This window comes from Oncorhynchus keta, chromosome 36 (genome assembly GCF_023373465.1).
Source record: "Oncorhynchus keta strain PuntledgeMale-10-30-2019 chromosome 36, Oket_V2, whole genome shotgun sequence".
Lineage (NCBI taxonomy): Eukaryota > Metazoa > Chordata > Actinopteri > Salmoniformes > Salmonidae > Oncorhynchus > Oncorhynchus keta.
The window spans coordinates 7667481-7739569 of NC_068456.1; the positions used below are offsets into that span (position 1 = coordinate 7667481).

At 42.2% G+C, this 72089-nt stretch overlaps 1 protein-coding gene across 1 annotated transcript; it reads right to left on the reverse strand.

Annotated features, from left to right (window-relative positions):
- Positions 1 to 14871: 14871 nt before the first annotated feature.
- Positions 14872 to 33139, reverse strand: LOC118369549 (vertebrate ancient opsin). Its single transcript, XM_035754027.2, has 5 exons — positions 32294 to 33139; positions 30256 to 30466; positions 29842 to 29959; positions 29412 to 29645; positions 14872 to 17270 (listed from the first exon to the last, which is right to left on the reverse strand). Exons 1-5 carry the CDS (start codon positions 32658 to 32660, stop codon positions 17034 to 17036), a joined length of 1167 nt encoding a protein of 388 aa, XP_035609920.1. The 5' UTR covers positions 32661 to 33139; the 3' UTR covers positions 14872 to 17033.
- Positions 33140 to 72089: the final 38950 nt, after the last annotated feature.

Here is a 72089-nt window from a genome sequence, read left to right on the forward strand (position 1 = left end):
GTGGGCAGCTGGGAGGAGGTGCTCTTGTTCTGCATGGACTTTACAGTGTCCCAGAACTTTTTGGAGTTAGAGCTACAGGATACAAATTTCTACATTTAAAAAGCTGGCCTTTGCTTTCCTGACTGACTGCGTGTATTAGTTCCTGACTTCCCTGAACAGTTGTATATCCCGGGGACTTTTCGAAACCATTGCAGTCCGCCACAGAATGTTTTTTGGGCTGGTCGAGGGCAGTCAGGTCTGGAGTGAACCAAGAGCTATATCTGTTCTTAGTTCTGCATTTTTTTAACGGAGCATGCTTATCTAAGATGGTGAGGAAGTTACTTTTAAAGAATGACCAGGCATCCTCAACTGACGGGATGAGGTCAATATGGGGCGGCAGCGTAGCCTAGTGGTTAGAGCGTCGGACTAGTAACCAGAAGGTTGCGAGTTCAAACCCCTGAGCTGACAAGGTACAAATCTGTCGTTCTGCCCCTGAACAGGCAGTTCCCAGGCCGTCATTGAAAATAAGAATATGTTCTTAACTGACTTGCCTGGTTAAATAAAGGTTAAAAAATATATATATATATATATATCCTTCCAGGATATGTGGGCCAGGTCGATTAGAAAGGCCTGCTCGCAGGAATGTTTTAAGGAGCGTTTGACAGTGATTAGGGGTGGTTGTTTGACTGAGGATACAGGCAGTGATCGCTGAGATCCTGATTGAAGACAGTGGAGGTTTATTTGAAGGGCCAGTCGGTCAGTATAACGTCTATGAGGGTGCCTTTGTTTACAGATTTAAGGTTGTACCTGGTGGGTTCCTTGATGATTTGTGTGAGATTGAGGATATCTAGCTTAGATTGTAGGATGGCCAGGGTGTTAAGCATATCCCAGTTTAGGTCACCTAACAGAACAAATTCTGAAGCTAGATGGGGGGCGATCAATTCACAAATGGTGACCAGGGCACGGCTGGGAGTAATGATCCTGATGTTTAATCAGTTTCTTCATATGCCACACTTGTCAGGTGGATGGATTGCCTTGGCAAAGGAGAAATGCTCACTAACAGGCATGTAAACAAATGTGTGCACAAAATTAGAGAAATTAGCTTTTTGTGGGTATAAAACATTTCTGGTATATTTTATATCTCCTCATGAAACATAGGACCAACACTTTATATGTTGCGTTTAGATTTTTGGTCAGTAAATCCTAACATTTCTTCATGAAAATAATTGACGATATACAACGTGTAAAGTTCTATTCGTATTTGGGATTAATTTACCTTTACCCAATGCCTTTTATGAAGGTTTTCAAGTACAAAACAAATGCAATTGAAAACCTTCTTGAAAAGGCATCAGGTAGAAGGAAATGGATCCACAAATATGACTAGAATTTTACATATATCTGAAATGAACATGTTTTCCTGAATTTGATTATACTGTATAAACTTGAAGCCCATTCAAAAACAGTAACCAGGAAGTAGGCAGGACATTCATTGTATATTAGTAATTTCCGGTGTGTGACTTTGGGAACAACAGGTAAAATAAGGGATATGGGAGAGTGCTTGACGACGAAATGTCCAACCTTAATCCTGCAGTGCAATAGATTACTGTTCTTTCTCTGGCTTAGAAGTGCAGCATTCAGTTGTTCGATCAATGAACAATGGATTGATAGATTGACGATTGCAGCTATAAGTAAGAGATCCATTTCTACTTTACAGGATGTGTCACATTTTTCATTTTATATTATTGAATGGAAAGATAGCATATAATACTTTCACCTTTTCAAGAAATTAAAATAAGCTTGTTTTACAGTGTCATTGATTATACTACTGGCCCTCATTTCCACTGCTTAAGTGCGGCAGATCAGCTGCAATTCAACTCTAGACTTGTCTTGAATATGTGCTCTTTTGTTCACTTTTAGTTCCAAGTGTCCTAAGTCTGAAGTTTGCTACTTTCAGTTTTATTTTCAACTTTTGTCATTTTAAGGTTCTCCTGCAGTCATGGACCAGATGCTCGAACAGATGTCTCTCATTTGCGCATGTCCCTCTTGAGTCGGTGGCTTGAACCACTCTGTTGCTTGCTGTGACTATTACACAGAAAGGAATGTCGGGCCCCTATGATGGAGCCTAATTGCAGGAGCTAGTGAGATGGGCAAGGCCAGGGCTAGGGTCTAGGGCAGGGGACAGCAATGTGTGGCTCTGGAGAAGCATGTAGCTCTTTAACTGATTGTTTGGGTTCTAACCCCTAGGCTAGTGGCTAGGAAACTGCAGCTAACAATGCACACCATACTTCACCGTCACGCACTTTCTTTTCAGGAACTCTGCAGCGAAAGCTGCATTTTACCTTTCCAGCACTTTGTTAAGTGTTTTAGTGGCCTGATAATGGATTGATTACATTGACAAATGAAGTCTAAATAGTACAGATGATTGAACATGAAATAGATGAATCCATTCTAGGCCCAGCAATGTGGAGAGAGCCATGTCTGGTCTGGTCTGATCTGCTAGTGGCTGGTCTGCTAGTGGCTGCCCATTTCACCTCCTCTGTGCCCATTTCACAGTTCCCAAAACCAGTGGAGCCATCACCACCACAGACGTCAGCCATCTGTTTTGGATCTTCTCTGTGCCATACAAAATGGCAGCCTGCTATCAGCAGAAAAGGTTCAATCTGGTACTTTCCCCCCAAAAGATAGCAATGAAAGAACATGAAGCTTACATTACATTCAGTGGGGGGAAGATTAGTGTCACAATATTGACGCCTAGAGACAAGCCTCAGAGACATGATGACCAGGTGAATACATTGCATTCAATGAGATTGACGCATAGATACTGTATAGGTCAAGTTGTTGACACAAATCAATTGCCTTCATGATGTCAAATCTCTCTCTCTATTCTCTAATCCAGGAATCAACCATTTCATTCAGTCACGGGCCAATTTTTTCTAGTAGCTATTGACCACAAAAAGCCCAAAGAGATATAATATTTGACTAAAACATAATAATATCAAACCTTGCTTACATTTGTATACGATCAGATGTCTCCCTGTTTTGCATGGGAATATCTGGGAACAGATTTCCAACATTTGAATCATTTAGAGCTGATAATGTTGCTACCTGTATACTAGTAGCATTACAAGCCTACACTGCCTGCAAAAAAATGTACCAGATAGTTTAGCCAAAGCATCATAACCTCTCTTTTCTAGCTAGCAACCATATTCAGCTTGTCAACATGTGACTGTGACCTGCTCCAAAATCATGTCTACACATTGATGGGATTGAGACATGGGAGCCAGCCAGCCACATCTCTAACTTGCCAAGTTAGCTAACATTAGCTTTAAAAAAATATGCTGATGGTCCTGTTGGTCAATGTCATGGCATTTCATACCAAAAGTTGTCTGCCAAAGTTTAAGCGCCAAAAATTATCCGCCCAATTTAGTCAATATAATTGCACTGCTTACCAAAAGTTGAGCGCCCAAAATTGCCTGCCAAATTAGTCAATTTACCATCTAGAAAATAACACAATATTAAAGATACTAGTTACAGTGCCTTACAAAAGTGTTCATCCTCCTTGGCATTTTTCCTATTTTGTAGATGCTGAAAAGGCGTTTGATTCAGTGGGATGGGATTATCTATTCCAAGTTATGGAAAGATTTGGTTTCAACAGAGAAGTGATACAGTGCATCAAAACACTGCATTCGTGTCCGACTGCTAGAATAAAGATAATTGGACATTTGTCATGAATGATGAAATTAGAGCGAGGGGTAAAGACAAGGCTGTAATCTTTCACCCACGATCTTCTCCTTGTACATCGAGCCATTAGCACAGGCAATAAAACAGGACCCATCTTTATAGGGAATATCAATAAGAGACAGTGAACATGAGATATGCATGTATGCTGGTGACATTCTGTTATTCCTTAAAGACCCAGGCTCAAGTGTACCTAGATTGATGGATGTTTTACAACATTTGGAACATATTCAGGGTATGTGCTTAACGTACACAAGACCCAAACCCTAGTATATAATTATACCCCACAGGAAAAGCTGAAGAGCAGGTATAACTTCCAGTGGACCTCTTCATCCATTAAATAACTTGGAGTAAATTTGCCAAAAGATAAACCCTAACTTTATGACATGAATTACGATCACATCAACAAGACAACACCTGGACAGGTGGAATCTTAGTAGTAGAATTGAAACAATCAAAATGAACATCGTGCCAAGGTTACTGTATTTGTTCCAATCACTGCTTATAGAAATCCCGCCAAAACAGTTTAGAGAATGGGGTAAACGGATATCAAGGTTTATCTGGAACAGTAAGAGACCAACAATTAGATAAACAACATTACAACTACCAAACCCCCTATTTTGTGTCAACCCAACTGAGACCTCCGGTGTTGGTGCAATTCAGAATCCAAATCCAAATGGAAAGACATCAAGACTACTTTGACAGAGATACACATACAGTCAGTTTTGGGAAATAAGGACATGGTAATAGAAATATACAATAGACAACATCAGTGGATTAATTTCTCTCTTAAGACGTGGTTTAGGGGTTGTTAAGCAAAATAATTTAGACAGAGGTCAAACTGCTGTGTTGGCCCGCATACGACCCCAGCTTCATCCCTGAAATTCAGGATAGCAGATTTCAACAGTGGATGCAGAAAGGCATCACATCATTTAGTACAATCAAAAGGAATGGGGACCTAGAGAAGATCCAGGATCTAAGTAAAAAACATGGCTTGGATAAACAAGATTTTTACACATACCTACAAGTTCGACACTATTTCTTAACGTGTTGCTCCTATTTATAGCCTCAAGCTCATTACCATAACGCAACGTTAACTATTCATGAAAATCGCAAATGAAATTAAATAAATATATTTGCTCTCAAGCTTAGCCTTTTGTTAACAACACTGTCATCTCAGATTTTCAAAATGTGCTTTTGAACCATAGCTAAACAAGCATTTGTGTAAGAGTATTGATATCCTAGCATAGCATTAAGCCTAGCATTCAGCATGCAACATTTTCACAAAAACAAGAAAAGCATTCAAATAAAATAATTTACCTTTGAAGAACTTCAGATGTTTTCAATGAGGAGACTCTCAGTTAGATAGCAAATGTTCCGTTTTTCCAAAAATATTATTTGTGTAGGAGAAATCGCTCCGTTTTGTTCATCACGTTTGGCTGAGAAACCCCCCCCGAAAATTCAGTCATTAAAACGCAAACTTTTTTCCAAATTAACTCCATAATATCGACAGAAACATGGCAAACGTTGTTTAGAATCAATCCTCAAGGTGTTTTTCACATATCTATTCTATGATAAGTCACTCCTGGCAGTTTAGTTTCTCCTCTCGTCAAAATGGAAACATGCACGCGCCTGGAGATGACGCAATAATTTCGACAGAGGACACCGGGCGGACACCTGGTAAATGTAGTCTCTTATGGACAATCTTCCAGTGATATGCCTACAAATATGTCACAATGCTGCAGACACCTTCGGGAAACGACAAAGTGCAGGCTCATTCCTGGCGCATTCACAGCCATATAAGGAGACATTGGAACACAGGGCATTCAAAATCTGGACCCTTTCTGTATGAAATTTCATCTTGGTTTCGCCTGTAGCATTAGTTCTGGGGCACTCACAGATAATATCTTTGCAGTTTTGTAAACGTCAGAGTTTTTTCTTTCCAAAGCTGTCAATTACATGCATAGTCGAGCATCTTTTCGTGACAAAATATCTTGTTTAAAACGGGAACTTTTTTTATCCAAAAATTAAAAGACCGCCCCCTATCTCGAAGAAGTTAACCTGTCTAGGACTGGGGTTCCGCCAGGAACAGGGCGCCAAATACAAATCAACAGAATTCTCATAAATTAAATTTCTCAAACATACAAGTATTTTACACCATTTTAAAGATAAAATTCTCGTTAATCCAGCCACAGTGTCTGATTTCAAAAATGCTTACAGCGAAAGCTCCATAAACATTTATGTTAGGTCACCACGAAGCCATAGAAAACCCCAGTCACAAAAAGCACAAGAGCCACATGAATTCACATGAATTCACAGAAATACTCATTATAAATGTTGATGAAAATGCAAGCGTTATGCATGTAATTTTAGATACACTTCTCCTTAATGCAACCGCTGTGTCAGATTTCAAAACACCTTTACGGAAAAAGCATATTCTGAGTACGGCGCTCAGAGCCCAAACCAGCCAAAAGAAATATCCGCCATGTTTCGCAGTCAACATTAGTCAAAAATAGCATTATAAATATTCACTTACCTTTAATGATCTTCATCCGAATGCACTCCCAGGAATCGCAGTTCCACAATAAATGTTTGTTTTGTTCGATAATGTCCATATTTTATGTCCAAATAGCTTCTTTTGTTAGCGCGTTTGGTAAACAAATCCAAACGCACGTTCTGGTCCAGTCGGACGAAAAGTTCAAAAAGTTATACTCCAGGTCGAAGAAGCTTGTCAAAGTAAGTATAGAATCAATCTTTTGGATGTTTTTATCATAAATGTTCCAACTGGAGAATTCCATTGTCTGTAGAAAAACAATGGAACGAGGGCTACCTCTCATGTGAAATGTGCATGACTGAGAACGAGGCTGCTGCCAGACCCCTTAGTCAAACAGCTCTCATCCGGCCCCCCTTCACTGTAGAAGCCTGAAACAACGTTCTAAAGACGGTTGACATCTAGTGGAAGCCTTATGCCACTTATGCAACTTATAACCCATATGCCACTGTGAATTCTATAGGGGCTGAGTACAGAAACTACTAACCTCAGATTTCCCACTTCCTTTTTGGATTTTCTTCTCAGGTTTTTTGCCTGCCATATGAGTTCTGTTATATTCACAGACATCATTCAAACAGTTTTAGAAACTTCAGTGTTTTCTATCCAATACTAATAATAATATGCATATATTAGCATCTGGGACTGATTAGGAGGCAGTTTACTCTGGGCACGCTATTCATCCAAAATTGAAAATGCTGCCCTCTATTCCAAAGAAGTTTTAAGGGAGATAAAAGTGATTGACCCGCGAGCACCTCAAAAATGTATCCAAGTATTCACTAACACATACAACTTAGGGAGTAACAAAAAAACAATTTAAAATCTTTACTTGGGTATTCAATCTTCAAAGAAACAAACTACAAACTATATTGAACAGAAATGGGAGGAGGAACGTAACATTGAAATAACTGATGAAACATATTTGAGACACAACAAAGCTCCACCAACTCAAGGTCACGGAGAGAATTCTGTTGGAAGAATGTTATACGTTTCTTCATAACACCTAAACTGAAATCAAAACAGACTGGCTCCCTACACCCTTGGTGGAGATAATGCGGGCTATCGAGGGTGGATCACTCTCATATATTTTGGCAATTAATGTAGGAGCATATAACATATTAGATCTGGTAAAATATATATTTTTTATACCATCATCTTTGAAATGAAAGAGGAAGGCCACAATGTATTATTCCAGTTTAGGCGCAATTTAGATTTTGGCCACTAGATGGCAGCAGTGTATGTGCAAAGTTTTAGACTAATCCAATGAACCATTGCATTTATGTTAAAAATATTGTATCAAGTCTGCCCAAATGTGCCTAATTGGTTTATTGATACATTTTCAAGTTCATAACTGTGCACTCTCCTCAAACAATCGCATGCTATTATTTCACTGTAATAGCTACTGTGAATTGGACAATACAGTTAGATTAATGAGAATTTAAGCTTTCTGACCATATCAGATATTACTATATCCTGGGAAATGTTCTTGTTACTTACAACCTCATGCTAATCACATTAGCCCACGTTAGCCCAACCCTCACTGATCCCGTTAAGCAAATGTTTACTCCTGAACTTATTTAGGCTTGCCATAGCAAAGGGGTTGAGTACTTATTGACATTTGAGCTTTTTATTTTTTTATTAATTTGTAAAAATGTCTAAATAAAAAACTCCACTTTGACATTAAGGGGTATTGTGTGTAGGCCAAAAACAAAACAATCTAAATGTAATCAATGTTCAATTCAGGCTGTAACAACCAAATTGTCACGCCTTGGTCATTGTATTTTGTGTTTTCGTTATATATTTGGTCAGGCCAGGGTGTGACATGGGTTTATGTTGTTGTATTTCGTATTGGGGTTTTTGTATTATTGGGATTACGGCTGAGTAGGGGTGTTGTATAGGCTTGGCTGCCTGAGGCGATTCTCAATCAGAGTCAGGTGATTCTCGTTGTCTCTGATTGGGAACCGTATTTAGGTAGCCTGGTTTTCGCTTTGGATTTTGTAGGTGATTGTTCCTGTCTCTGTGTAGTTTCACCAGATAGGCTGTAATAGGTTTCACGTTCCGTTTGTTATTTTGTATCGTTATTTCATGTGTCGCTTTTTTCCAATAAAGTCATGAGTAACTACCACGCTGCATTTCGGTATGACTCTCTTTCGACAAACGAAGAACGCCGTTACACAAATGTTGAAAAAGTCAAGGGGTGTTTCTGAAGGTACTGTATCCTAAGATTAATGCATTAACTGTAATTCAGTGTCTGCTAAATGATGTACATGTAAAAAGTACTGAACTCTACTGTACTGTTCGGTTACTGTCCTGTACTCTACTGATTGGTTCAGATTTGGTCCGGTCCTGTCTGTGCGTAGAATAATACCCACGTATGCAAAGGAGGGTATTGCATATTGCTACCTTTGACTACCTACACTGAAAAAAAATGCATTATCATGATGAAACATGAGGTGATGGAGGAGGACAAATGACATGACAATGGGCCACAGGATTTTGTTACGGTGTCTCTGTGAATTTAAATAGCCATCGATAAAATGCCATTTTTTGGTTGTCCGTGTTCTCAGATGATCCCGCAGGTGAAGAACCGGATATGGAGGTCCTGGGCTTTTGTGGTTACACGTGCTCTGCGGTTGTGAGGCCTGTTGGACGTACATGCCAATTGCACCATCCGTTCAAAACTTGAAACATCTGTGGCATTTTGTTGCGTGACAAAACTGCACATTTTAGAATGGCCTTTTATTGTCCCCAGCATAAGGTGCACCTGTGTAGTGACCATGCTGTTTTATCTTTATATGCAGCACCTGTTTGGTGGATGGATTATCTTGGCAAATGATAAATGCTTACTAACAGGATGTATACTAATTTGTGCACAACATACATTTTAGAGGAATAAGCTTTTTATTTACATTTACATTTAAGTCATTTAGCAGACGCTCTTATCCAGAGCGACTTACAAATTTATTTCAGCTCATGAAACATGGGACCAACACTTCACATGTTGTGTATATTTAGAATAAATCAACATGAAGAGGATGACATTCATATCCACAATTATGCATTTATGTGGAGTACAGATCAGGGACCCATGATGACATTTTGTTACTGTTATTCTGTTCCCAGGTTGTTACGCTCATTTGAATGAGGAGACCAAGGTGCAGCGTGGTAGGCGAACGTCTTACTTTTATTAAAATGAACACCGAAAAAAAAGAAAGTACAAAACCAACGTAAAGTTCTGCAGGCTACACAGCAACTATACAAAATCAAGATCCCATAAACTAAGGTGGAAAAAAGGCTGCCTAAGTATGATCCCCAATCAGAGACAACAATAGACAGCTGCCTCTGATTGGGAACCATACCAGGCCAAACAAAGAAATAGGAAAACTAGATTGCCCACACTAGTCACACCCTGACCAAACCAAAATAGAGAATTAAAAGGATCTCTAAGGTCAGGGCATGTCTCAGGTGTAAATCATTTTCACTTACTGTAGTTCAATAACCAAAAAAGGTTAGGGTTATGATGTCATAGATAAATGTCAAGGTGTCATGTTATAGCTGACACCCTATTCTTCCTGCATCTTAGAATTTTTCATTAGGAGAAGAAATAGTATTTAACAGGGTTTTTGGGAAAAGTGGTCACATAAAAAACAAGGACATTTTACTGAAATTCTGTTAGCAAACTTTGCATTTGCACAGTTCTTCCAGTAAATCTGTTTTTGTCAAATGTTCAGTGTAAACTGTTATACAGTGGCTTGCGAAAGTATTCACTCCCCTTGGCATTTTTCCTATTTTGTTGACCTGGAATTAAAGTATATTTTTGTGGGGTTAGTATCATTTGATTTACACAACTTGCCTACGACTTTGAAGAAGCAAAATATATGTTATTGTGAAACAAACAAGAAATAAGAAAAAAAAACACAAAATCTGAGCGGACATAACTATTCAACCCCCCAAATTCAATACTCTGAAGAGCCACCTACTGCAGCAATTCCAGCTGCAAGTCTCTTGGGGTATGTCTCTATAAGCTTGGCACATCTAGCCACTGTGATTTATGCCCATTCTTCAAAGCAAAACTGCTCCAGCTCCTTCAAGTTGGATGGGTTCCGCTGGTGTACAGCAATCTTTAAGTAATACCACAGATTCTCAATTGGATTGAGTTCTGGGCTTTGACTAGGCCATTCCAAGACATTTAAATGTTTCCCCATAAACCACTCGAGTGTTGCTTTGGCAGTATGCTTAGGGTTATTGCCCTGCTGGAAGGTGAACCTCCATCCCAGTCTCAAATCTCTGGAAGACTGAAACAGGTTTCCCTAAAGAACCTGGATGGTCAGCTCCCAGCATTTTCATGCAGTGTAGTAACGACAAGATTTGGCACAATGTTCATTGTTGTTTTACTAGCTAACGTTAGCTGGCTGGCTCCCTAGCTGACAGTTGTATCCTACAACTGTTTGCTTCGCTAGTTAGAGCCTGATGTTAGCTAGCTAACATTGAACCTGGATGGTTAGCTCCCAGGGTATTCATACAGTGTAGTAATGACATGATTTACATTACATTTACATTTACATTTAAGCCATTTAGCAGACGCTCTTATCCAGAGCGACTTACAAATTGGTGCATTCACCTTATGACATCCAGTGGAACAGCCACTTTACAATAGTGCATCTAAATCTTTTAAGGGGGGGGGGGTGAGAAGGATTACTTTATCCTATCCTAGGTATTCCTTAAAGAGGTGGGGTTTCAGGTGTCTCCGGAAGGTGGTGATTGACTCCGCTGTCCTGGCGTCGTGAGGGAGTTTGTTCCACCATTGGGGGGCCAGAGCAGCGAACAGTTTTGACTGGGCTGAGCGGGAACTGTACTTCCTCAGTGGTAGGGAGGCGAGCAGGCCAGAGGTGGATGAACGCAGTGCCCTTGTTTGGGTGTAGGGCCTGATCAGAGCCTGGAGGTACTGAGGTGCCGTTCCCCTCACCGTAGGCAAGCACCATGGTCTTGTAGCGGATGCGAGCTTCAACTGGAAGCCAGTGGAGAGAGCGGAGGAGCGGGGTGACGTGAGAGACGGGCTGCGGCGTTCTGGATGAGTTGTAGGGGTTTAATGGCACAGGCAGGGAGCCCAGCCAACAGCGAGTTGCAGTAATCCAGACGGGAGATGACAAGTGCCTGGATTAGGACCTGCGCCGCTTCCTGTGTGAGGCAGGGTCGTACTCTGCGGATGTTGTAGAGCATGAACCTACAGGAACGGGCCACCGCCTTGATGTTAGTTGAGAACGACAGGGTGTTGTCCAGGATCACGCCAAGGTTCTTAGCGCTCTGGGAGGAGGACACAATGGAGTTGTCAACCGTGATGGCGAGATCATGGAACGGGCAGTCCTTCCCCGGGAGGAAGAGCAGCTCCGTCTTGCCGAGGTTCAGCTTGAGGTGGTGATCCGTCATCCACACTGATATGTCTGCCAGACATGCAGAGATGCGATTCGTCACCTGGTCATCAAAAGGGGGAAAGGAGAAGATTAATTGTGTGTCGTCTGCATAGCAATGATAGGAGAGACCATGTGAGGTTATGACAGAGCCAAGTGACTTGGTGTATAGCGAGAATAAGAGAGGGCCTAGAACAGAGCCCTGGGGGACACCAGTGGTGAGAGCGCGTGGTGAGGAGACAGATTCTCGCCACGCCACCTGGTAGGAGCGACCTGTCAGGTAGGACGCAATCCAAGCGTGGGCCGCGCCGGAGATGCCCAACTCGGAGAGGGTGGAGAGGAGGATCTGATGGTACTATGATTTGCCACTATGTTCATTGTCATTCTTGAATGGTGGTGGTAAAATGCAGTCCCTTGACGTTGACACCATATAAAAACACTGTAAAATATGAAGACCATGACAAATAATACATTTTCTGTTTCATCTAACTGTTATTTAATTTAAAAAAACATACACTGTGTGTACAAAACATTAAGAACACCTGCTCTTTCCATAATAGACCCCAGATCCCATATTGATGCCACTTGTTAGATCCATTTCAATCAGTTTAGATAAAGGGGAGGAGTTGAGACATGGGTTGTGTATGTGTGCCATTCAGAGGCTGAATAGGTAAGACAAATATGTATGTGTCTTTGAACATGGTATGGTTGTAGCTAGGTGCCAGGAGCACCGGTTTGGTGTTAACCAACAACACTCCACCAACAGGTCTTCACCCTGACTCTTTGCTGTCACTATATACAGTAGGCTACAGCCAGCTATAGAGTGAAAGAGCATGGCTGCTCAGAGGACAGACAGACGTGTATCTTGAGAGAATAATCTAGTAGTATGGTTCAGTGGTGGTCTCAGGCTAGCACCTAACGCAGTGAAAACTCGGACAGTGTTCTGACCAACAAGTTCTGAGCTTACAGCTTGTTGGCTAGTTTATTCTAGGCTAAGTTTCTCCGCTAACCCTATATAGATCTAGCAACTGTGACAATCTCAAAAGGACGGAGTCGGGACATGATTAGGGAGAGGTGACCTGTATTCTCTGTGAGGAACCTACATGGTGTGTGTGTGTGTGTGATCGGCGTTATTTTCAAAAGATGACTGATGTCCACACTGAGATTCAGCTGGTCCATCAGTGCTATTTGTCCATCACCCTGAGCCTTACCGCACCTCGACACGATAAACAGACGGGGGTGATGGACAGCACCTGTCAGCGTTTGGACTCGATGAGAGTGCAGACTGCTCTGATTATTTATGGAAGGTCACTTAAAAAAAGATCCATCGGTGAATTATTGAATGAGAGTCGAACAAGGGGCTTGTTTTGTTTTGCTGCATCATTGGCCGCATATGTCCATGGCAGACAAAAGAAACACACATAGATATCAACAGCATTGTTGACGAACCCGCCTCTTGTCTGTCTGGATCATGTTTAAGCTATTGCTAACCCCATTTGTGTAAGTACAAAATGGTAAGGGACTATAATAATAGAAACAGAATCAGAATCGGTGTCTAATGTAATGGTGTGGTCAATCATGCCTCAGTATATTTTTTCTTCTCATTTGCACCCCAGCATCTCTACTTGCACATTCATCTTCTGCACATCTACTGTATCACTCCAGTGATTAATTGCTCAATTGTCATTATTTCACCACTATGGCCTATTTATTGCCTATATACAGTGTGTGCAAATGAGGTAAGATAACTCTCTTATCTTACCTCATTTGCACACACTGTATATAGGCTTTTTTCACCAATTGTGTTATTGACTGTATGTTTGTTAATCCCATGTGTAACTTTGTGTGGTTGTTTGTGTCGCACTGTTTTGCTTTATCTTGGCCAGGTCGTAGTTGTAAATGAGAACTTGTTCTCAACTAGTCTACCTGGTTAAATAAAGGTGAAATAAAAAATTCAAGTATGTACGGACGTTGTTATTTTTCTCTAACATCACGTATTGATCTTCTGTGTCACTGTATGTCACCTCCTCCCACTACACAGCTTCTATCATCTGACCTAGAACATTGTCCGAATGTTAAATGTCTTTCTGAAAGCAACATTTGTCCAAGCAGTTGTGTTGAATGAATCAATACTAAATAAGGGATCACAAGTCCAGCATTCATTCTCATTCTAAATCAATAATAGTTGTGGCCTGAGGACTAGTTGTTGTAATACTGTTTGCGTTATTTTTGCGGGGAGTTTACACTCCATTTGATCCCACATGTGTTGCTGTGCTTCTGGTGAACAGCAGTGGGGAGGTGAAAGAGAGACCAAGTCCCGTTGAACAATTGGCAGATTGAAAGTGACATGTTGACCACGGCAGTCTGGCTCCCCTCGCCTCTGGTTCACAGAAACTTATGAGAGGTAAGAGCTGAGAGGGAGACATGGTGCAGGAGTGAAGGGGGGAGAGGAGGAGGGAGGCCTCTCACTCTCTCTGTCTCTCTCTCATTGTCTCTCTCTACCCTCTCATTGTCTCTCTCTACCCTTTTAGTGAATCGAATTCATCAAGGTCTAATGCGACCCAGGTGTACCTGGTGGCTATACAGGCCAATTTAATCCACAGCAATAGTCCATTGTCAAGTTAAAGCATAAATACAATATCGTGCAGGGGACACGCTCTGTAATATAGTCATAATGAAGGAAGTAATGGGACCTTGTGACATCCCATACTTTCCATAATATCTGGTTCAATGCAACCTGGGCTAATAAGGGTGGGATTGGCTCACTGATACATGCATGGAGAAATGTATATATCAACACAAACACAGATTGAAAATTGATTGTTATAGTTTATGGAAAAGAAAGAATAGAAACCGTGGAACTGCTTTTATCTGAGAATTAAAAATTGAGACGGGATTAAGACTATCTTATCTAATGTTTTCCTTGTAATGTCTGTGGATGTGCTATGTTATATGTGCTTACAATGGTATCGTTCACGTTGATTCAGAAACCCAGAAAACTCCTTTTAAAAAGATATCATCTTAATAATCAACCGTTTTCCTTGTATAGCCTGTGGATGTACCACGTTATGTCATCTCACAGATGCTAATGCTTGCTGACTTTGCCCTGTTCTCCAATGGTTTTGTACGTCATGATTCAGAGACCCAGACATCATCACCACCAATAATTGCTTTTAAAAAATATATTTTAATCCAGTACAGACATTAGTTTTTCTAACAACTAGCATGCATGACCTGCAACTCATGACGAAATAGTTACACTAAAAACACAGCAGAACAATTCTCAACGTGCCACTGTAAGTACAATACAACAAACACTGTCGGAGGTGCATGATAGTCCAGGCAAAAATGAGAAAAATATATCAATTATACTTATTCGTCCACATTTGGACTGCTTCCTCAACTAGTATAGCAGTCTGATTCCTGTCCAAATCTCTTGATGTGTTCTTAAAAATGTTCCTCTCCCTGTATTCTCGAAGGCGAGGTTACCACCCCTACTACCTGCTCATGTATCCTCAAAAAACGGAACATTGTCATATTGCTTTTGTGTGTGCAACGTGTATAGTCCTACAGTTTGTGTTGTGTGTATATTTTGGTTTTACTATCCTTGTGGAGACTCAACCCTTATTCATACAAACCTTCATTTTCCGGCTTTGTTACATTCGTTCCAATAGACCAGTGAACAAGACCATGAAGTGTGGCAATGTGAGATGAATTTGTACATGTATGTATTTGTTGAGACTGACTCATGCAATAGGATCAGGGTCTTTGCTGTACCCGGCAAATGGATCCCATATTATTATGGATATTCTCACATTACTATTATTACTGTTCAACTTATTCAATGATGGTGCTGCACAGAATGGTGAACAAGAGACATTGTCGAGATACATTTACATAAGTTTGAATACACCTGAAACGTATTACTACACCTACTGTAACCAGTTCTAAAGTCAAGTGTTACAGTATCTTGTGCTACAATATTGCTGACTGTAGACCCATGCTTTGTGATGTGATCCTCAATGTACAATGCTTTTGTGTACATTGCTACAGTATTTATCGGCGCTAATGATGAGCAGAGCTACTCGGATTCACTGGACCCCTTCACAGAGTCCCATATACATTATTTCTCAACATACAATGTACAGTCACAGTGTGTTGAAGAAAGAACAGATTTTTTTTTTGTGGACTCATCATAAATATACAGTCCCTCAGTGTCCCAGCAGAGCCAGCAGGGGGCCAGCTGCACCAAGCCTCATTGACTGTCTTTGTTTTGAATGGAAACTTTGCCATCGAATCTGCTCAAGAAGAGAAGGAAAAATGTACAGAAACATAGAAAGCAATACCCTCTCAGCAGTTGCCATCACAGGGGCTTCAAAGGGGAAAAGAGCTACAGATTAAAGCATTCTGACGGTAGCCAGCTCTCATCTTCTACGTCTGGCTTTTCTGGGTAAGAGTAGGACTCGACACCTGCCCCCTCTGACAACGGTGATAATGCAGGTGGTGCACACTCGAGTTGTACAACTGATGTGCAGGGCATTTGGCACAGCAGTTGTGATACAACAAAGAGTACATCAGTTGTACATGCTGAGTGTGTACGGACCCCCTCTAATACAACAAACTGTTAGGTAGCTGATGACAATTAGGCCTACCAGAACAAAAATAACTCACGACTCGAGTAAAGTGGGAGGGAATCCGACAAGCAAATAGGACATCTACAGCCACGATTTCTAGCTTGCTGAATTGTTCATATTTAATCACTGTCAACAAACATTTAATGTTCTTGTCATAATAATGATAAGTAATGATGGAGGGGACTTAAAGAATTAGCGTTTTTCGTGCTGAAAGAATCTTGTATTGTAGTGGAGAGAGGGCTAACGGGAGGATTAGGTGGCCATGATTGTATAAGAGTCAGGACCTTGGTTTAAGGGCACCCTTTGGGTGGCAGTGTCCCCATCACAGCCTAAGGTAATTGAGGCGGGAAGAATGCCTCTCACGGGCCCTCTAACACCACTTCCAACAGCATCTGGTCTCCTACCTAGACATCAATCAGGCCTGACCCTGCTTAGGCTCAGATGAAAGCCAGCAGAGAGAGGCAGTCAGGGTAGTCTGTCTGCTTGCCATACATTAAAGTATTATGTCCCTCTTTTATGCTCCGGTTTCGGACAAGTTTCCTCTATTTTTACTAATACATACAAAATTAACCAGAGAACCTTTTGTGGTTACAGCTGGCATCTTTAAACTAACAATTATCACAAGAAGTTTGTGAGTAAGAGAAGATGCATCTGTATAAGAATGGAAAGGGAGGATGGAAAGGCAGTGAGGACTGGAGGTGGGGGGGAGGGGAGTCTTCTGTTGGCCTACATGGGACAGACTTTGTTCTCTGGGATCGGTAGCTGGGCGACGGAGCTGCACTCGCTCGGGGACTCCTCCTCATTCTTAGGCTGAGCATTGCCGCAGACCGGGATGCGGGCGGCGATGGCTGACATCTCGCCCCCCGTGCAGCTCTCCCCCGTCATTCCCGGTCGCTGCGATGTTGCGTTCATGTTCTCTGGCGCAGGCTTGCCGGTAAAGAGCTGGATCAGACACTTCCTGAACTGGACAAAGGTCAAAGGGCATTAGAACAGCCAATTGAAAAGAAAATGTCAGAAAGCCAGTGTTCCTTCAGTAAGAAGGGGGATAAAACATTTTTAAACGGGAATGAAATAAATGTTATTTTTGGACAAGTTCTTAAAGCACCTTCATTGTTTCTTAACATGTAGGCTTCTGATTAGTGCCTTATGAACAGTACCCAGGTGATAAGGTGATAGTCACTTATTGCCTTGCAGTGTGATATCTGAAACGGGCAGGATACTGTAGCTCCTCATAAAAAGAAGCAGATACGCGGTAGACAGTTACATGGCTGTGCAGGTAGGAGATATGCATCATACTTATCAAGAGATGTTCAACACATATTGCAACACTGCCATTGGTTTTTTGCTATTTGTTTAAAAGACAGATAGGATGGAGTACTGACCATCATCCTCCTGCTGAAGAAAACACATCAATGGCATGCCAATTGTGTCTAAAAGGGTGGGAGAAAAAAAACTCTAAAAAGCTCTGAATCATTACTTGTTTCCACATTACCTTGCAGATAAAACTGTTACGTGGACTGACCTTTTTTTGCAAGCTTTTTCTGTCCCAAAAGCAGATTCCAGGAAAACCCTCAATGCATCGCCCCCCAGCAAATTCAAGCATGACCTGTGCCACTATTGAAGTTTCCATTTCAACATAAAGTCCAAGCTAATGCTTCTCACTTCTTTACTTTCCCAAAGGCTGCTGAAAATAAACACTATGGCCGGGTTTTCAATTCAATCGCGGGTTGTAGACAATGCTGCTTTTAAAAGGGAATTTCACATTGAGACGACATATCCCACTGGGAACAGACGTCAGTTCAACTTCTAGTTATGATTTACATTTGGTTGAGTTTTCAGCTGATGTAAATTCAACGGGAAATACATTTTATAAAAAAATCACCATGTCATTGGATTTATGATAAAAGTTGGGTGAAAGAAAGACAAAATGCCCTTACTTTGGTTACTTGTTGCAAATCCAATCAGTTTTCAATGTTGATTCAACGTCATCACATCATTGATTCAACCAGTTTTTGCCCAGTGGGATGCTGCCTTTGCAGTGAAAGCAATCTCTGCGAATGTGGGAACATTGCCTTGAAAAGTTGCATTGACTACAACCCACGATCGGATTGGATCCTGGCCTATTCTCAAATGGATGTTCACTTTAGATTCGCAGTGTTTTGTCCACTGACCTTGACATCTTTAAGGCTTTAGCAGAGAATACATTTGAGTGTTTGTTTGACAAATGTGTTCGCTTGATGTTCCAAAATAGACCAACAAGAAAGCAACTATGGCACAGTATGTGTTATACCAAGCATAAGGTCATAAATGTGTCAACTTAATGGAACCATGAATGGCTTGAGCAAAATAACGTCAACAACACCTTTTCTGTCCCATTGAAAGGCTATTCTGGAGGCTAGATGGTTTTCCAAAATGAAGAAGGCAAACATCATAACATTTCACACCACTCAGCTAAATGGACAACACATTTCAATTCCCGTATTTCTGTGCACTGGACATAGACAGCAGGATTGTGTGTCAGAAGAGCTTTGTTGAGTGGTACAGTGGTTCTGTATAGCTCAGTTGGTAGAGCATGGCACTTGCAATATCAGAATAGTGGGTTCGATTCTTCGGACCACCCATGTAAAATGTATGCATAATGACTTTTGTTTTGGATAAAAGCTTCTGGTAAATGGCATATATTATTATTACTAATATTCATAATAATAATATGCCATTTAGTAGTATTATGGTACAGAGCAGGATGTACTGGCATTCTCCTAAAAAAATGTTTTTCATCTTGCCACATATAGTGCCTTGCAAAAGTATTCATCCCCCTTGGTGTTTTTCCTATTTTGTTGCTTTTACAACCTGTAATTTTTATTTGGATTTCATGTAATGGACATACACAAAATAGTCCAAATTGGTGAAGTGAAATGAAATGAATAACTTGTTTCAAAAAATATAACACGGAAAAGTGGTGTTTGCATATATATTCACCCCTATGAAGCCCCTAAATAAGATCTGGTGCAACAAATTACCTTCAGAAGTCATATAATTAGTTAAATTAAGTCCAACTGTGTGCAACCTAAGTGTCACATGATCTCAGTATATATACACACCTGTTCTGAAAGGCCCCAGAGTCAGCAACACCACTAAGCAAAGGGCACCACCAAGCAAGCAGCATCATGAAGACCAAGGAGCTCTCCAAACAGGTCAGGGACAAAGTTGTGGAGAAGTACAGCTCAGGTTTGGGTTATGAAAAAAATATCAGCGACTTTGAACATCCCACGGAGCACCATTAAATCCATTATTAAAAAATGGAAAGAATATGGCACCACAACAAACCTGCCAAGAGAGGGCCGCCCACCAAAACTCACAGACCAGGCAAGGAGGGCATTAATCAGAGAGGCAACAAAGAGACAACAAAAAAACCCTGAAGGAGCTGCGAAGCTCCACAGCGGAGACTGGAGCATCAGTCCATAGGACTATTTTAAGCCGTACACTCCACAGAACTGGGCTTTAAGGAAGAGTGGCCAGAAACAAATAAGCAAACATGTTTGGTGTTCGCCAAAAGGCATGTGGGAGACTCCCCAAACATATGGAAGAAGGTACTCTGGTCAGATGAGACTACAATTGAGATTTTTGGCCATCAAAGAAAACGCTATGTCTGGCGCAAACCCAACACCTCTCATCACCCTTGAGAACACCATGAAACCTGTTTCAGTCTTCCAGACTGAGACTGGGACGGAGGTTCACCTTCCAGCAAGACAATGACCCTAAGCATACTGCTAAAGCAACACTCGAGTGGTTTAAGGGGAAACATTTGAATGTTTTGGAATGGCCTGGTCAAAGCCCAGAACTGAATCCAATTGAGAATCTGTGGAATGACTTAAAGATTGCTGTACACCAGAGGAACCCATCCAACTGGAAGGAGGTGGAGCAGTTTTGCCTTGAAGAATGTGCAAAAATCCCAGTGGCTAGATGTGCCAAGTTTATAGAGACATTCCCCAAGAGACTTGTAACTGTAACAGCTACAAACGTAGCTCTACAGTATTGACTTTGGGGGGGGTGAATAATAATGGTGAATACATTTTTTATTTGATTTTTTTTTTTATCATATTTTGCTTCTTCAAAGTGGTAGGCATGTAGTGTAAATCAAATGATACAAACCTCCCAAAAAACATTTTTATTCCAGGTTGTAAGGCAACAAAATAGGAAAAATGCCAAGAGGTGTGAATATTTTCGCAAGCCACTGTATGGCCAGGGACATGAGTACACATGATGTAATGCTAACAGAGTGTACTGAGTCAAGCATTCCTCTGCAGCGATCCCTTTCTCAGTGCAGTAGCTGCTTGTGTACAGTGAATTTTGTGCTGGGACCAAATAAAGATCTATATGTCTGTCTCTAGTAACTTTCTCTTTCTCTATAACCTACTGTAATAGCCTTCACAACAAGGCTCACGGGTCTTCGTGCAACAGTCAGAATTACACCTCCAAACTCGCAGAGCCAGGGCTGAACAAAGCACACCCCAATCAGCTTAGAAAGAGAGAGATGGGAGAGAGTAGGAAGGGAAGGGGATGCTCCTTGATAATGCACTACTTTAGTAGCAGGCCTGTCAATCAAGTCATTCCCAAATGTTAATTCTCTTCAGGCTTCACAATGCTTAAATCATGTGTACGTGCCCCTCTGTAGGACTGGGCAGATTACAGTCCCAAGATGCCATATAACTTATTTTGTATATAATGTTTCTGCCACCATTTCTTATGACCGAAAAGATCTTCTACATATCAGGACAGTGATTACTCACCTCGTACTGTAAGATTATTTTTTTTTAAAGAGTCGGACACAAAGGATTTACTTCAGACACCCAACAAGGCCCTCATCCCCATCATACGAAGGAGAAAGAGACCGAGATATTGGGGAGGTAGGTTGGGGTGCCTTGTAAGGATCCGTCGGCGAGTGAGTAATCTGCCTTTACCATCAGTCCTATTAGCCAACGTACAATAATTGAATAACAAAATAGAAGTACGATCAAATGTGTTCAACAATGAAATACTGTAATATCTTATGTTTCACCGAGTCGTGGCTGAACGACAACATGAATAACATACAGCTGGTGGGTTTTACACTGCATCGGCAAGATAGAACAGCCGCCTCCGGTAAGACAAGGGGCACGAAATCTAATAGTAAGGAAGTCTTGAGGTTTTGTCTTGAGGTTTTGCTCGCCCGAGGTAGAGTATTGCTCGCCCAAGGTAGAGTATTGTATTAGTATTCTCAACTAACATCAAGGCGGTGGCCCGTTCCTGTAGGTTCATGCTCTACAACATCCGCAGAGTACGACCCTGCCTCACACAGGAAGCGGCGCAGGTCCTAATCCAGGCACTTGTCATCTCCCGTCTGGATTACTGCAACTCGCTGTTGGCTGGGCTCCCTGCCTGTGCCATTAAACCCCTACAACTCATCCAGAACGCCGCAGCCCGTCTGGTGTTCAACCTTCCCAAGTTCTCTCACGTCACCCCGCTCCTCCGCTCTCTCCACTGGCTTCCAGTTGAAGCTCGCATCCGCTACAAGACCATGGTGCTTGCCTACGGAGCTGTGAGGGGAACGGCACCTCAGTACCTCCAGGCTCTGATCAGGCCCTACACCCAAACAAGGGCACTGCGTTCATCCACCTCTGGCCTGCTCGCCTCCCTACCACTGAGGAAGTACAGTTCCCGCTCAGCCCAGTCAAAACTGTTCGCTGCTCTGGCCCCCAATGGTGGAACAAACTCCCTCACGACGCCAGGACAGCAGAGTCAATCACCACCTTCCGGAGACACCTGAAACCCCACCTCTTTAAGGAATACCTAGGATAGGATAAAGTAATCCTTCTCACCCCCCCCCCCCTTAAAAGATTTAGATGCACTATTGTAAAGTGGCTGTTCCACTGGATGTCATAAGGTGAATGCACCAATTTGTAAGTCGCTCTGGATAAGAGCGTCTGCTAAATGACTTAAATGTAAATGTAATGTAAATGAGTATCTCAAGATGAGCTATTACCCCACTATTTATCAGGAGAGTTTATCTATATTCTTTGTAGCTGTCTATTTACAACCATAAACCGATGCTGGCCCTAAGACCGCACTAAATGAGCTGTATACGGCCATAAGCAAACATGAAGCAAACATTCACTGCACACAAGCAGCGAGTCCCCCGGGTTGTGCCGCTGCTCCAATTTCAACTGTTCTGCCTGCGGCTGTGGATCCCTGACTTGTTCACTGGACGTGCTACCTGTCCCAGACCTGCTGTTTTCAACTCTCTAGAGACAGCAGGGGCGGTAGAGATACAACTTAATGATCGGCTATGAAAAGCCAACGGACATTTACTCCTGAGGTGCTGACCTGTTGCACCCTCGACAACTACTGTGATTATTATTATTTGACCATGCTGGTAATTTATGAACATTTGAACATCTTGGCCATGTTCTGTTATCTCCACCCGGCACAGCCAGAAGAGGACTGGCCACCCCTCATAGCCTGGTTCCTCTCTAGGTTTCTTCCTAAGTTTTGGCCTTTCTAGGGAGTTTTTCCTAGCCACCGTGCTTCTACACCTGCATTGCTTGCTGTTTGGGGTTTTAGGCTGGGTTTCTTGAACAGCACTTTGAGATATCAGCTGATGTAAGAAGGGCTATATAAATACATTTGATTTGATGAAAACGCTCATCCAGAGGTGGCGCTCCTAGTGTCCGGGGATTTCAATGCAGGGAAACTTAAATCCGTTTTACCTCATTTCTACCAGCATGTTAAATGTGCAACCAGAGGGGAACAAAAAACTGTAGACCACCTTTACTCCACACAGAGAGACACATACAAGGCTGTCCTTCGCCCTCCATTTGACAAATCTGACCATAATTCTATCCTCCTCATTCCTGCTTACAAGCAAAAACTAAAGTTGGAAGTACCAGTGACTCGGTCAATAAAGAACTGGTCAGATTACGCAGATGCTAAGCTACAAGACTGTTTTGCCTGCACAGACTGGAACATGTTCTGGGATTCTTCCGATGGCATTGAAAAGTACACCGCATCAGTCATAAATAAGTGCATCAATGACGTCATCCCCACAGTGATTGTACATTCATACCCCAACCAGAAGCCATGGATTACAGGCAAGATCCGCACTGAACTAAAGGGTAGAGGTGCCGCTTTCAAGGAGCAGGACTCTAACCCGGAAGATGATAGGAAATCCTGCTATGCCCTCTGACGAACCATCAAACAGGTAAAGTGTCAATACAGGACTAATATTGAATCGTACTACACCGGCTCCGACACTCGTCGGATGTGGCAGGGCTTGCAAACTATTACAGACTACTAAGGGAAGGACAGCCGTGAGCTTCCCAATAATATGAGCCTACCAGATGAGCTAAATTACTTCTAAGCTCGCTTTGAGGCAAGCAACACTGAAGCATGCATGAGAGCATCAGCTGTTCCAGATGACTGTGTGATCACACTCTCCGTAGCCCATGTGAGTAAGACCTTTAAACAGGTCAACATTCACAAGGCTGCAGGGCCAGACGGATCACCAGGACTTGTACTCTGAGCATGTGCTGACCAACTGGCAAGTGTCTTCACTGACATTTTCAACCTCTCCTTAACTGAGTCTGTAATACCAATATATTTCAAGCAGACCACCATAGTCCCTGTTCCCAAGAACACCAAGGTAACCTGCCTAAATGACTACCAACCTGTAGCACTCACATCTGTAGCTATGAAGTGCTTTGAAAGGCTGGTCATGGCTCACAACAACACCATTATCCCAGAAACCCTAGACCCACTCCAATTTGCATACTTCCCCAACAGATCCACAAATGTTGCAATCTCTATTGCACTCCACAAAGCCCTTTCCCACCCGGACAAAAGGAACACCTATGTGAGAATGCTATTCATTGACTCCATATCAGCGTTCAACCCCATAGTGCTCTCTAAGCTCATCACTAAGCTAAGGACCCTGGGACTAAACACCTCTCTCTGCAACTGGATCCTGGACTTGCTGATGGGCCGCCCCCAGGTGGTAAGGATAGGTAACAACCCATCCGCCGTGCTGATCCTCAACACGGGGGCCCCTCAGGGGTACTCAGTCCCCTCCTGTACTCCTGGTTTACTCACGACTGCATGGCCAGGCATGACTCCAACACTATCATGAAGTTATCCGATGACACAACAGTGGTAGTCCTGATCACCGACAATGATGAGACAGCCTATAGGGAGGAGGTCAGAGACCTGGCCGTGTCGTGCCAGGATAACAACCTCTCCCTCAACTAAACTTGATCAAGACAAAGGAGATGATTGTGGACTACAGGAAAAGGATGACCAAGCAGGCCCTCATTCTCATCGACAGGGCTGTAGTGGAGCAGGTTGAGAGCTTCAAGTTCCTTGGTGTCCCCATAACCAATAAATTGACATGGTCCAAGCACACCAAGACTGTCATGAAGAGGGCACGACAAAACCTACTCCCCCTCAGAAGACTTAAAAGATTTAGCATGGGTCCTCAGATCCTCAAGAAGTTCTACAGCTGCACCATCGAAAGCATCCTGACTGGTTGCATCACTACCTGGTATGGCAACTGCTCAGCCTCCGACCGCAAGGCACTACAGAGGGTAATGCATACGACCCAGTACATCACTGGGGCCAAGCTCCATGCCATCCAGGACCTCTACACCAGTTGGTGTCAGAGGAAGGCCCTAAAAATTGTCAAAGACTCTAGCCACCATAGTCATAGAATGTTCTCTCTGCTACCGCACCGAAAGCTTCTACCCCCAAGCCATAAGACTCCAGAACAGCTAGTCAAATGGCTAGCCAGACTATTTGCATTGTCCCCCCCCTCTTTTACTTCCTGTTTACTATCTATGCATAGTCACTTTAACTCTACCTACATGTACATATTACCTCAATTACCTCGACTACCCTGTGCCCCCGCACATTGACTCTGTAAAGGTAACCCCTGTATATAGCCTCGCTACTGTTATTTTTTTTTTTACTTCTCTATTTTTAACTTCACACTTATTTTTCCTAACTGCATTGTTGGTTAAGGGCTTGTACGTAAGCATTTCTACACCTGTTGTATTTGGCACGTGACAAAGAAAAATGTGATTTGATTTGATATGGCACAAGAGAGAGACAATGGCATGCCAACCTTTCATCACACATCCACAGACAACTTAATTTGCTCAATTATTAATCAAAAACTTCTGCCTGACAACTGTGATCTTTGGGGACTGTGGTTCCCCATTTGTATTTTGTGGGACTGACCTTGTAAGATCAAAGCTCGTTCTTTTAAGAAATATCAAAGGATAATGGTAGAACGTTCCCCCTTGACCTTGCTGTGACCTGTGTATGATATACTTTGAACCTGTCTATGGTATAAATCTGCTTTACTGTACAGAAGTCATCCATTGTAGGAATCCTCCTATGTCTCTCTGACACTATTGTGTAACTTCCACACAGACCCCATTGCTTAAGGTCAGTTGACTTTTCCAACTGTCCTACATCTGAGGTATGTTGATGCCAGGATCTGCCTGCTAGCTGTCCTTATTTATATTTATTCACATCCCCTGCTCTTTTATAAATACAGTGACCTATTTACAGGACAGATCTAAAGTGGAGCAGCCAGTCAGATGGACCGGCAGAATTCATGGACCCACCGGGTGACCAAAATCTCCCTGACCAATACAGTATACTATACAGGACAGTCAACCAAGTACGTACATGTGTTCCGTTTTTGTTTTGTTTTACCAAATCAAAAATGTTATGTAAACAGCATGTTATTTAAGTTTTTAGATACTATTTTTGTGATTTTCCTTGGTTTTGAAAAACGTACCCCACCACAGTGATAGACATCCTCAGGCTCCTTTGGCAACATGAGGGCATGCAGAAAACAAGAATAAATGCCCATATATCAGAGAGAATACTATTTATTTTGGTTGTCATAGAAGCCATCAGTCCTGAGAAACCAACAGTATCACCACAATGGGAACGAGACTTTGTAACATCCATTTACATCAAAAATATAGATTTGGAATAAAAAATAAGGAAAAATGTGTTATTTAATGCCTTTCATTGACCAAATTCATTGTGGCTTTGTGTAAATCTAAATCTACAGCGCACTCGGAAAGTTTTCAGACACCTTAACTTTTTCCAAATTTCGTTAAGTTACAGCAATAATGACAAAGTGAAAAAAAAGTTTTTTAAATTTGTGCAAATGTATTTAAAAAATAAATGAAAACTGAAATTACTTATACACTACCGGTCAAAAGTTTTAGAACACCTACTCATCCAAGGGTTTTTCTTTATTTGTACTATTTTCTACATTGTAGAAAAATACTGAAGACATCAAAACTATGAAATAACACATATGAAATAATGTAGAAACCAAAAAAGTGTTAAACAAATCTAAATATATTTTATATTTGAGATTTTTTGAATAGCCACCCTTTGCCTTGATGACAGCTTTGAACACTCTTGGCATTCTCTCAACAAGCTTCACCTGGAATGATTTTCCAAAAGTCTTGAAGGAGTTCCCACATATGCTGAGCACTTGTTGGCAATATGAGGGCGGGAGAACCTTTCAAAAGGACAACCATGTCTGCAGCACTCCACGAGACGGAAGCACCTCCTCAGTAAAAGGCACATGCCTGCCCAAAGGACTCTCAGACCATGAGAAACAAGATTCTCTAGTTTGATGAAACCAAGATTGAACTCTTTGACCTGAATGTTAAGGGTTATGTCTTGAGGAAACCTTCCACCATCCCTACGGTGAAGCACAGTGGTGGCAGCATCATGCTTTGGGGATGTTTTTCAGCGGCAGGGACTGGGAGACCAGTCAGGATCGAGGGAAAGATGAACGGAGCAAAGTACAGAGAGATCCTTGATGAAAACCTGCTCAAGAGTGCTCAGGACCACAGACTGAGGCAAAGTTTCAGGACAATGACCCTAAGCACACAGCCAAGACAACGCAGGAGTTGCTTCGGACCAGTTTCTGGATGTCCTTGAGTGGCCCAGCCAGAGCCCGGACTTGAACCCGATTTAACATCTCTGGAGATAGCTGTGCAGTGACGCTCCCCATCCAACCTGACAGAGTTTGAGAGGATCTGGAGAGAAGAATGGGAAAAACTCCCCAAATACAAGTGTACCAAGTGTATAGCGTCATACCCAAGAAGACTCAAGGCTCTAATCACTGCCAAAGGTGCTTCAACAAAGTACTGAGTATAGGGACTGAATACTTATGTAAATGTTTTTTTTTTATTTAATACATTTGCATAACAAAATGGCTTTGACATTATGGTGTACTGTGTGTAGATTGATGAGTAAAATGTTGTTTTTATAAATAGGCTGTAGTGTAACAAATTGTGGAAAAAGTCAACGGGTCTGAATACTCTGTATATCTCTCTTTAAATGAGCAGAGAGAAATCAAGAACCCCTGATAATAATATATATTTGTTTTGTTTAACCTTTATTTAACTAGGCAAGTCAGTTAAGAACAAATTCTTATTTACAATGACGGACTACCCCGGCCAAACCCTAAACCGGACGACGCTGGGCCAATTTTTACGCCGCTCGACGGGACTCCCAATCATGTCCGTTTGTGATACAGCCTGGAATCAAACCAGGGTCTGTAGCGACGCCTCGAGCACTGAGATGCAGTGCCTTAGACCGCTGCGCCACTCAGGATAATAAGAATAATACATTGTTTAACGCATATCCCATTCTCAATGTGCAGAATATCTTTTGGTAATTGCAAGAAAAACTGGTACCTCCCTGCGGATCGAGGAGCTGATGCATTTTTAAAGCAGCCAGCCAGCATGGACAGTTCTACATTCTATATTTCACGTCATTTATTCATACACCATACATTATTTAAGGACAGGCTAACACCCAAAAACAAACAAAAAAGAACTGTCAGCTGAGTTTTCCTCAAAGGCTTTCATCCGAGGACTAACAATTGATGATGCCTCTCAGCTCTGTGTCAGTTGAGTGAGACTTGCCACAACCTGGCAGAGAACTGGTGGGCATTTTTCCTCCTGAAAACTGCCAAATTGTATTTCCATTCATATTGCAGAATTCAGAGAATTCATAAGCAACAGGCCAGGATTAACTCAGATCAGCAGTAAACCATGTTAGCCAACAAACACATAATTTATCATTGCTTTTGTTTAGGCGGTGTCAGCGGTGTCATTGCGTTAGAGCTGTCAAATCGGTAATTGGCTGCTCTTGTGGTAATTGTCATGAAACCACACCTGTCCTTAAATCCAACCCGTTAGATGTTCAGAATGAGAAAGTGTAGGCTACATAGAAATAACAATACCAATAACAGGGATTTATAGAAGCCTGACCGAGGTGTAGATTATATTACACATTCCTGTCACGTTCTGACCTTTATTTCCTTTGTTTTGTCATTATTTAGTATGGTCAGGGTGTGAGTTGGGGTGGGCAGTCTATGTTTGTTTTTCTATGATTTGGGTATTTCTATGTTTCGGCCTAGTATGGTTCTCAATCAGAGGCAGGTGTCATTAGTTGTCTCTGATTGAGAATCAATCACTGTGTGTTTGTGGGTGATTGTTCCTGTCTCTGTATTTGCACAAGATAGGACTGTTTTGGGTTTCCACGTTTTTGTATTCAGTTGTTCATGTGTACATTTACATATTAAAAGAACCATGGACACTTACCACGCCGCATATTGGTCCTCTGATCCTTTTCACCTCTCCTCTTCGGAAGAGGAGGAGGAAATCCCTTACAATTCCAGTCTTCAAATTTTGTAATGTAGCTGCATGGGATTTCTACTAATGCAATTCAGTGCATCCAATGGCATGTCCGCGATAGGTAATGCCAGGAGCAGCTTGTGGATATGACAGCTCTAACACAGTTACACCTCCGACACCACCGAAACAAAAGCCATCACAAACTATGTTACTGTTGATCTGATTGTATCCTGGCCTTATTCACAGTACACCTGGGAATGGTTGTCTAAAACCTTGGACAACAATAATAACAGCAATATCACAGTTCCATACGGTGTAAGCCTTCAATGTAATTAACAACTCAGAGAATGTCATAAGTAGCCATGCGTTCAGGGGGGAAAGAGTGAGATACCTGTTTGTTCATGAAGACGTAGATGACTGGGTTGTAGACTGCGGCCGTCTTGGAGAAGAAAGCGGGCGCGGCAGCCAGTCTGGGGTCCAGGTAGATGGTGGGACAGGCTGTGACAATGATGGAGAAGGCTGCGTAGGGTGTCCAGCCCACCAGGTAAGCGACGATCATCACCACCACCATGCGGCTCACCTGGCGCTCCGGTTTCTTGGCATTACCCAGCCTGCCATGGGACACCTGAGGATTGACGTGACCACAAACAGCTTAGGTTATTGAGCTATGAAGTCTGTCATGTAAGTTTATTTAAAGGACATGATGACAAGACAATTACAAAACATATTCCCAAGCATGTGCTTGCTAGTCAACCAAGGACTACTTTGGTGCAGTTGCATCCTCTGCCATTAGTGCCAGTATTCTATACATGGATACTGGCCTTCCTCAGCTTCTGTAGGAGCTTCCCATAGCAGTAGATGATCACCCCCAAGGGCATTATGAAGCAGGTCACAAAGAAGGTGATGATGTAGGTGTGATTCCAAATGTTGTTGGAATACCTGAGGTCAGAGGAAAGCAGATCATAAACATTTGAATTACATTTCCACCATTTTCTACATGGCCCAGTCATATTATGACAATGTTAACTATTCCTTTAAAGGGGATATCTGTAGTTCACACAACCATTTTTGCCATGCCCAAATGCCACTGCAATTCGAAAATCCCAATGCTATTCAAGAATGACCCGTGTGTACCTAACTGCGTGTATGATACAAACAGGAGGTTGATGTTGCTGTACATCCACAGTATGTTTACTATAGGATGTGTGCCCTCTGCTCTCTCTGTTGCCTCTCACCAATTGGGCTCGCAGGTGGTGCCGATCTTACTGACGGTGTAGCTGCACCAGCCGAACACAGGAGGGATAGTCCAGATGAAGGAGAAGGTCCAGACGAACAGCAGGCCCAGCGCTGCATGCTTCCCCCTCAGACGGACATTCCCCAGAGGCCGGCAGATCACAAAGTAGCGCTCGAAGGACAGGACCGCCAGGGACCACATAGCCACAATCCCTGAAAGAAGGGTATTATGAAGGGTAAATACTGTTTCAAATATGTTTTATTGTGGAACATAGAGTCAAATGTACACGTTTATAAACAGGATTGAGGGCTCCCTTTGAAATATAGAAGCTAACAGTGAAATGCATGGAAAATTAAAGAAAAGGGGCTAACTAGAACCCTAAAAGGATTTTAGGCTGTTCCTGTAGGATAACCCTGTCTGATTCCAGATAGAGCACTTTTTCGTTCCAGGAAGAACCCTCAAATAACCCTTCAGTGTTAAGGTTCTAGCGGGAACCAAAAGGGTTCAGTTCTACCACAGGGACAGCGGAAGAACACTTTATGGTTCTAGGTAGCTCCTTTTTCAAAGAGTGCATGTACATGATATTCACATAGCATTGTGACAATGTCAGAGAATAGGCAGAGCACTATGATTCCAACCACAATAGGATTTTGAGTTACAGTCTCAGCAAGAGTTATGCAAATGTTACAACACTTAGGGTATAGCTACAGCAATTTGCAGGATATATATAATCCATATAAGAGGTACATATTGAGGTACACTTACCTCAAATAGACTAATGATGCAGTAAAGGTACATTAGGCTGCCTCCTTAATAGAGTGAAAAATCTGTACTTAATTACAGTATAATTCACTCTCAAAGGTTTGCTTATGTACTACAGTCTCTGGGGCAAGACTACAGTCTCAGAATTGTTGTTGTAGAATAGCATATAAAGGACCCAAATAAGTGCTATTTGGGTCACACGTGAAATAAGGAGCAGGCCCTATTCCTTTTGTGTAATTATGAAAACTGCTCAACTCCATTGCTATACTAATAATATGCTAATGTTAATGCAATGCTGTTACTAGTGTAATGACAGTGATATTACACAGGTATACTTATTATAAAGTATTGCCCTACTGCCTTTTGTTTCAAATAATTGTCTGAGAATGCTACAAAGGTATCTACAATCACTTTGATTTATTAGAAAATTGGATACAACTATGTTAATAATTCATACAGCTGTGTGCATTTACGGAACCTTCTTTGACCCCAAAAATGTCCAGCTGGGATCTTCTCAATGAGGATCACAATTGTTTTTAACTATGACTGACAACTAACTATTTATCCTGTTGGATCAGAGCAGCAACTTGTGTATAGTCTATCTCGATTCTATTCCATCACGATCAACTAATACACACTAATCCCCAAAGACATATGAAACTGGGCAGGCAGCATGTTCTCTGAAGTTTAAATACTCGGGCCAGCAGGGAAATAACCCACTACTGCGTTTGTGACATACTCTCTCCAGGGGCCTCACCTCTCTCAGCATGTCTTACATACAAACCAGCTCAAAAACAAATGGATTAAGGCGTCATACTAAACAGATTACTGCCTTCTGATGTAATGAGTAGCTACTGTAGCTACTGTAGCCTACTTTCCCAGCAACAAAGTGTTTTCACTGTTGACTATAAGGCTATGTTGTGCAACAAAAAAAGCGTGTGTTTCCTAAATTGGATAATGTTGTCACACGATCCACATCGGTTTGTCATTTTGGCAGAAGTTTTAGGTACATTTTTCACCGTAACACAATGCTTTAAAAGAACTGCGAAATGCACTGCAAATGATGGATACCTTCTTTTCGGCTGTCTTTAAAAAAAACTGTCTAAGAAACCAATCTAACAAATAAACAGTCAATCAAGTCTTTGAATTTCAAATGTTATTCTTTTTGCAACATTTTGGAAACTAAACAGCTCCAACACTGACACCTACAGTAAGTGTGAAATTACCCCAGCATCCAATTTATTCAGATACATAACCATGAACCATGCTGAACTTACCGAAATAGGTGACAGCGAAACCTTCCAAAACGCAAGCCCAATTTCCAAGGAAAAAATACCCTTTGGCGTTAGTTAGAAAACTTATGGTTCCACCGGTGAGTGACACAAGGAAGTCAGCGAGAGATAAATTAACTATGATATAATTTAAGGGCTGTCTCAGTTGTTTGAACTTGTAAGTGGCCAACATAACAGTGAAATTTTCAAAGAGAGACAGAGATGTTATAACAAACATCAAGGTAGCCAAAACTGCGAAATTCCAAGGTGCAAGATTTGTTATTGGACCAGTGAACGGATCAGCATGTGGTTTGTAGATCTCTGATGCCTCGGTATAAGAAACACCATTTACTGCTATTCTTAAAGTATCCATTGTCCATGTCCAAATAATTGCACGCGACCTTAAGAGTAATATTAATATTGCACTTGGGGGTTATGTAAAGGGTCTGAGATTTTGTGGTCCATATGTCTCATTTTCACAACTTAATTTGGACTCTCATCCTCGGAGTCGCGCGTAAAAAACATTCGTTTGAAAAAAATGACTGGATCAACAGCCATCGCTTGAAATCTTTAATAGACTACTTGTCATTGAGTAGGTTGAACTTCAGATCTTGATATCCGCATTTTGTATGAAATAACCTATTTTGGACCAAAGCGACGAATCCACAGTTATTCAGAGTTCAAAGATGACCAAAGTGAGCCTGCATTCTCGAAAACAGCAACGGTAAACCAAAAGGGTAAAAGCAGTGCTGCAAATAAACGAACACTTTATAAATGAATGTGTGGGGGCAGAATCGAAGTCTTGAGAAGGCACACCAACAACTAAATAGGTGACTGATGAGCAGCATCTTGTATGCGTTTATATAGCCGGTAGTCGACTCGCTCGCAACAACTCCTGCCCTCGAGGAAACGCAAAACCGAGCTACTTGTCAGATGTGCAAATGAGGTCGGTTTGCGACAAATCCGCTGACTTTCACTTTCATATTTTGAATATGCTTTTTTATGCGTAATTTTGCAACTACAGGCATTTTTGGTCATTTCTAATTTTTAAAAAAAATGTTTATTGAAAATACTTTCATCAATTGAAATAGTTTTCTCATTTTGTGAGGAACCGTAAACTTATATTGGCTGTGACCATTTTATTCGACAATACATTTTACTCCGTTTTCAAAACACGTTTCTGCAGTTTTCATTGCCATCACATAACAAAACATTCCGTTTTAATTTAAAACTGAATGACAAACAGATTGGATTTTTTGATTATTTTATCTGTCTATAGTATTTGGTACTACCACATTTAAGAAATCATTATTTTAATTCCTTAATCCATAAATATGGGCCTGCGCTGGCTGTGCTTGTATACTCTCACCGAGGCTACCATTGCATCAACAAGGCAATGTCTTGCTGAAATAGTTATATATTTGTAATTTTGACAGTAGTTACACTGTAAAGAGGTTACCTTGAATTGACAGTGGTTTACAGGCAGCTCGGTGGTAAATACTATTCTGTATTTAATATTACAGTACATTTACTGTAATATAAAGATAGTATCGAAGCAAGTACTGTGTAATGACACACAGTACAATACCATAAAATGTACTGTATTATACTTTTTCTTTTAAATAATGCTACTTTAATTGGAATGGATGAATGAAATGTATCGAGGGGAGGGGCTTGTATTTCAGTGTTTTACTGTAACTACAAGGGATTGGTGCAAGCAGGTTGGCTGCTAGGTAAAGTATTTACACATTACAGCATATTATTTCATATTTGGTGTTTTATATCACTTGCACTTCTAGAGGCCTAACAAAGTCTTCCAAACTGGCATCGACAACAGGAAAAAAGGACATGGCAAGATGCTCAACCTGTTAAGGTTAAGACTAGCTGCAACTCCAATCTTGCCTCATAAACAACAGGGGAAGAATAACAGTGAAATGCTTACTAACGGGCCCCCAAAAATTCAATAATGTAGAAATAATAACACAAGGGATAAATACACAATGAGTAGCGAAAACTTGGCTACATACACGGTTATCTAATCTGTCCCCTATACATTTTAAATTGATGGGGCACTATAATTACATAGGAGTTACATTGTTACAGTATACTCCCTCACCGGTGCAACAAATAAAGCCTCTTACAAGGCACGCTTCAAAATGTGTTAATAGGCCCGAAACAACAATTCCAAATCAAATGGTCACATGCGCCGAATACAACAACCTTACCATTCACTCACTGGTGCTCAAACGGGTTTTGGTGCTCCCAAGATACTATATGATACTTTATTCTGATGGGGTGGAATTACAATACCATTTGAAATACAGCAATTTTCCCACAATGCATCATCATTTACGGCAGAGGTGTGGACCGAAGCCACATGACTTGGACTCCAGTCTAACTCCAGTGACAAATTTGATGACTTGATTGGACTGGATAGAAAATAAAATAACTTGACTCGCACTTGGAGACTTGGGATTTGGGACTCGACTTTGACTTGAGACTGATGACTTGAAGTTATCTGGCCAGGTTTTGTAACTCACTTTGTAGCACAGGTTCATAGAAGATTAGCCTACTCTCCACGCATCCAGTGACTGTAGCTGCAGGCAGCATTGTATAATGTAATTATGAAGTTGTATTTGGAATTTGTTGGTCAAATTAAATATTTATCAAATCACATTTTATTTGTCACATGCACCGAAAACAGCAGGTATAGACTTTACCTTGAAATGCTTACTTACAAGCCCTTAACTCCATTTCTTGAACTCTATTGTTGGTTAAGAGAATATTTACTAAAGAAACTTGTGTAAAAAATGTAATAAAAAGTAACACAATAAAATAACAACGATGCTATATACAGGTGGTACCGGTACCGAGTCAATGTGCGTGGGTACAAGTTAGTCGAGGTAATTTGTACATGTAGGTAGGGGTAAAGTCACTATGCATACTATGCATCATGCTTGACATTCTTGGATCCCGGCCGGTATGAGAGGGAGAAGTTGGACCGGGTGAACAGTAGGGCCCACCTAGCTTGCCTGGAATTGAAACACTTGGAGGTATGGAGATATTCCAGATTCTTGTGGTCGGTCCACACATAAAAGGATGTTCCACCCCCTCTGGCCAGTGCCTCCATTCCTCCAACGCCATCTTCACTGCAAGAAGTTCACGATTCCCCACATCATAGTTCCTCTCCGTGGCATTGAGGCGGTGGGAGAAAAGGCGCAGGGATGAAACTTGAGGTTCAGGGCAGACCACTGGGAAAGGACAGCCCCCACTCCAACATCCGAAGCGTCGGCCTCCACCACAAACTGGCGGAACGGGTCAGGATGTACCAAGATGGGAGCTGTGGTGAAGCCATGTTTAAGATCCCAGAACGCCCGGTCAGCAGCTGGGGACCACCTGAACCAAACCTTGGGAGAGGGGAGTGCAGACAGGGGGAAGCCAGGGTGCTGTAGCCCGGATAAAGCGGCGATAAAAGTTGTAAAACCCCAGGAAGCATTGCAACTGCACTCTGGGTGTAGGCTGGGGCCAATCCACCACCACTCTCACCTTCCCAGGATCCATCTGTACACTCCCTGCAGCGATGATGTAACCCAGAAAAGGGATGGTGGAGCAATGGAATTCACACTTCTCTGCTTCTACAAAAAGCTGGTTCTCCAGGACGCGTTGGAGAACCTGCCAGACGTGGAGCCTGTGTTCTTGGGTGGAACGGGAGAAGACAAGAACCGGTTCAACATGTCGTGGAGAACATCACTAACCAGAGCCTGGAACACAGCAGGGGCGTTAGTAAGACCAAATGGCATGACCAGATACTCATAGTGACCGCTGGCCGTGTTGAAGGCCGTCTTCCACTCGTCCCCTTCCCATATCCGCGCCAGGTGCTAGGCGTTCCATAGGTCCAGCTTGGAGAACACGTGGCCCCCTGGAGTGGCTCGAGTGGAGTGGTGCCTGAGAGATGGTAAATCCCACAGTCATATGGTCAGTGCGGTGGAAGCGAAGTGGCTCAGGCCTTACTGAACACCTCCCAGAGGTCTTGGTACTCCGCAGGAATGGCGGAGAGGTCCGGGGCAACTTCAGAGCCCCCAGGAAAACGTCCCGGGGCTGGCTGCGCTGACTTCAGGCAATGGCCGTTGCAAAACGGGCTCCAGCCCATGATGGCAGACCAGACCAGACCATTCAATAATGGGATTGTGTCACTGGAGCCAGGAGAATCCCAATACCACGGGAACCTGAGGAGACTTAATGAGCAGGAACTGGATCGTCTCGTGTGGTTCCCTGACACATAGGTTGATAAGGGTGGTATAGAGCGCCCGGCCAGTGCTCTAACATCCATGGGAATAGAGAGGGGCTGAGTGTGGATATCCAGCTGGGAAGCCAGGGTAGCGTCCATAAAGCTCTCATCGACCCCAGAGTCGATGAGGACCCGGAGAGATTTCAACTGTTTCCCCTACAGCAACATGGCATGAAAAGGGATGCGAGTAAGGGGAGAGGAGAAATTCTCAGTATGGCCCACCAGAGTACTCACTCATAACGGTGAGCCTGGTCTTTTAGTGGACAAATGACCAGTAGTCCCACAATACAGGCAGCTCTTAGTGTGAAGCCAGTATAGCCGTTCAGCTGGAGACAGCCTAGCTCTGCCTAGTTGCATAGGCTCAGGAAGAGGTAAGTCGGCAGTCTTCGGAGGCTCGGGGGAACTCGGGTAGCCTCAGGTTCTCTCTGCAATGGAGCCGTAGGGTACTTCCAGGAAATCTTGGAGGCGAGGTGGAATCTTTGGATGGGCGAGTGAAATCGAATCTCCTCTCCTTCCATCGATCTGAATGGTCAAGGCGATCCGTCGGTAGTTTCCGGGCTGCGTGCTCATCCTGTACTTTCTCAGATACACCGTGTAGGAACATGTCGAACAGCGCTTCTGGGTTTCAAGCACTCTCAACTGCCAACGTGCGGTAATCCACAGCGTAGTCTGCCACACTACGGGAGTCTTGACGTAGTTGGAGCAGCTTACGGCTGCCTATCTCCCGGACAATCAAACACCTTCCGAACCTCCTCCATGAACTCCTCCAGACTGAGGCAGATGGATTGTTGCTCCCACACCGCCGTGGCCCAAGCGAGTGCCCTCCCAGACATCAGCGTTATGATGTACTCTATTCTCGAGCAGTCCGTGGGGAACGAAGAAGGCTGCAGCTCAAAAATGAGGGAGCACTGGGAGAGAAAATCCCAGCAGGTTCCATTATCTCCAGCGTAGCGCTCCGGAGGAGGTACGCTGGGTTCTCGGGACACTGGGGTAGGCTGGGAGATTACAGGTGTGACCTGCTGCCCAGTGGGAAATCCACGGAATTGCTCCAGTAAGGTATCGAATGCCTGGTCATGGCGCTCTGTCAGGGTATGGAGTCCCTCCATAAGACTTTGAAGTAACTACTTGTGTCTTCCAAGGGTGGCTCCTTGCAGGGAGACAGCATTGTGGAGCTGGTCTGAGTCTGCAGGCAGCGGTTAGTAATCCAGAGAGGGTGCAAAAGGTCCAGAACGGCAGGCAGTCTCAGGGTCAGGGGTCAATAATCCAGCAAGGTATAGAATGGCAGGCTCAGAGCAGGCAGAATGATCAAAACCAGGAAGGACTAGAAAACCGGAGCAAGAACAGACGGGAGCAGGGGAATAAACACTGGTAGGTTTCACAGGTGGAAAAAGAATTGGCAACAGACACAAACGGAGAACACAGGTATAAATACACAGGGATAATGGGAAAGATGGACTACACCTGGAGAGGGGTGGAGACAAACATAAAGACAGGTGAAACAGATCAGGGTGGGACAATTCCATATTTTGTTGTGTTAAAATTCAAAATGTATTCGATATATATTTTTCTCACCCAACTACACACAATGCCCCATAATGACAAAGTGAAAACATGTTTTTAGACATTTGTATTGGATTTGCATGCAAATGTATTGAAAATTACATACAGAAATATCTAATTTAAATAAATATTCACACCCCTGAGTCAATACTTTGTAGAAGCACATTTGGCAGCGATTACAGCTGTGAGTCTTTCTGGGTAAATCTCTAAGAGCTTTCCACACCTGGATTGAGCAACATTTGACCATTATTCTTTTCAAAATTCTTCAAGCTCTGTCAAATTGGTTGCTGATCAATCTAGACAACAATTTCCAGGTCTTGCCATAGATTTTCAAGAAGATTTAATTCAAAACTAACTCAGTCAATCAGGAAAAGTCAATGTCGTCTTGGAAAGAAACTCCATTGTATATTTGGCTTTGTGTTTTAGATTAAGGTCCTGCTGAAAGGTGAATTTATCTCCCAGTGTCTGGTGGAAAGTAGACTGAACCAGCTTTTCCTCTAGGATTTCGCCTGTGCTTAGCTCCATTCCATTTATTTTTCATACTGACCTGAAACTGAGTTATTGTTACTCCATTCAGGTGTCCTTCTTTACCTTTCAGGTGTCCCAGTCCAGGGTCGGTGGCGAGGGTCCCCACACCAGAGGCGCCAATTTGATATCACGAAAAAGGGGGTAACGCCATGGGACAGAAAAGTTTGAATACATTGGCCATGCTATCAATCCATCATGACTTCTCCCACATTCAAAACAACTGGAAACTCGGAACTGGGAAATCTCAAACTTCAGGGAGTTCAAGACAACTGGGAACTTGGATAAAACTAGCTCCGACTGGGAAAATAATAATTTTTAACAACTCGGAATTCCAAGCGGGGAATTTGGACCTCTTTCTAGAGCCCACATGAAGGACCGCCACACCACCTTCCTGTTCAAGTGAGCACAACAAGGTATTGTATGCTGCATAACTTATGTAATTTGCCAGGGAGATATGTATACTTTAGCTAATTAAGTAATACTAAGCTTACAGTATGTTGTGTAGTAAGCTGTTAGTAGCCAATGTGCCTGACCCTAATAATTTGGTCCCTTCCCCCTCATAATTTAGGATACTGTTCTGACTTGGTGGTGCGCATGTAGCCTATAGCTATAGCCTACATGTAAGAGCTTTCGTTGTCTGCTTATATGCCCCCTTTATTTATCCTACGGTTCTGACTTGGTGTACAGGGAAAATATTGTAAGAACGGACAGTGTTCTGAATTATGTTACTGTATATTTCAAAAGTGCTGAACAAATGTCCGTCCTAGCTCGCTCATTCATGTCTTAATCCAAATTAAGGATTTCCTCTTATCCGCTCGTTGTCCCCTTATGCCGTAGTTTATACATCTCAATTGTCAGTAGAATCAACATTTGTTTAAGCAGTCAGTCATATCAGCTATGTTTTTTTGAAGGCAGTAAATGAAGCTGAATGAACTGTTTCGCTGCAAGACAAGGCTCTGCTGATAGCCAGATGTAGCAGTGGAATGTTTCACTACATGGTGCTGAAAAGAAAACTCTGCAGTTGGGACAGCTTATATAGGCCCTAACAGTTTGTGGGTACCGTTTATCACTGTTATAATCCAATGAACACCCTCCTAATAACTGATAACAGATTTTAGAAAAAAGACCCACACTTTATCCTATGAGACTTTTTCCGTATCCACCCTCTTGAACTTCATGATTGATATTTTGAAGCTATGCTCTAGTTCTACGCATGGTGTATGTCTTTTTCATTTTTCATATCATTTTTCCAGTGAGAGAGGATGCATGCTCAATGTATTCTTCCAGCTTGTGATCAAAGGCTCTTTGTTGTCATGGCTCTCAAACAATAGGTTCATGGTTTCTATATTTTTTTGCACGTTAATATTTTTCACCACATTAATGGGCCTTTCTTCAATGAATGTTTGTTAAATTTAGCACCTGGAGGAAGGAGACGGAGAAACAGCCTGATGTGTGGGGCTGCCACCGGCCTGATGCATGGAGGAGGCACCGGATAGACCGGACCATGGAGGCGCCCTGGAGGTCTCGAGCACTGAGCCTGCACAACCCTACCTGGCTGGATACTCCCCGTTGCCAGGCTGATGCGCGTGACGAGGGAAGGCAGGTGAGCGTAATTGATGACAGGAGTGCATGATGCAGGGCAGCCTGGCGCTCTCAAGCGCAGTACCCCTCCCCCTCTTGGGGCGCTATCCATCGGTGGCGGAATCCACCCCGACGTCACCACAAAACAAATGTCCTGGACCGGCTGGGCGAACATGAACTGACGCTCCGGCTGATGGGCGCCATCTGAGCCAACTGGGGCAAGGAAACCTCTTGAGCCAGCTAGGGTGTGGAAGCCTGACGAGTTGGCTTGGCACCCCCGGTTCCATCGGTGGCGACCCAGAGCCGATGCCACCATACCAACAGGCCAATACTCCCTGATGCTTCGTGTGAGGGCTGATGCATTCTGTCACATGGAATGACGCTGGAGAGATGAAGCAGGTACGGGAGTAAAATATTTAATAGAGAATGGACATGGAACGAGACAGGAACAGCATCAGCAAGCAGGGAACAGAGCAGGGGAACTGACAAATATAGGGGAGGTAATAAACAGATGATCAGTGAGTCCAGGTCAGACCAATATAGCTGATGCGCGTGATGAGGGAAGGCAGGTTAGCGCAATTGATGACAGGAGTGCATGATGCAGGGCAGCTTTTAGGATCCCCATTAGCTTTTGCGAAAGCAGCAGCTACTCTTCCTGGGGTCCACACGAAACATGACATACGGAAAGTAATCAGACCCATTGACTTTTTCTGCATTTTGTTACGTTACAGCCTTATTCTAAAATTGATTGGGAAAATAATCCTCAGCAATCTACACACAAAACCCCATAATGACAAAACGAAAACAGGTTTTTAGATTTTTTTGCTAATTTATTCTAAATAAAAACACCTTAAGTATTCACCCTCTTTGCTATGAGTTCTTAAAATTGAGCTCAGCTACATCCTGTTTCCATTGATCATCCTTGAGATGTTTCTACAACTTGATTGGAGTCCACCTGTGGTAAATTCAATTGATTGGACATTATTTGGAAAGGCACACACCCGTCTATATAAAGGTCCCACTGTTGACAGTGCATGTCAGGAGCAAATACCAAGCCATGAGGTTGAAGGAAGGTCTGTAGAGCTCCTAAAACATTCTGCAGCATTGAAGCTCCCCAAGAACACAGTGGCCTCGATTGTTCTTAAATGGAAGGAGTTTGGAACCACCAAGACTATTTCTAGCAATTGGGGGAGAAGGGCCTTGCTCAGGGTGGTGACCTAGAACCTGATAGTCACTCTGACAGAGCTCAGGAGAACCTTCTTAAGACAAGCATCTCTGCAGCACTCCACCAATCAGGCCTTTATGGTAGAGTGGCGGAGCCACTCCTCAGTAAAAGGCACATGACAGTTTGCCAAAAAGCACCTAAAGACTCTCAGACCATGAGAAACAAGATTCTATGGTCTGATGAAACCAAGATTAAACTCTTTGGCCTGAATGCCAAGCATCACACCTGGAGGAAACCTGGCACCATCCCAACGGTGAAGCATGGTGGTGGCAGCATCATTCTGTGGGAATGTTTCTCAGTGACTAGTCAGGATCGAGGGAAAGATGAACAGGGCAAATTACAGAGAGATCCTTGATGAAAAACTGCTCCAGAGCATTCAGGACCTCAGAATGGGGTGAAGGCTCACCTTCCAACAGGACAATGACCCTAAGCACACAGCCAAGACAATGCAGGAGTGGCGTTGGGACAAGTATCTGAATGTCTTTGAGTGGCCCAGCCAGAGCCCGGACTCTCTGGAGAGACCTGAAAATAGCTATGCTGCAACGCTCCCAATCCAAAATTGACAGAGCTTGAGAGGATATGCAGAGAAGAATGGGAGAAACTCCCCAAATACAGATGTGCCAAGTCTGTAGCGTCATACCCAAGAAGACTGTAGGTTGTAATCGCTGCCAAAGGTGCCTCAAGAAAGTACTGAGTAAAGGGTCTGAATACTTACATAAATGTGATATTTCCGTTTTTTTTTATAAATTAGATTGACGAGGGGAAAAATACATTTTAGATTAAGGCTGTAACATAACAAAAGGTGAAAAAAGTCAATGGGTCTGAGTACTTTCCGATGGCACTGTAATACAGGACGTATAATAGACAAGGACAGAGCAACATCATTTTAAAAATGTAGCCTACATATCATAACATACACAAATTATATAGGTCAAATAGGGGAGAGGCATTGTGCTTTGAGGTGTTGTTTCATCTGTTTTTTGAAACCAGGTTTGCTGGTTCATCTCTTTACCCCACACATACAATTATCTTTAAGGTCCCTCAGTTGAGCAGTGAATTTCAAACACAGATTTATCCCAAAGACCAGGGCGGTTTTCCAATGCCTCGCAAAGAAGGGCACCTATTGGTAGATGGGTAAAAAAAAAAGCTGACATTTAATATCCCTTTGAACATGGTGAAGTTATTAATTACACATTGGGTGGTGTATCAATTCACCCAGTCCCTACAAAGATGCAGGCATCTCTCCTAACTCAGTTGCCAGAGGGGAAGGAAACTGCTCAGGGATTTCACCATGAGTCCAATGGGGACTTTAAAGCAGTTACAGAATTTAATGGCTGTGAGAGGAGAAAACGGTGCTAAGCATAGGCAGAATCCTAGAGGAAAACCTGGCTCAGTATGATTTTTAACAGACAATGGGAGACACATCTTATCATTCAGCAGGACAATAACCTAAAACACAAGACAAAATATATACTGGATTTGCTTACCAAGACGACATTGAATGTTCCTGAGTGGCCTTGTTACAGTTTGACTTAAATTGGGCTGAAAATAACTGTCTAGCAATGATCAACAACCAACTTGACTTTAAAAAAAAAATATTATAATAATTTGCAAATATTGTACAATCCAGGTGTGAAAAGCTCTTAGAGACTTACCCAGAAATACTCACAACTGTTAATGCTGCCAAAGGTGATTCTATCATGTATTGACTTATGGGTTGAATACTTTTGTAATCAAGATATTAGTATTTTAAACAATTATTATAATTTGTCTTCCACTTTGACATTAGAGTATTGCAATTAAATCAATTTTAATCCCACCTTGAAACACAAAAAATTTAGGAAAAGTCAAGGGGTGTGAATACTTTCTGAAAGGCACTGTTTTGATTCTGAGTTTTTGCAATTCTACACATTTTCTCCATGGGGTGGAGATAAGAAAATTGCAGTTTTAAAAATTATTCCCTGCAATTCTACCCATTTTGCCTTGAGATGGAGAGATCTTTGCAGTTTTAATGCTAATTTCAGCAATTTTACTAATTTGGCCATGACTTATGCCATGTTAATATGTGTGGTGGGGTGGGGGGGGGGCACCCTGGGCACGTGCCCTGCTTGCTCGGTTGGTATTCAACCATGATTAGTACGAGTATATATAGTTGGCTAGACTAACTTACCAATCGAAAAATTGTTAGCTGACATAACTAATTGAGTGACTGTCACGTTCTGACATAAGAGAAACTGCTAGTGCACAACCAAATTTTGAAATTGCACCTTGGGTATTCTACTATTGTACATGAAATTGGTGGTCTTTTGTAGCTCAGTTGGTAGAGCATGGCGATTTTAACACCACGGTAGTGGGTTCGATCTCCGGGACCACCCATACTTAAAATGTGTGCACTTATGACTGTCAGTCGCTTTGGATAAAAGCATCTGCTAAATGGCATATAATATATAACTTTCAAAAGTAAAAAATAATAAAAATAAACACATTAGCATTACGACCCATACTTTCAGAAAGACTTGCCGAGGGCAAATAGAGACCCACTATAAATGATCACAAACCCAAACGGGTCTATAATAGATAAATACAAAATATGTTACAACTTCCACCGGTCTCACCTTATTAATAGTGAGCATGCAACTTCAACTAATTTCTTCCACTCTTCCCTACCAACGAATTAAGGAAGTTCTGAAAAGCCTGACAAAGTTTTAGGATATTTTTCCACGAAAGTGAAGGACATTAATGTTAATAAAGGACATGAAGTGAAGTAGGGAGCCCACAATTTGATATTAATGTGTCACGACTGGTGTGTGGATATTTGGCCTGGCAAAGTGGTTTTATGCACTGACTGAATGGGAGCTGATAATTATTAGGTTTTTACTCCACTGGTCTCAGCTGGTCTTCAGATGAAATTACGAGCCCTTATTGTCCGAGACCAAGTCAAGACCAAGGAAAATTGTATCCGACGTCGAGACAAGAAAAAGACACTCAATATGTGGTCTCGAGACAGGTCTTGAGTACTGCAACACAGTCTTGTGTTAAACCCAGGTATATTTTGGTTACCGGTAGCATGTTTTATCTATCTGTGATCTGTGATCACCAGTGGTCATTGCTCCTTGTTCTATCTGTGCTGGTACATTACAATTTAGCCACATTTGAGACTTGACCCAGGATTAATGATAGTAATTTAAACCCGAGGGAGGCACTTTGAGGCTAGGGAGCTGGTCTGGGTCTACAGCTCCCCGAGAAAGAAAGGGTGCTGTCCCAAGATGGACAGTCACTGTGTGGGTCTCTGCAGGGTCTTGTAGAGGATGGGGGGTCCCTCTGGAACCCAGTCCAGCTGTCTCCCAGGGGGAGAAAGGTGGCACTGCACCGGAACAGGTTAACCCCATACAGAGGAGCCGCTTTTCCTCCATAAACTCCAGAGACCCCCACAACACCTCCATGTGGCAATGATATTCCCCACAAACCCACACAGGCCTCGCAGACAGGTCTCCAGACCACCCACTCATCCAGTCCCTCCTGTGTCACTGAATGGTTCCCCAGAGCCAAGGGCTGTATCCCCTGTTTCTTCTTCCTTTTCCCCTGTATCCCCTGCCTTCATCCCCTGTTTCTTCTTCATTTTCCCTTGTATCCCCTGCCTTCATCCCCTGTGGCCCAGAAGGACAGCCCCATACCACAGACTGAGCACCTTGTGGCATGGAGGAACATTCTGCCCCGTGACAACCACACAAAGGAGACCTCCGGGTGTAAGGGGTGCGTAACTGGTGGCAGGGAAGTCAAACGCAGGAGAGCAAAACTTGTTGAGTAGCCGGAGCAGTTTAATATATAAAACTAACAGCGTACAAAACAACAAACACATGGGTACAAAACCCATAGCGCACCAGTAACACATAGCACGAGTACTTACAAAATAAACAATTCCTGACAAGGACATGGGGGGAAACAGAGGGAAAATATACAATGTAATGTAATTAGGGAATTGAAACCAGGTGTGTGTGAAAGCAAGACAAAACAAATGGATTGGCGATAGCTAAAAGACCGGTGACGTCGACTGCCGAACACCGCCTGAACAAGGAGAGGAACCGACTTCGGCAGAAGTCGTGACACCGGGTCACTTCAGAGACTTTGAAGTACAAGGAACTGAGAGGTGAGTGGGATAGTTAGTTGTATGTGCCTGAGTTCTGACGTTCTATTGTTGTGTGGTTATCAGGGCACATATCAGTTTTCTCTGGGTTTCGGCGGGGTCCATCATGCCAGTCCGCCACTTTTTTTGTATTTAAGCAGTGAGTCACCATTGAGACCAGGGTCTTTTTCACAAAGGAACCCTGGATATACAATTTCATACGACAAAATCAAAAATAAAATACAATATAAAACACTGCACAACACAAATATTCAAGAGAAACAATTCCTAAATTCCTAAATAAGATGGGGACCTACCGGTAGTCCAAAAAACATCCAATTGTAGATGGGGACCTACCGGTAGTCCAAAAAACATCCAATTGTAGATGGGGACCTACCGGTAGTCCAAAAAACATCCAATTGTATATGGGGACCTACCGGTGGTCAAACAAACATCCAATTGTAGATGGGGACCTACCGGTGGTCAAACAAACATCCAATTGTAGATGGGGACCTACCGGTGGTCAAACAAACATCCAATTGTAGATGGGGACCTACCGGTGGTCAAACAAACATCCAATTGTAGATGGGGACCTACCGGTAGTCCAAAAAACATCCAATTGTAGATGGGGACCTACCGGTAGTCCAAAAAACATCCAATTGTATATGGGGACCTACCGGTGGTCAAACAAACATCCAATTGTAGATGGGAACCTACCGGTGGTCAAACAAACATCCAATTGTAGATGGGGACCTACCGGTGGTCAAACAAACATCCAATTGTAGATGGGGACCTACCGGTGGTCAAACAAACATCCAATTGTAGATGGGGACCTACCGGTGGTCAAACAAACATCCAATTGTAATGTATTTTGTAGGTGGTTCCAGCAATGAGGTGCTTTAAAACTAAAAGTGGAATTTCCTAGTTCGGTGGAGACCTGAGGAACCTCAAGAGTTAACCAGCCGTGGGAATGGGTTTGGTATCTCGTGTTTTTATATTTTAACAGCAAAGTTAGATAAGTCGGAAGGTTGTGTAGTAGAGCGTTGTAAACAAAAAGGGAATAGTGAAGTGATCTACACAATTTTCATGAGGACCAGCCAACCTTTTGATACAGGATGCAGTGGTGATTATTAAAACAGTCACCTGTGATAAAGTGAAGGGCGCTACGGTAGGCTGCATCCAAAGGTTTACAAGTAGTACGTGGCTGCTGCAATCTGGTAAATGGTGTCACCATAGTCAAGAACTGCATGTACAATCTGCTTCCTGCTATTTAAGGAGAGGTAAGATCTATTTCTAAAAAAAGCTCATCCATATGTTTTTTTTTAAACATGAAGTCTTTGTCAATCCTAATGCCCAGATATTTATAGGCGGGAACCAGATTGATGGGAGAACCATCCAATGAATAAATATGTAGTCCATCTGAAACTGTTTTGTGAGAATTTGAGAACAAGATACTGTATATTTAGTATTGCCCGCGTTACCAGTTTTAAACCATCTAGGGCTTTTCTGTAAGGCAACATAGCCTGATCAACAGTTGGGGCAATGGCATACATAAGTGTCATCTGCATGCAGATGAATATGACAAGTTTTAAAAGATAGACCAATAGTATTTATATACAGTAAATAGTACAGGGACAGGTCCCAATATATTTTAATATCCAGGAAACTAGACTTGACACCAACAGAAATCACGCATTGTGTCCTATCTGACAGATAATTATCAAACCACTTGCAAGAAACATGATCCAGGCCTATTTCAGTCAGCCTTTGAATGAGAATGCAGTGGTCAACAGTGTCGAAGGCCTTGGAAAGGTCTATAACTGAGGCAGCACAATGGCTTTTACGATCTAAGCAATTTAAAGCCCCTTTGCAGTCTTTTTAATTCAATATTTTAATCATCTCTTATGTCTAATAATTCACTGTTAATTTTGTTTTTTATATAACTCCAAAATATATATTTTTATTTCCCCGAGTCTCCTTGTGCCACTGAAATGCTCAGCCTGATCGTGTGGGCATTAGAAAACTACATACACAGCCTGATTGGCTGATAGGATGGTCTAGAGCCCTTACCCCTTAAAAAAAAAAAACAAAGGCACATGTTATTCAACCGGTCAGTTGGAGCTGGAGTTGGACCCTGAAAGCAACAAACCTCCGCTGTACACGTGTGTATGATACTTTGTTTTGTCATTAAAAACAATAGGCATACATAATGCATCATCATTTTCTATGTCATTGTTGTGCTGTTTTCAATAGGTCACCAGAAGATGCAGGACCAGAACAGCCTGTCTGCCATCTATTCATTGCAGAATGCCATGATTATCTACAGGGAAGACGAAAGGCCCTCGGATTCTGAGGCCAAACACAGTAAGCAATACTAAGCACTGTTAAGTACTGTATACTTAGTATTGCTTGCTGTGTTAGGCATCTGAGATACAATGGCCCACGGTAGAATCTTCAGTGTCATCACAACGTCTATTTCATCATTTTGCAAAATAGACTTTGTGATGATACTGGATATATATTATTTTTTTAAATTCTAATGAGTAAACACTCTTGAATTAAGTTGTTGAAAGTAAATAAAGAAACCAGAACTGCAATGAAAGGTTGTCATTCTTCATAAATTCTCAGTCAGTTATTTACACAACGGAAATGCAAGCGCGTCTGTTTATGATGTGTTCTTCATTGTAAACTGCCAGAGTGCTCCATTGTGGCACATGCATTTGTGTAAATGAAACTGTCTCCATGTATCTCGGGTCATAAACAAGGTTATAATCAAAGTTAAAACCATGGCATGTACTGTAAGTATCTTTTCAAGTTATTGATTTTACAACTCAAGCTCTGCAAGGTATAAGTCGTTCACAGTAATAGTTATTTCTATTTGAAACCTTTACAAAATAAGGAACACCTGTTTTAGTGACAGACGGTATTTCTCAAAAGGTCTATGGAATTTTCCGTGATCAGACACTTTCTCATGGGGATAGTAAATGAAACACATTTATGCGCATCAAAACACATTTCAGAAAGCATTGAGTCTTACATATGATAAGAAAGACATTACACAAGTAATTTAATATGAATAAAACAATAACTTTATTCAAAGAATAAGGTTAGGGGAGTACATTGTCTCATTCAAACAAAGTACAAGTTACATCATAACCATAACATCATACACAAATGCTTGCCCTTACATTCAGGTGCCACACACGCAAACCACGTCATATTCTCCGTTCTATCTTTCCTTTAACAAAGACAACCATTTCTAGAGTAGCACATTTGAAGTTTCACTCTTTCTGTTCTGGCAACCAGCCAAATGTTAGCTTGGTCTTTGATCTGTTTGTGCTATACAGCTAACTCCTATGTAAAGCCAAGCCAACTGTTATGGTACCATGGCACGACAACTATCATAAATTAGGAGTTGGCAAGACAGCATAAACAGAACTGGGAGCAGGCTATAGCATTTCTATGACCTGCATCACCAGCTTGGTCTGTACAGCAGGCACCACCAGCATCAACCTAGGAGGGTTAGGGGGGGAACCCGTTTAGCTGCTTCTCTGCCAGTCGATGGTCATCTGTCTGTCCTGTGTGTGTGAGTCTCATACCTTTCGTCCTAGTCTTCACCAAGTAACTGCTCATCAAAAGCATCTTCTTCCAAGGAGTCCAAGGAGTCCTCCTCATCCTGCAGGCCGTCTTCAGTGATGACCCTTTAGCCCATAAGAAAGGGAATCATGAATGGAAGGGAATTGTGTAGCTACAAGTTATCAACCTGTTGGTAAAGTGACAAAGTTACATTTGAGAAAATGCAAAAATGTCATATCTGATGGTCCATAACTCAAATAATGTGATCATGTAGCAGAGTCAAACCAGCTAGACCTCCACCTTGAGCTTTCATCAGTCATATGATCCATCATAAGGGTTATACATTCATTTTTGCATTCAACAGCCAGAAGGCTGACCATTTTTTAGGAATCATATCACAGATGAGCATACGCCTAATGAGATATCTAGCTAGCTCATAATAATAATAATAGCTATGCTCTTTCTTCTGGCTGGCAAACTAATAGCTACAAATCCAATCACAAGCCAGTTTGTTTTCACTCTAATACTTAACTAATGACAAATACTCTTCAAATTGTAACTTTTAGCATTTTATTTTATACAGTCATCAAAGAAAAGAAATATAAAAAAGACAAGACACAAACTAAATCAAGTAGGCTACCATGTTCTGTTCTGGGTGACTGACAGCTTGAACAACAGTCAACAGGCTAGCTACCATTATTTATCTCAGACTTTGGTAACTAGCAATCTAGCGACAGTAACATTATCTGAGACACTATAGTGGCCTGAAAATACGACGACATTGCTAAAGTAGGCAAGTAATTAGTAGGAAACCGGTTTGCCATCATTATCATGTTGTCAAATGTACTTTAGAGATATGGCTATCTGGTCCTGTCCCTCAATCTTAGCTAGCTAGCTAAAGTTATACTCCAAAAATAATCTGGTGACATCACAGTGATGACAAAAGATTTTCGTAATAATGATTTGCTTGTCTTTCCAAGTCACTATAATGCACTTTAGACTAAATCTTCATCACACATGGCAGAGCAGAGAATGCCATTGAGTAACTAGTAGAATGTTAATTCGGGCATCAGTCCTCAAGAGAACTTTCAAAACAATATTGTGATGAAGCAGGCAAACCATGACTAGCATGTCCTTTAATTATAGAATTGAAACATGTATATCTAGACACATCATGAATGGTTGCTGCCGTTGCCGATTTCAAGATCCATGCGATGCTTGATGGAGCTGCTGGGAAATCGACATGTTAACTAACTAGCCTGATTTGCAATAATAGTGTGCAGAAGGTGATGAAAAATGTATCGAAGACAAATCAGACTAAGTGATTGTTCAGATGGAATACAGTGGAAAGCAGCCATACTGCACAATCTGTCTTGCTTTTGGGTGGGACCAGTACCAAAAGTAGGAGGGAATTTGTAAATAAACTATGAACATTAGTTGGTAATCAGACCACAGGGTGATGTTACACGGCAAGCCAAAATTACATCCCCACCCAGTCTGTTTTTTCAAACAGCTCTGACACAAAAAGGGCATTATCATAATTTGTGTTATTAGTGTTATTTCGACCTCAAAGGGCTCTATTTATTTATTTTATTTATTTATTTATTTTTTACCTTTATTTAACCAGGCAAGTCAGTTAAGAACATATTCTTATTTCCAACTGACCGGTTGAATTTTAACAAACCTAATGCAATAGTCAATCTAAGCGCTGGGGAGGGGGTAGTACTATATATCCGAATCCACTCATTTGAAGGGGTGTCCACATATAATGCCTTGCAAAGTTTTCATCCCTGTAATGAACACGATAGGAGACAGAGAGCTGGTTTCAAGTGCAGGGCGCAGCAGGTGTTTATTTATAAAGGCCCACAGGAGGAGGCTGGGTCCTGGGGCAGGCAGAAGGTCATACACAGGGGGTCCAAAAGGCAACAGTACAGGCAGGGAAAATGCTAGTAACATCATCCGGGAGATCAGGCAATAGGTTGATAACAGGAAATCTGATAAAGTACAGGCAGCGAATAGGCAAAAGGCGTCGTTAGTGAGGGAGGCCAAAGCTATCATACACGGGAGGATTAAATTATGGGAAACCAAGCGCTCCGAATAGACATGTGTCACAAAACAAACGATACCTCACAATGATGGGGTGTAAAGAACTGAACTAAATAGTGTGTGATAATGACATACAGGTGTGTGAACAGGTTATCAGAATTCAGGTGATTGGGATCTGGAGAGTGAGCTGCGTTCAGGGGAGCTGTGTGTTTGAGAGTGTGACCTGGAGAGTGTGCTGCGTTCAGGAGATCTACGTGTTTGAGAGTGTGAGTTGGAAGCAGACGTTACAATCCCCCTTGGATTTGCTCACGATTTTGTTGCATTACAACCCGTAATTTAAATGGATTTTTATTTGGATTTCATGTAACGGACATACACAAAATAGTCCAAATTGGTGAATTGAAATGAGAAAGATACCTTGTTCAAAATTGTATTTTTTTTAATGGAAGAGTGGTGCATGTAGCTCCCTTCAGTAACCACGAGCACAACCGTTCCTTGATTTTAACTGGCGGCTTTATTCTGTAGTTTTAGTCAGAATTATCACCTTCCGTGAGAACTATAAAGTAAATGAAAAATACAGTTAAGCACACTCTTACGACCTTATCTTACGAGTGACTTATTAGCTTGGTATAACTCTGAAGTGCTTACATACATAACAGTTTAACCGGCGTTATAACAGGTTCAGATTAACACATGAATAAAGGAACAAATACCTCATTGGCTGCTTATTACAGAAGGGAGGAAATCAAACTTCACACTTATTATTCCTGGCATGAATTCACACTTCATCCTAACATACACTCTTCAACCTTTATGAACTACACCCGATGACATGAAAACTTAGCTAACGCAGCGCAGCCTTCCCTCCGAAAGTGTGTTGCTACAATAAGGATCCCCGTTACAACAGTATTAGCTACGTAGTTCCGCTTGTATTATCATTTCGCACAGCGGACATATAAACAATTCAAACAAAAGACAACGACATAACCTGTAAGTCTAACTGTCAGTTACACTCCCACCAATCACCAGTGATTTCTGTGAAAGGGGTCTGCAGGTTTCTTGATCGGCTTCCAGGAGGGTGACTGTCTTATGGATGGGCCTCTCCAGACAGGTGGGTTTGGTGATGCGTTTACCTCTCTCATCTTCGGTTGAGTCGCTGATCAGTAACTTGAATCTTCTCACCCGGCCATCCTGTCCCGGGTACACTTCTGTAACCTTTGCCAATTTCCACTGGTTGCGTGGTGCAGTATCATCTTGCAAAATGACAATGTCATTAATCCTTGCGTTTCTTCTGTCTTTACTCCATTTCTGTCTGTGTTGGAGGTTTAATGCGTTGAATACGGTAGCTACAAAGACGTGGAATCTTCTGGCTTCATTGTTGATGTAGCCAAGAACTACCTTCGACTCTGTCCAGAAGTATTCCTGTAGACCTTGTATCTCTAACTCCTTTTTGAGCATGTCACTTGTTCGAACAGCTACCACCGCTGCTGAAAGTTCCAGTCGTGGTATGGTCGTAACCTTGGAAGGGGCGACTCTCGACTTTGCCATAACTAGGGAGCAATGAACTTCTCCTGCGGTGCTGATTGTTCTGAGGTATGAGCACTCTCCATAACCTGAGGTACTAGCGTCAGAGAAGTGATGGAGCTCATAACTCTGCACCTCCTTGAAACTTGATGGCAAGTAGCTTCGTTGGATCCTTACTTCAGACAAGTTTTGTAGACCTTGGAGCCAGAATTCCCACTGGGAACGTAGGTCATCTGGAAGGGGGTCATCCCAGTCGATTCTGTCACGACACATCCGCTGCAAGATCTGCTTCCCCACCAGGACAAAGGGTGCCACAAACCCAAGCGGATCATATACAGAGGCTACTGTAGACAACACTCCTCTTCTTGTGAGTGGGCGTTCCTTGACAACTACTCTAAACTGGAACTCGTCTGATGCGACACACCACAGTACACCAAGTGCTCTCTCCATGTGTGGTTCACCCAGAGCCATATCCAGGTCTTTGGCACCCTTGGCACGTTCTTCCTTGGGAATTGTGGCTATAACTTCCTTGCTGTTAGAGATAAACTTGTGCAACCGAAGTTTGCCGATGCTGCAAAGCTCTCTTGCTTCTTTCCCCAGCTGGGCCGCTTCAGCTTCAGACGATACGCTCGTCAACCCATCATCAACATAAAAGTTCCTTTCTATGAACTGGATAGACTTCTCGCTGAAGCTTCCTCGTCCTTCGGCAGCAAGATGTTTGAGACCATAGTTGGCGCAACCAGGAGATGAAGCTGCGCCGAACAAGTGGACCTTCATACGATACGCTGAGGGTTGAGACTCTAGATCTCCGTTCTCCCACCAAAGGAACCGTAGATAATCTTGGTCTTCTGCTTTCACATGAAACTGGTGGAACATGCACTCTACGTCACACATGATTGCAACTGGACCCTTACGAAAACGACAAAGGATGCCCAGCAATGTGTTTGTCAACTCTGGACCGGTAAGGAGATGATCATTCAAGGACGTCTCTCGAAACTTAGCTGAGCAGTCAAAGACGACTCGTATCTTCCCAGGCTTTTGTGGGTGATAAACTCCATGGTGCGGGATATACCATGCTGGATGCTTGTTAATTTCCTCTTTAGAGACCTTCTCAGCATCTCCACAAGCTATAGTCTCTTCCATGAATGCTGTGTAGTCCTTGTAGTACTGCTTGTCTCTCCTTAGGCTCCTTTCCAGGCACTTGAGTCGGTGAACTGCACATGTTTTATTGTTCAGCAGATTGGGTCTTTCTTCCTTAAACGGCAGCGGCATCTCATAATGTCCATTGTCCTTACGTCTGATGCCCTCTTTCATTTTCTTCAGGAACCGGATATCCTCTTGAGATATGAGGTCCTCTTCTGCAGGTCTCTCTTTGAAGTCAGATTCAAGCGTCTTGATAATGTCCAGTGTTGTGATTACCTCTCTTACACTTGTTCTACAAACATAGTGTACTTGATTTGTGAGGTTGGAAGAAGATTGAAGGCTTGGCATCACCTGTCTAAAGATAACCCGATGACTCACTCCAATAGGGTCGCCATAGTCGATACATGGATTTCCATAGCCGACTATGCTCCAGCCAAGATCTGTTCTCTGAGCAAAAGGCTGATTTCCCTTACCAGAAACAATTTCTCTTGGAAGGAGAGCCTGGGAGCAGTTGTAGCCAATTAAGAGACCGACATCACAGCTCTGTTGAGGAGCAATCTCCTCTGCAATGTGTTCAAGATGAGACCATGCTCTTGCAGTCTCTGGAGTAGGAATATGATCTCTGTTTGCAGGAATAATCTCTCTCGAGTAGGTCGTTGGCAGAGGGATTTTCTTCTCCAAGTAAAACCCTCTAACCTGCAAACCAGACAGCTTCTGGCAGGGCACAGTGGTATTTCTTGAAGCCATTGTAGAGAGTTTCAGTTGGACTGGCTCCTTCCTTGTATTGAGAGCCTTTGTTGTCTCTTCAAGGATAAAAGTGGTGTCGCTCTGGGTGTCAAGAAGTGCATACACAAGAACTTCACGATCTGGCTCACTTGTGGTTGACACCCATACTGGAATGATTGTGGAGGTGTGAGTGTTAATGTCCTTTACGACTCTGTTAGATATGGCCTCACTTGACGCTCTTGTCCCCTTATCTTGTGAGGTCTTCCTATCCCTTAACCTTTCTTTAGTACGATCTTCGTGCAGGCAGGATGGATGCCTCCTCTGACACGTGTCGCAGGTGTTCCTGTTATCACAATCTTTCGATCGATGCCCAGGCCTTAAACAGCCAAAGCACAATTTATTCTCTTGAACAAACTTCTGTCGCTCTGCGGTGGGCTTATCCATGAACTTCCAGCATTTGTGGAGACTGTGACCTGACTTCTCACAGAAGACACAACTAGTAACAGTATCTTTCTCATCAGAGTTAGTTGCTAATACCCTTGCTCCGGGGTTTTGAATCCTTGGCGTCTTAAGTTTCCCATCTTCACTTGGTTTCAAAGCATGAAGGGATGTTACAGGATTGCACGCAATCTTGGCTTCTCTTGTGAGAAACTTCACAAACTGACTGAAGCTAGGAAAGATCTCCGTTTCTTCTAAGATGTCTGTGACCTTTCTATTCCATCTTGAAGTTAGCCAATCTGGAAGTTTAGCGAGGATCTTTTGGTTTTCATTACAGTCATTAAGCACCTCCAGGCCCTTATTCTGAGACATAGCAGCTTCACAGCTGCGAAGAAAGTCTACAAGGTCTCTAAGTTCAAGACTGTCCTTGGATCCTATCGTAGGCCATGCATTGAGCTTATCTCTGAAAGACTTGGCGATGAAGAATTTGTTTCCGTACCTTTCTTCAAGAATGGTCCAAGCAGCATGGTAGGCTGATTCTGTTCCTAACATAAAGTAACTTTCGATGGCTTTCTTGGCAGGCCCACCGACATATTTTCTTAAGTAATATATCTTCTCAGTTGTTGGTATGTTCTTCCTGTCTATCAGAGTCTGAAAAGAGACCTTCCAGTCAGTGTACGAGAGAGGCTCTCCATTGAATGTTACTGGTTCTGGTATGGGGAGGCGGCTTTCACTGATTGCTTCCGCTAGTAACCTGAACATGGTCTTGGTGCCATCTTCTTGCTGTGTGCTTGTCACAACATGTTGTGGTGAGAGACTGTGAAATGAGCCACTTCTGTGCATGACTTCTTTCACATATTTGCAGTTAGAGAGTAGTTCTCTCTTCTCGTCCTCTGAGTTTTCATCTTGCTCATACACTTGCATTCGCGCCTTGGCAGCATTTAGTTTCTTGAGCACTTCTAGGTGCTCTAACTCTCTACGCTTGTCTTCTAGTGTCCTTCGTCTGGCAGCATTTTCTACCTCTAACTTGACTCGCAGCCTAGCTTCTTCTAAGCTGCGTTTCACAGCCTCAGCTTCTTGCTCCGCTGTCCTCTTCTTATCTTCATCTTCGAGTCGCTGAAGCTCTTCTAGTTGGCGTTCTTGCTTAACCATTACTTCTAAAGCTGCTTGGTTAGCAGCAACTTCCGCCGCAGCCTCTTGTCTCTTGACAGATGACACGCTTGAGCATCTGGAGTTGACGTTTGAGTTGTTTTGAGACTGGGAGGAAGCACTTGAGGGCTGATAGTTGAGACTTGACTTATGTGAGAGTTCGGACATGCACAAGGAATTGCTGTCCTTCCAGTGCAACTCTATCTGGTTACTTTGACCTTCTTCCCTGCCTTTTAAATGACACCTTACAGTCTTGATAATAGACATTGTAACTGCTTCACAAGTATCAACTCTGCGTCGTATATCGTTGTCGGGAATGTCGATTTGACGCAAATTTACATAGACACGGTTTAGCTCTGTAGAGGTATGGCTAATCTTGTTTAAGAGGTCTTCTAGTAGGTCTTCAGAGCAACAACCTGTCAGTGACAGTTTTGCTTCCTTTACCAGAGCCTTCCACTTCTCATAGCTGACCCTGAAACGTTGTTCGAGCTGTCTCAACCTTTCGTCGCGCAGTTCTCTGCCCTTTTCAGTTAACCTGCGGACCCTCTCACCTTTTCGTGGCTCTTGTTGTGCTACCTCTTCCTGCTGCTCTGTTTGTTCTGATGAAGGCTCGAAGTTTGCGAGGTGTTGCTGCAGCTGCTCAACTTGACCCACCCCATCTCTATCACCTTTAGTGAAACTACCTCTTTCTGACATTCTAAATCAAGTCAAATCAATTCTAGCTAAGGTTTGGATAAGTGAGTAGGTAATTTATACTCTAATTCACTGTAATTTATACCTCAGTACGTGGTATAAACATGTATAATGCTTGAAACAAAGGCTTGAACAAACACCTTACCAAACAATTACACTATTAACTTACAGGTGAAAATAGAATTAATAGGTGTACGCTGACCCTTAATGTTTGTGACTATATATATATATATTTAGTAAGTATCAAATAATATTTTTCAGTAATACACATACCAGCGATACATTAAGATAGAAAGAGCAAATGCATAATACCAGAGTCTTTATGAAATAGACAACTATCTCCAGTCCTTACGAATTGTAATCTTAAAGTCTCTTATTAGCTGTTCAGAAGGCTAGGACCACCTTCAAACACCTTGACTTGTACTTGCGTGTCTGACTTTCCTGTTAGTCTTGACCTTATGTTGCCTCACGATGCTTCCTTATGTGGAGATTTTCTTCTTAGTTTGCAGGTAGGTGCAAAACTCTTATCTGGCAGATGACAAGGTCTACCAGGATTTGGGAATCTTGTAGACGTTTTACAGCTGGATGAGATTCTTCTTTCTCTCTTGCTCGTGAAGAGCATTGAGTTCTCACTGTAGCTCCCTTCAGTAACCACGAGCACAACCGTTCCTTGATTTTAACTGGCGGCTTTATTCTGTAGTTTTAGTCAGAATTATCACCTTCCGTGAGAACTATAAAGTAAATGAAAAATACAGTTAAGCACACTCTTACGACCTTATCTTACGAGTGACTTATTAGCTTGGTATAACTCTGAAGTGCTTACATACATAACAGTTTAACCGGCGTTATAACAGGTTCAGATTAACACATGAATAAAGGAACAAATACCTCATTGGCTGCTTATTACAGAAGGGAGGAAATCAAACTTCACACTTATTATTCCTGGCATGAATTCACACTTCATCCTAACATACACTCTTCAACCTTTATGAACTACACCCGATGACATGAAAACTTAGCTAACGCAGCGCAGCCTTCCCTCCGAAAGTGTGTTGCTACAATAAGGATCCCCGTTACAACAGTATTAGCTACGTAGTTCCGCTTGTATTATCATTTCGCACAGCGGACACATAAACAATTCAAACAAAAGACAACGACATAACCTGTAAGTCTAACTGTCAGTTACAGTGCATCCATAGTATGTATTATCACCCCCTGTCACATGAGTAGTTGCTGGAGAGATGAAGCAGGTACGAGGAGTAAAACATGTAATAAAGAATGGACATGGAACGAGACAGGAACAGCGTCAGCATACAAGAAACAAAGACAAAAAACAATCAATGCATTAGCAGTGAACAGAGCTGGGGAACTGACAAATATAGGGGAGGTGATAACAGGTGATGAGTGAGTCCAACATCTTTGATGCACGTGACAAGAGAAGGCAGGTGTGTGTAATGGATGATAGGAGTGCGTGATGCAGGGCAGCAAGGCGTCCTCAAGCACCAATTACCTTCAGAAGTCACATAATTAGTCAAATAAAGTCCAACTGTGTGCAATCTAAGTGTCACATAAGCAAAGGGCACCACCAAGCAAGCGGCACCATGAAGACCGAGGAGCTCTCCAAACAGGTCAGTGACAAAGTTGTGGAGAAGTACAGATCAGGGTTGGGTTATAAAAAAATATCCGAAACTTTGAACATCCTACGGAGCACCATTAAATCCCTTATTAAAAAACAACAAACCTGCCAAGCGAGGGCCGCCCACCAAAACTCACAGACCAGGCAAGGAGGGCATTATAATCAGAGAGGCAACAAAGAGACCAAACATAGCTGCAAAGCTAACACAGCTGCAAAGCTCTACAGCGGAGATTGAAGTATCTGTCCACAGGACCACTTTAAGCCATGCACCCCACAGAGCTGGGCTTTAAGGAAGAATTTCAATAATCATTTTTCTACGGCTGGCCATGGTTTCCACCGACCATTTCGAATCCCACCATACATTCTCCGCTATGCAATCTGGTTTCAGAGCTGGTCATGGGTGCACCTCAGCCACGCTCAAGGTCCTAAACGATATCTTAACCGCCATCAATAAGAAAAAATACTGTGCATCCGCATTCATTGACCTGGCCAATGCTTTCGACTCTGTCAATCACCACATCCTCATCGGCAGACTCGATAGCCTTGGTTTCTCAAATTATTGCCTCGCCTGGTTCACCAACTACTTCTCTTATAGAGTTCAGTGTGTAAAATAGGAGGGCCTGTTGTTCGGGCCTCTGGTAGTCTCTATGGGGGTGCCACAGGGTTCAATTCTTGGACCGACTCTCTTCTCTGTATACATCAATGATGTCGCTCTTGCTGCTGGAGAGTCTCTGATCCACCTCTACGCAGACGACACCATTCTGTATACTTCTGTCCCCTCCTTGGACACTGTGTTAACTAACCTCCATACGAGTGTCAATGCCATACAACTCTTGCTCTTAAATACAAGTAAAACTAAATGCATGCTCTTCAACCGATCGCTGCCTGCACCTGCCCGCCCTCCCATCCAACATCACACCTCTGGACGGTTCTGACCTAGAATATGTGGACAACTACAAATACCTAGGTGTCTGGTTAGACTGTAAACTCTCCTTCCAGACTCACATAAAACATCTCCAATCCAAAGTTAAATCTAGAATTGGCTTCCTACTTCGCAACAAAGCATCCTTCACTCATGCTGCCAAACATACCCTTGTAAAACTGACCATCCTACCGGTCCTCGACTTCGACGATGTCATTTACAAAATAGCCTCCTACTCAATAAATTGGATGCAGTCTATCACAGTGCCACTGCGACCTGTACCCTCTTGTTGGCTGGCCCTCCCTTCATACTGGTCGTCAAACCCACTGGCTCCAGGTCATCTACAAGACCTTGCTGGTTATAGTCCCCCTTATCTCAACTCGCTGATCACCATAGCATCACCCACCTGTAGCACGCGCTCCAGCAGGTATATCTCTCTGGTCACCCCCAAAAACGAATTATTCTTTTGGCCGCCTCTCCTTCCAGTTCTCTGCTGCCAATGACTGGAACGAACTACAAAAATCTCTGAACAACAACAACTTTCTATCCAAGCCGGGAGAGTGCATGAGGATGGCTCATGTCATGCAGGTTCAGGTGGGCTATACATGACATTTGTATATTCAAAAATATATATTGGTAGCTGATTAGTAGGCTTTTGCATTGGAAATTAATTTAACAATTTGCAATGTTTGAATTTCTAACTTTATTTACGAAACAAGTAATTACATTACTGCCGCCAGCCAGCAGACACATTATTGCCGCCAACCAGCAGACACCATGTATAGCTTTGTGAAATATGAGGCTTAAGATGAGGAAATGACGACTAAATAGACCTACCAGTGTGTGTGTATGTGTGTCTCTCTCTTGGTTTCTTCTACCAACTGCAGTCTTTTCAATGGGCCTATAACCCAGATAAAGTTGATGAAAATGTTGACATTCTCCTCACATGTTGTTCCACAACCTGAAACCGTTTCTCTCTGTTTATGTTTGGTGCATTAGTACAATTGGATTTGGAATTGAGTTAGTGCTGAGGCAAAACAGTCTAACTTTCCTCTTTGAATAAATGCCTGTTAAATTCCATCCCCCTGGTGTGTAATGAAGAGATGACCTATGAAAAAACATCAACGTCCTCTCTCCACCTCCAACCCCAGCAAATGTTTGCCTGCTCTGTGGACCTTTTCAACATCAAACAGCCAGGGTGAGCCTGTGTGTGTGTGTGTGTGTGTGTGTGTGTGTGTGTGTGTGTGTGTGTGTGTGTGTGTGTGTGTGTGTGTGTGTGTGTGTGTGTGTGTGTGTGTGTGTGTGTGTGTGTGTGTGTGTGTGTGTGTGTGTGTGTTGGGGGATAAGGTTTGGGTGAGTCATTTTGATGACACTCATCCCAGGACCTTTTTTTATGCCCGCACCTGGTTGGCATTAAACGACTCCCTCTCCCTGGGCAGCAGATGCTTGTTCAGCTCATTTGCATTTCTCTTATCTGCCACATGAGACATCCAGACTACCACCTGTCATGAAACAGAGATAATTGTCAGCGACACCTTTCCAGGAAGTGCAGGTAGGGAAATAGACCGACATTTAAACCCCTATTAGTTTAATGGTAGTGCCAAAGAAGGAGGGAGAACCAGGGCCTGGTTGGAAATAGGACAGCAACCAAACCCTTTCATGGTACCATTACTACAGACCACAAGAGTGCACCATTGTCCTTTCAAATGTGTATATTCATATATTTTAGCTGTTAAATAAAATACAAATCTGAAAAGCCACAAATGCAGGACATTTCTATGTTTTCATCCCTGCCATCTTGTCCCATTTACCCATGTGTTTTATAATGCTCCCGAAACATATTGCCTTCAGAAACTTTCACTCCACTTGACTTTTTCCACATTTTGTTGTGTTACAGCCTGAATTTAAAATGTATTACATTTAGATTTGGTTTTGGCACTGGCCTAGACACAATACCCCATAATGTCAAAATGGAATTATGTTTTTTGTTTTTTTATGTATACAAATGATAAAAATCGAAAAGCTGAAATGTCTTGAGTCAATAAGTATTCTACTATTTTGTTATGGCAACCCTAAATACGTTCAGGAGGAAAAATGGACTTAACAAGTCACATAAGTTGCATGGACCGTGTGTGCAATAATAGTGTTTAACATGGTTTTTGAATGACTACCACATCTCTTTACACCACACAATCAATTATCTGTAAGATCCCTCAGTCGAGCAGTGAATTTCCAACGCAGATTCAACCACAAAAACTAGAGAGGTTTCACAATGCATCGCCAAGAAGGGCACCTATTGGTAGATGGGTAAAATATAATACAAAACTCTGACAGTGAATATCCCTTTGAGCATGGTGAAGTTATCAATTACACTTTGGATGGTGTATCAATACACCCAGTCACTACAAAGATACAGGCATCCTTCCTAACTCAGTTGCCGGAGAGGAAGGAAACAGCTCAGGGATTTCCCCATGAGGCCAATGGGGACTTTAAACAGTTACAGAGTTTAATGGCTGTGATAGTAGAAAACTGAGGATGGATCAACAACATTATAGTTACTCCACAATACTAACCTTATTGACAGAGTTAAAAGAACAAATATTCCAAAACATGCATCCTGTTTGCAACAAGGCACTTTTTTATTTGTATTTTTTATTTACCTTTATTTAACCAGGTAGGCCAGTTGAGAAGAAGTTATCATTTACAACTGCGACCTGGCCAAGATAAAGCAAAGCAGTGCGACAAAAACAACAACACAGAGTTACACATGGAGTAAACATGTAAACAGTCCATAACACAATAGAAAAATCTGTATACAGTGTTTGCAAATTAAGTAAGGAGGTAAGGCAATAAATAGGCCATAGTGGGGAAGTAATTACAATTTAGGAATTAACACTGGAGTAATAATGTGCAGATGAGGATGTGCAAGTAGAAATATTGGTGTGCAAAAGAGCAAAAAAACTAAAAGCAAATATGGGGATGAGGTATGTAGATGAGGTATGTAGTTGGATGGGCTATTTACAGATGGGCTATGTAAGCTGCTCTGACAGCTAATGCACTACAGTAATACTAGAAAGAAAATGTTGCAAAACAATTAACTTTTTGTCCAAAATACAAAGTGTTTGGGGCAAATCCAATACAACACATTACTGAGTACTACTCTCCATATTTTCAAGTATAGTGGTGGCTGCATTAAGTTATGGGTATGTTTGTTATTGATTAGGACTGGGGAGTTTTTCAGGATAAAATCAAAACTGAATGGAGCTACGCACAGGCAAAATCCTGGAGGAAAATCTGTTCAGTCTGCTTTTCCCCAGACACTGGGATAATAATTCATCTTTCAGCAGGACAATAACCTAAAACACAAGGCCAGATTTACACTGTAGTTACTTACCAAGAAAACAGTGAATGTTCCTGGTTGCCCGAGTTGGTTTTGACTTAAATCTGCGGCAAGACCTGAAATTGGTTGTCTAGCAATGATCAACAACCAATTTGGCAGAGCTTGAAGAATAATGGGAAAATGTTGCACAATCATTTACATTTTAGTCATTTAGCAGACACACTTATCCAGAGCAACTTACAGGAGCAATTAGGGTGAAGTGCCTTATTCAAGGGCACATCAACTGACTTTTCACCTAGTCCTCTTGGGGATTCAAACCAACAACCTTTCAGTTACTGGCCCAACGCTTTTAAACACTAGGCTACCTGCCTCACTGTAGTTGTGGAAAGCTCTTAGAGACTTACCCAAAAAGACTCACAGCTGTAATCGCTGCCAAAGGTTATTCCAACATGTATATTGACCCAGGGGTTTGAATACTTCTTTAATATATAATAGATATAGTAGTGTTGTATTTTTATAATTATTGGGGAAAAAATGGTGTCGATTGTTGACCAAAAATGACAATTTGTTGTAACACAACAAAATGTGGAAGAAGTCGAGGGATGTGAATACTTTCTGAAGACACTGTATGTCTTTTTATTTTTTGAGAGACCATGGACAAAATGAATGATGATTAAATCCTTTCATGGGTGTGTCCCAATAATCTCCTTTCTTCTGAAGTGTGCACTCGTTCACTACTCTCCACAAATTTTAAATCGTGTTGATTGGTGTTGGCATGGTCTAATGGGAGTTTCAATACATACTACTAGTCATTTCCTTTCAAATCCGTGAATGGAAGTGAGCAAGTGCACACTACGGTAGATATAAGAGATAATCGGGACACACCATGAACCACCCATGCCACAAGTAATCATAGGTCTGTCTTCACACTTCCCAGTAACAATGGTGCTTCAATGGAAGTCATCTGAATGCTATTCCATGCTATTCATGGCCTATATCTATGCTAATTACTTCTCTGTGATCAGATACAACTACATGCCTTGACATACTGATAACATGCAAATGTCCCATAGAAGCTGTAGTAACTTTCATGAGCACACTGGACTGGAGCTTTGGCGTTAAAGTGTTCATTTGTTATAACCTTTAATGATCATGCTGGAATGGATCCTTCTGTGCTAAACTGTTCATTTGGTATAAAATGACAATCGCACAGCCTTTCTCATGGGAAGGATGCTCTGACACCCATAGTGGCTTAACCTTTCCAAAGAGCTCCATGCTGCTTGTACTAAAGCAAATGTCGCCTCGCTTCTTTTTTATTGGTATCTTGTTCATCTCTACCATCTAATTCCTTGGATTTTGGAAATTGGTTTTATATCATATAATGTTGCAGACTTGGTTTAATCTCGCACCTTTACTGAACTTTTTGCTTGTGTCAGCTGATGTGAACGTTTGAGATGGTGAGAGTTGCTCTAAAGAGAGAATGTGTTCTCAGTCAACTTACCTGTTCAAAAACAAGGGCAAATGATACATAAATATGAGCAAGAGCTCTCATTGACAGGTTATAGTTAGCTAACGCACTTTTGTATATCGCGCTGTAATGTACATTTGACCTTATTTTAGTGCTCCAAAAACGTAACACTTCCAGGTCAACTTTAATATGAATACCATTATAAAGCACAATTTCTCCCCTTTCCAGCAAAATCAATGATGAGACATTCATGCTGCCCGTCTCTAAATGATTGAAGAAGGCGATGGGGAAGCGAAACCTAATGTGCGATAGGGAAAGAGGGAGATTAGCCGTGTGGGGAAACGGCTTTTTTCACTCCATCTTTCCAACATCACTTCTAAAATGTAAAGAAAACATGATAAAGAATTCATATAATGTGTCATTACATACCTATTTGAAGGTTTGTGTCGAATTTGAATCGGCAGGGCAGCGCTAAAGTTACCTTCAGAAGCAAACAGCGTCTGTCACGTCAGTGATGACGCAAAAATGAATGCATTCAGTTGTACAATTGACTAGGTATCCCCCCTTACCCTATCCCTGTCCCCTTTCTTGTTTTTAAACCGCGAGAGAAGCGCTACACGTGGTGGAGAGAGGCTGTACGACACAGAATGAGTTGCATTATGTGTGCTGTACGTTACGCCATGACACGTCACAATTTAACGTACAGCGTCAGAGGGGTCAGTTTAAAAAAAACATCTCTCCAATTCTATCGGGCCATTACCATGTCAATTAACGCTTCAATACAAACGTAGTTCACACCCCAGATTTGGCTGCCAACACAGTCCCCATAGTCCCATTAGGTATCATTGCAGCCTCATTTGATTGTCTCGGTTGTTCAAATTTGTGCGGAATGGGGTTAGTCAACAGTAATAATCAGGAGAAAATCATTTGGGTAATCTAGGTGACCTGAATCCTGGGTCTAGGCAGGTCTATGGGCCGATGAATCAGCTAGTCAGCTAGGCTATTCCGTCTTGACAAGCTAACTAGTCTACACTTGATTTGAATTAGTTCTGCTACGGACAAAGTCAAACTGCAGTTGCCTCCTACCCTGACCGTGAGACAACACATGCTGGCAACTCCAAAGTAACATAATGGCGGTATTCATTTAAAACTCACCTCCTGCATGCGATTTTAAAAAAATACAATAAAAAGTCTTTTTTTTATTTTTTTTAAACACCACCAATAAAAAGGGGACTTTTTTTCATAGGAGGGCAAACGGGCAGGTGCTCCAGTAACCCTAGGGCTCTATCTGTGCACGTGCCTGGGTCTTGGTGACCCATCATGATCCTATCCAGGAAGGCGAAGTATCATCATGGCCTTATTTTTTTTACAGAGTGTGTGTCTGGGGCAGCTCTAATTGTTGGTAAATGAGAATGGCCTTGGGTGAGGCTGAGAAGCAGCTGGCTGTCTGTAGGGACCTTCACAGCCATTGGAATCACAGCCGTATGCCCTCGAATGCATATCCTGCCCACAAACATGTTCCCAGAGAGTTTTTGTTTGTGTGTGTGCGTGCGTGTGTCCTATTGAGGACACAGTCCACTGATAGGTATCTAATCATGTAGGAAATGTATATTAACTTTGCCTGTGACTTTGAATAGTAGCAAACACATCATATGCTTCCACTTTCTGAAATGTGGAATCCTCTGACAAATACGGATGCTGCATTTGAGAACCGTTCAGACTCCAGACACTGAAAGTTATTCCAACAGGCATCACCTTGTTAAACTATATTGAAAACACAGCTTGAGATGCAATATGAGCAATGACACAGAAGGCATAGGGATGGGCAGTGAAGACCGATTCCAGAAAACCAGGACAGTCCCAGCTGTTAGCCTGGAGACTTTAAAGATGGGTTCAGGAGATGTTGACGTGTTTCTGTTGATTTCACCCGTATGGCACCTCAGACCCTCCCCTGTCATCCCACTGATGCCACACGGGGATCAAATCAGACAGGATTCTCAGTACTGTATTGTATGTCCGATCTTCCTCTATCGCAAATACTATTTGACATTGTTTAGTTAACTTTAGCTTGCCTGGAGTGTCAGATAGGCACGGTTTGCGTATTTGCAATTATTATATTGGTTTCATTGCGCCAGGCAAGTTCAGTCAAGCATAGATAAAGTATTTTGAATTCATTCTAATTTGAACCGAGGTCTGCTCCATCACATGGCAGTGTCCTTTACTCCCTACATGATCAACACTCGGTCAACAATAATAAGTCAATCTCCTAAATGCCATCCTACAGCTAAGACAAATCTGATCAAATTGATGACCTTTAAAGATGTTTCTCACATGATATCAGAGCCAATGGACAATTTGAAGGAAGGAGAAGAAGCTAAATGGTGTAACTCATTGACAACCCCAGTCTTGGAGTTTGAGAGTAGACACCATATGAAAGGCTAATGAAGCCGTCAAGCGTATGTCCTTTAAACATGTCATGTTCAGGTCTCTTTTCTCTCGAAGGCGTGTTTACTGTATCAACTGAACTGAAAAGGGCCACGTTTAAGATGTGCAACGAATATTTCAGTTTGTTTCACCTTTTATTTTTTTTACGTTTGTTTTGCAAAAGCAACATTGGTGTACCTTGGACAAAAAAACAAACATACACTGTGTTTCTCTGGTCCCAACCTTCAACTGTTGACTCACTACAATAGGAATAAGACAAAAGTGACCATAGTTCCTACCTCACTCTGCTGCCCTTTCAGCACTCTCATCAGGATTTCTATCACGCTCTTTGTGCGGAGGAAGTCTGCCTATTTCCCCCTCTCACTCGGATGCTCTCCTCCACCATATGAACACTTAGCTAAGAGTTGATGGGATTAAATCAAATCTAAATGTATTTGACACATTGCGCCGAATACAAGTGTAGAACTTACATTGAAATGCTTACTTACAAGCCCTTAACCATCAATGCAGTTAAGAAAAAATAAGTTAAAGTATTTACTAAAATAAACAGAGGTAAAAAATGAATAAAATATATTTTTAAATAAAAAATAAGAAAATAGGGAGCAACAATAAAATAACACTAGTGAGGCAATATACAGAGGGTACTGGTACAGAGTCAATGTGGAGGCTATAAACAGAGGGTACTGGTACAGAGTCAATGTGGAGGCTATATACAGAGGGTACTGGTACAGAGTCAATGTGGAGGCTATAAACAGAGGGTACTGGTACAGAGTCAATGTGGGGGGCACAGCTTAGTCGAGGTAATTGAGATAATATGTACATGTAGGTTGGGGGGGGTTTAATGCAAATAGTCTGGGAAAAAGTTGTATTGATTAGTAGTTCAGGAGTCTTAAGGCGTGGGGTTAGAAACTGTTACGAAACCATTTGGACCTAGACTTGGCACTCTAGTACCGCTTGCCGTGAGGTAGCAAAGAGAACAGTATGGCTAGAGTAGCTGGAGTCCTCAGGGCCTTCCTCTGACATCACCTGGTATAGAGGTCCTGGATGGCAGGAAGCTTGGCCCCAGGGATGTACTGGGCTGTACGCACTACCCTATGTAGTGCCTTGGGGTCGGAGGCCGAGCAGTTGCCATACCAGGCAGTGGTGCAACCACTCGATGCTCTCGATGGTGCATCAGCTGATATCTCAAAGTGCTGTACAGAAACCCAGCCTAAAACCCCAAACAGCAAGCAATGCAGGTGTAGAAGCACGGTGGCTAGGAAAAACTCCCTAGAAAGGCCAAAACCTAGGGAGAAACCTAGAGAGGAACCATGCTATGAGGGGTGGCCAGTTCTCTTCTGGCTGTGCCAGGTGGAGATTATAACAGAACATGGCCAATATGTTCAAATGTTCATAAATGACCAGCATGGTCAAATAATAATAATCACAGTAGTTGTCGAGGGTGCAACAGGTCAGCACATCAGGAGTAAATGTCCGTTGGCTTTTCATAACCGATCATTAAGAGTATCTCTACCGCTCCTGCTGTCTCTAGAGAGTTGAAAACAGCAGGTCTGGGACAGGTAGCACGTCCGGTGAACAGGTCAGGGTTCCATAGCCGCAGGCAGAACAGTTGAAACTGGAGCAGCAGCACGGCCAGGTGGACTGGGCACTGCAAGGAGTCATCATGCCAGGTAGTCCTGAGGCATGGTCCTAGGGCTCAGGTCCCCTGAGAGAGAGAAAGAAAGAGAGAAAGAGAGAATTAGAGAGCATACTTAAATTCACACAGGACACCGGATAAGACAGGAGACAGATATAACAACCTGACCTTAGCCCCCCGACACAAAGTACTGCAGCATAAATACTGGAGTCTGAGACAGGAGGGGACAGGAGACACTGTGGCCCCATCCGATGATACTCCCAGACAGGGCCAAACAGGAAGGATGTAACCCCACCCACTTTGGCAAGCACAGCCCCCCCCCACACACACACCACTAGAGGGATATCTTCAACCACCAACTTACCATCCTAAGACAAGGCCGAGTACAGCCCACAAAGATCTCCGCCACGGCACAACCCAAGGGGGGGCATCAACCCAGACAGGAAGACCACATCAGTGACTCAACCCACTCAAGTGACGCACCCCTCCTGGGGATGGCATGGAAGAGCACCAGTAAGCCAGTGACTCAGCCCCTGTAATAGGGTTAGAGGCAGAGAATCCCAGTGGAAAGAGGGGAACCGGACAGGCAGAGACAGCAAGGGTGGTTCGTTGCTAATAAGTCTGGCTGAACACCCGATTGGCAAAAGTACTGTAAATTGAGAAATCATGTGACTAAACTTAACAAAAAGAAGAATAAACTGTACTATGAAACAAAGATAAATTATATAAAGAATGATAGTAAAACGCTTTGGAGCACCTTAAATGAAATGTTAGGGAAAAAGGCGAATTTGGCTCCATCTTTCAATGGAGCCACAAAACCCACTGATATTGCCAACTACTTAAATTATTTTTTCATTGGCAAGATTAACAAACTTAAGCATGACATACCAAAAACAAATGATGAACCTACACAACCATGCATAAATGACCAAATTATTAAAGACAAGCATTGTCATTTTGAATTCCGTAAAGTGAGTATGGAAGAAGTGAAAAAAGTATTGTTGTCTATTAACAATGACAAGCCACCAGGTCTGACAACTTGGATGGAAAATTACTGAGGATGATACCAAACGACACTGCCACTCCTATTTGCTATCTCTTCAATCTAAGCCTATAGGAAAGTTAGTGGTTCTCAGTCCTGGAGGGAAGCAAAATACATTTAAATTCAATTCAATTCAAGGGGCTTATACAAAAGTGAAATAAACAATGAAAATTAACAGTAAACATTACACATACAGAAGTTTCAAAACAATAAAAACATTACAAATGTCATAATATATATATATATATATATATATATATATATATGTGTGTTCCTTCTGTGGCTCAGTTGGTAGAGCATGGCGCTTGTAATGCCAGGGTAGTGGGTTCGATTCCCGGGACCACCCATACGTAGAATGTATGCACACATGACTGTAAGTCGCTTTGGATAAAAGCGTCAGCTAAATGGCATATATTATTATATATATATATATATATACATACATACATATATATATATATATATATTATGACATTTGTAATGCATATATATATATATATATGCAGTGTTGTAACAATGTACAAATGTTTAAAGTACACAGGGGAAAATAAATAAGCATAAATATGGGTTGTATTTACAATGGTGTTTGTTCTTCACTGGTTGCCCTTTTCTTGTGGCAACAGGTCACAAATATTGCTGCTGTGATGGCACACTGTGGAATTTCACCCAGTAGGTAAGGGAGTTTATCCAAATTTGATTTGTTTTCGAATTCTTTGTGGATCTGTGTAATCTGAGGGAAATATGTCTCTCTAATATGGTCATACATTGGGCAGGAGGTTAGGAAGTGCATCTCAGTTTCCAACTCATTTTGTGGGCAGTGAGCACATAGCCTGTCTTCTCTTGAGAGCCATGTCTGCCTTCGGCGGCCTTTCTCAATAGCAAGGCTATTGCTCACTGAGTCTGTACATAGTCAAAGCTTTCCTTAGTGCCCGCGCCAGTTTGGTGAAATATATGTTGAAGAGGGTGGGGCTTAAGCTGCATCCCTGTCTCCACCCACGGCCCTGTGTGAAGACGTGTGTGTTTTTGGCCAATTTTAACCCTACACTTGTTGTTTGTGTACATGGATTTTATAATGTCGTATGTTTTACCCCCAACATCGCTTTCCATCAATTTGTTTAGCAGACCCTCATGCCAAATTGAGTTGGAGGCTTTTTTTAAAATCAATAAAGCATGAGAAGACTTTGCCTTTGTTTTGGTTTGTTTGGTTGTCAATTAGGGTGGGCAGGGTGAATACATGGTCTGTTGTACGGTAATTTGGTAAAAAGCCAATTTGACATTTGCTCAGTACATTGTTTTCATTGAGGAAATGTACAAGTCTGCTGTTAATGATAATGCAGGGAATTTTCCCAAGGTTAATGTTGACGCATATCCCACAGTAGTTATTGGGGTCAAATTTGTCTCCACTTTTGTGGATTGGGGTGATCAATCCTTGGTTCCAAATATTGGGGAAGATGCCAGAGCTAAGGATGATGTTAAAGAGTTTTAGTATAGCCAATTGGAATTTGTTGTCTGTTTGTTTAGTGTTTTCCAATTTTCCCAGAAGTGGTTAGAGTCTATGGATTCTTCAATAACATTGAGCTGATTTCTGACGTGCTGTTCCTTCTTTTTCCGTAGTGTATTTCTGTATTGTTTTAGTGATTCACCATAGTGAAGGCGTAGACTCAGGTTTTCCGGGTCTCTATGTTTTTGGTTGGACAGGTTTCTCAATTTCTTTCTTAGATTTTTGCATTCTTCATAAAACCATTTGTCATTGTTGTTTTCTATTTGAGATTTTTAGATTTGATAGGGAAGCTGAGAGGTCCAACCCATGAATAGCAAAGCACCCTTTACTGGCTCAAACAGCCGACCAATCAGCATATTACCAACCCTTAGTAAACTTTAGGGGGGAAAAAATGTGTTTGACCAGATACAATGCTATTTCACAGTAAACAAATGAACAACAGAGTTTCAGCACACTTATAGGGAAGGGCATTTAACATGCACGGCACTTATACAAATGACTGGCCGAGCGAAATTGATAAGAAAAAGATTGTGGGAGCGTTTGACATTATCAATCATAATCTGCGGCTGGAAATTGTGTCATGGCTTTACATCCCCTGCTATATTGTGAATTCAGAGTTCCCTTTCTAACAGGACACAGAGGTTGTTCTTTAAAGTGGAACTGACAATGTTTTAGCAATATTAAAATCTGATCATATACACCCCCAGGAAGAGTATGACACTTTTTTTTTCTAAAACATTTTCTGACAACTGAGCTCTTAAGTATGGTCCTTTTCACGTTTTCATAAATTCATAGAATGTTTGAGAATGACGTGTAGCAATATGGAGAGGCAAGGCGGCCTCGCATTTGGACAATTAATAGACACTGCAGGTAATAAAACGTAATAAAAGCATGTGTCTATTCAGACCGCAGCGCCATAGCCAATCACAGCTTCGGTGTGGTCAATATTCAAATAAGCCATAGACATAAGCACACATGGCGCCATCAAGATGCAAATGTTTATTTTCTACACAAGTTTCATCCTAAGAACAGATTGTAGTGGTAAAATAAAAAGGTAGATATTTTTTGGTGCCATTTAGGGAAAATATAATTTTAAGGATCACTCCAATCAGAAGAGGCTCAGCGATAGTTCATTTCAATGCATTTGTTATGGCCTCTATGGAGCCAGATAACTGCCAAAAGGTTGAACGTACCATATCATTAGGATCATAA

Bases quoted from the DNA above. Each gene is read 5' to 3' on its own strand.
- LOC118369549 (XM_035754027.2), bottom strand. From the start codon at position 32,660: ATGGATACTTTAAGAATAGCAGTAAATGGTGTTTCTTATACCGAGGCA. The intron at 29,646-29,841 runs GCCAGTATCCAT...GTCAATCCTCAG, and splicing joins TCCTACAGAAGCTGAGGAAG to GTGTCCCATGGCAGGCTGGG. The intron at 17,271-29,411 runs GTATCTCACTCT...ACCTTTGTCCAG, and splicing joins ACGTCTTCATGAACAAACAG to TTCAGGAAGTGTCTGATCCA.